Source organism: Leopardus geoffroyi, chromosome B4 (assembly GCF_018350155.1).
Source record: "Leopardus geoffroyi isolate Oge1 chromosome B4, O.geoffroyi_Oge1_pat1.0, whole genome shotgun sequence".
Lineage (NCBI taxonomy): Eukaryota > Metazoa > Chordata > Mammalia > Carnivora > Felidae > Leopardus > Leopardus geoffroyi.
The window spans coordinates 55447301-55519389 of record NC_059341.1 but is presented as its reverse complement, the minus strand read 5'-3'; the positions used below and the strand labels follow the sequence as shown (position 1 = coordinate 55519389).

The window sequence follows — 72089 nt, the reverse complement described above, 5'->3', positions numbered from 1 at the left end:
CTCCTGACAGTTTGATTTTCTTATACCATTCCTGACTGCACTGATGCCAATTCATGTTAATCGTTCCTGCAAATCCAGTCCAAATTAATCTTTTTGTAAATTTACCTTGTGAGGGGCCGTGTCATATTTTATCACACACAGATTTCAGTTTACTACCTTTTCTACGTTGAGGTTGCTTAGCAACGAGCAAGAAGTAGGATACCGTACAGACTAACGTATAATTAACACCTATATGTATCCATATGTATGCACACATCTGGATCTCTATCTGCATGTCTATATTTATGTCTAAGTCTGATTGAGATATCAAATAGGTACATAAATACAACTCTTTCCAAGGCAATGGCTTTATCCCCCCCCTCCCAAATATCATGGATCCTATTTAATAATTTAATGTAGTGAATTTCTAAGTCTGAATATATTTCTTTAGTTTCATAAAAGTTTGTATTAATCATAATTAGCTATATATGCTCAATAAGCTCAGTAACATTTACTTCCATAATGAAAAACATAATGAAGTGAATTAAGAGAAGTACATTTAGGTTACACAAATGGAAATAAGCATGATCATTCTGATGTCATTTAAAAGTTTAAAAATAATTACACTTTCACTGATTTATTAATTTAACAAATATTTACTGAGCATTTGTTATAAGCCAGACACAGTTCTTGGCACCTGGGTGATAGCTGTGAATAAAACAAACAAAAATTTCTGTCTTACCAGTGAAAGACAGATAGTAAAATAAATAAAATATACAGAGCTGTATGTTTAAAAGTGTTAAATTTATGGAAAACACCTTGAACAAGAAAAGTGGGATGAATAATACATGTAGAGGTATGCTGTTTACAATTTTAATCAAAGTGAAAAGGGAGGTCTCATTGAAAAGATGGTACTTGAGGGGCGCCTGGGTGACTCGTCGGTTAAGCGTCCGACTTCGGCTCAGGTCATGATCTCACAGTCTGTGGGTTCGAGCCCCGCGTCGGGCTCTGTGCTGACAGCTCAGAGCCTGGAGCCTGCTTCTGATTCTGTGTCTCCTTCTCTCTCTGGCCCTCCCCTGCTCATGTTCTGTCTCTCTCTGTTGCAAAAATAAATAAAAACATTAAAAAAAATTAAAAAAAAAAAAAGATGGTACTTGAGCTAAGACATGAAGGGAGTGAAAAATCTATATGAATGTCTGGGAGAAAAAGATTATAGGTGATGGGGCAAGGACAAGGTAGTGGGCAGTAAGTCAAAGCCCCCTAAATGGGAACATATCTGGCATGAACAAGGCAATGCCAGCAGGCCAATCTGGCTGGAGCAGAACCCCAAGTGGGAAATAATAAGATATGAGGTGAGGAAGGATCAGGGAAGCGATGGACAGATTAAGTAGAGCTTTGTAGGCCATGAGAGAACTTTGGAATTTATTTAATGAAATGTAGAGTCATTGCAGGGCTTTGAACATAAGAGTGACCTGCTCTGAAGGCAAGGTTAAGAGCAGAGACAAAATGTATCAGGTGAGAGGAGATGGTGCCTTGCATCAGGAAGAAGTATTTGGATTCTAGATGTATTTTGATGAAAGAATCAACAAGATTTGGGGAGGTAGACCATATACTTTTATATTATACTAAACATTTCTAAAATAGAAAAGGGATGATGCTATTAAGTATTCCACCAAGACAAGAGACATAAACCAGAACTGTCCTGGAGAAAACTGGACATAAAATCATTACAGATATTAGTGACCTTGAAAAAGCTTTTTTCCCCCTCCCAATGCAGAACAATTTCTGCTCTTCTTTTTTTTCAATCCCACCCCAGTCAGGCTTTGCCCCATAATCCACAATAAGTGATCCATTTTGCAATTGTTTGTCCTGGCTCAGAAAAATGTCCTCCGGGCAAAATCAGCATTGAATGCCGGGAGAGATGTGCTGGAAGAGAAAGAGAAGCAAGTATTGCTCCAGGAATAGTTCTTGCTTAAATAGAAGAACAAGAGATGGGGAAATCTGCATGTAGAACAAGGGTACATATGTGTGTATGTATGTATGTACATATGTAATTTGAATGAGAGAAGGGGCAAAGGGAAGATCAATTCTGTTTTGTGCATGTTAACTTTAATATGTCCACTAGAGATCCATTAGAGATGTTGAGTAGACATATATCTGAAGTTTAGTAGTTATACCCAGGCTGGATACATCTGTTTGGGAATGGGCCGCCTGTGGGGAATGTTTATAAGCCAGTGAACTAGGCAATATCCCTGAGGAAGTAAATATAGATGAAATAGAGAAGAAGACCAAGGACTGAGTCATGAGGTATTCCAGTGTTAGAAGATCATGCAGAAGAGGGGGGTCCTTCAGAGGAGACATAAATAAATCACCCATAAGATAGGAGGAAAACCAAGAAATATGGTGTCCTGGAAGTGAAGAGAGTTTCTGAAAGAAAAGAATCATAGACTTTGTCAAATGCCACTGATAAGTCAAATAAGAGAAGGCGGGAAGATGTCCGTTAGATTTAGTGATGGAAAGGTCGTTGGTAGGTTGACCATATAAGTTATCATTCAAAATTGACTTTTCTAAAACCAAAAGGGAGGGTGGATATAACTATGATGCTAAGACAATAAGAGCAAGTCAGAACTGACCTGGGTAAGACTGGACATAAGTTAATCCTAGTCATTAGTGACCCCTTTACAGAAATACTACTTCTTTTTTCCTTTTCTCTCCTTTTTTTTTTAAATTTTTTTAATGTTTATTTATTTTTGAGACAGAGAGAGACAGAGAATGAACGGGGGAGGGTCAGAGAGAGAGGAAGACACAGAATCTGAAACAGGCTCCAGGCTCTGAGCAGTCAGCACAGAGCCCGACGCGGGGCTCAAACTCACAGACGTGAGATCATGACCTGAGCCGAAGTCGGATGCTTAACCAACTGAGCCACCCAGGCGCCCCTCTTTTTCTCTCTCTCTTTTTTTTTTTAAATGTTTTTATTTATTTTTGAGACAGAGAATGAGCAGGGGAGGGGCAGAGAGAGGGAGACACAGAATATGAAGCAGTCTCCAGGCTCTGAGCTGTCAGCACAGAGCCTAACGCGGGGCTCAAACTCACAGACTGTGAGATCATGACCTGAGCTGAAGTCAGACGCTTAACTGACTGAGCCACCCAGGTGCCCCTCTCCTTTTCTCTTAAATTTGACCAAGTCAGACTTTTGCACCCACATTTTATAGAAATTGATTAGTTTTGCAATTGTTTATCTTAGGTAAAAAACAAATGTGTTCTGGACAAAAGCAGCATTGAATGATTGAATGCTAGGATTACATCATATTGTATTTTCTGCTAGATTTTGATTTTAGTAGATAAATTTACTTCAATGTGTAAGTTGATCTGATTTACCTAGGTCAAGAGTCAGCAAACTTTCCTTGTAAAGGTCAAGATAAAAAATATTTTGGCTTTGCAGGACATATGGTCTCTCTCATGACTAACTCTCTCATTAAAGCAGCAAAGCAGTTATAGAAAATATGTAAACAAATTAGCCTGACTGACTGCCCATATAACTTTATTTATGGACACTGAAAATCATATAAAATTTTCATACTTTAAAAATATTAAGCATTTTATATTGAGATAATGGAAGATCACATGAATTTGTAGGAAATACTACAGAAAAATCTATGTTCCCTTTACCCAATTTTCCCCAATGGTAACTTCTTGAGAAACTATAATACAATATTACAACCATACAGAACATTTCCATCACCACAGGACTGTTCATACTTCCTTTTTATAGCCACACCCACTTCTCTGCCACCCTCATGATGCTTTAACTCCTAATAACCACTAATTTGTTCTCTACTTCCATAATTTCATTATTTAAAGAATTTTATAAAAATGGAATAAGACAATAAGTAACCTTTTAGGATTGGCTTTTTTTTTTTCACTCAGCATAATTCTCTGGAGGTTCATCTAGCTTGTTGCATTTACCAATAGTTAAATGTTCTAAGTGGAACCCCCCTTACCTCTTTAAATCTTTATATATGACTGTTCCATATTCTGTGCCTGAAATTTCCAGTATCTGTGGCTCTCAGTAGTCTGATTCTGTTTATTTCTCTGACTCTCACTCAAAGGGATCTGTCTTTCCACTGTGTGTGGAGCTAATTATTTTATCTTAATCATGAAACTAAATTGAGGAACATTTTTCTGCAGGTAGGATTTCTTCTGCTTCTGTGGGCACCCGGGGGCACTGCTGACTTGGAACCTTCCTCTAGAGTTTTGGCTCAGTGATGGAGACTCATGTTTAGTTTCCCTCTGTTGCTTGTGGACTATGGTATAGCATCCCAATACTAGTATTGCTCTTGTCTTCGTCCTTAGAGCAACCCAGATGTAGGTTGGGAATGGACAGGGTCATAAAGTTTACCATTCTTATACACCTCCTCTACCTTTATAGACCCATGGCATGTTGAAAAAAGTATGTTTTCTTTCCAGAAGCTGGAAGTGTTCTTGAAAAGATATTGTGCAGTGATACAGTCTCTAAGTGCTCTAATCTGATATAATACTGGAAGCAAAGCTCAACATTCTATTTCTATAAGCTTATTGATTATCCTTACATTTCAATACATATGTACATCGTACTTTTCTGAAATGTATGTTTTTTCACCACCTTCCCAAACAATTCAGGAAATTTACCATGGTTTAACTTCTCTTTGATAGGCACCAATTCCTATCTTATTCATAGTTTTGGTCATTGAGCAAGTATACTAGTTCACATAGTTTTTATTTTTTATATTTTGTTTTAAAATTTTTAATAAGTTATTTTTATAAGTGTCAAAATTACACATGTATAAATGTCAAGTTTTACAAAACTTGCAACAAAAATATAGCACGTGTTAATTTTTCCCATTTCCAAATACTCCTTATTTTTATTTTTATTTTTTTTTTTAATTTTTTTTTTTTTCAACGTTTATTTATTTTTGGGACAGAGAGAGACAGAGCATGAACGGGGGAGGGGCAGAGAGAGAGGGAGACACAGAATCGGAAACAGGCTCCAGGCTCTGAGCCATCAGCCCAGAACCCGACGTGGGGCTCGAACTCACGAACCGCGAGATCGTGACCTGGCTGAAGTCGGACGCTTAACCGACTGCGCCACCCAGGCGCCCCCAAATACTCCTTATTAAAGAAAACTATTTTTAATATTTTTCACTGTTTTTTTTTTTTGTTTTTTTTTCTGGTAATTGGCTTTTTTTTTTTTTTAAACTAAGTAACTGGCTCTATGGTTGTTATCTACTTCTCCCTATGGAAGATGTAACTCTCTTAAATAACTCATTATACATATATCTATACATATAATACTACTTTTGATAGCATCCCAATACAATTATAATTTTGATTAAATATGTATTCAATGCTTATATAGTTAAAACTATATAAATATTGGTCATAGCTGCTATTACACTAAGACTACATTTCTTCTCCTGTACAAACTTTTTGTTTTCCCTGGGGTTAATAATTGCTTTGCTTTTTATTTGCTTAGTTTTCTTGGTTCCAATCACTTACTTTCTTCCCAAACTGTCCAAAAAATTAAAATATGACAGGAATATAGAAAATTAATATATTGGGTAACTGCTATGTGCTATTTACTTCTCTTTTGGAGTTAACATTCTAGATCAGTAAGTTCAAACACTTAATATTCCAACTCAATCACTTCAAACCCATTACTAATGTATTCGGTTTCGTTTTTCCTTAGAATTCTCTTTCTTTGCGTCCTTCATTCCCCTGACCCAGTTGAACTGAATTAATAACAAACTTAGTAAAAGGAAGAAAAATTGAAATAATGAATTAAGAGGGTAGAAGCAGGTCCAAATATATTAGTAATTAAAAAAAATACAATTAGACTAAACTCACCAGTTAAAAGATACAGATTGATAAATAGGGAAAATAAAGGGGTGTCTGAGTGGCTCAGTTGGTTAAACATCTGACTTTGGCTCAGGTCATGATCTCACAGTTCAGGGGATTGAGCCCTGCATCGAGCTCTGCAGTGACAGTGTGGAACCTGCTTGGGATTCTCTTTCTCTGCCCTTCCACCACTTGCATGCTCTCTCTCTCTCTCAAAATAAAAAAAAAAAATAAACTTAAAATTTTGGGGATAAATAGGACAAATAATCTAAATGTATAGTGTTTACAAAAGAAACACCAAGTATAAGGACATGCAAAGATCAAAAGTAAAAATATGGAAACAATTTATATCAGGCAAATGTTAGCCGAGATTAAGTTTTTATAGTTATTTATATCAGATAAAATAGACTTTAAGGTAAAAAATAATTATTAAAACTAAAATAAATCATCACACAATGAAAAAGATTCAATATGCCTTGAAAATGTAGAAATTTTAAAACTTAAAATACATTAATCACAATTGATAGACATTAGAGACATTAATATATCATCCACTATTGTACTGTAAAATGATAAAACTAAAATAATTTAGTGACAAGTCTGATGCCCTGTTTTCAAGGAGAAACAATTCATAGGTTATGGGATTACAGTGCCTCACAAGCAGTGGAACACTCTTCCCAAGGGATTTGAGGCAAGAGGGAGTTTTGTAGAACTTTAGAAGGGGCAACTCAGAAACAGCGTCCTGTTTTCTAGAGTAAGGGAAGCTAGCTAAAGCTAGGTTGGAGGATTGTGATTGGTGTAAGTATTCTTTGACAGGTGCCTCCTGTATGAGTAGGTGGACTTAGGTTTACATTTGTGACATGGGCTAGGTTCCTGGGGTGACCTCCATTTTGTGGGTCATGACATACAAATTAACAGTACTGAAATGTCCGTACACTCTTCTGATTATTGATATGCCAGATATATAAAAGGTTAGAAAGATTTAAAATATCTGAACAATACTATTAACAAGCCAGAACAAGTTAGAAGTGAAACAAAACATATATAAAATTCCCCACATATTTGCAAATTAAAAAAAAAAAGTGCTACCAAATAAATCATAGGTTAAAAAGTCATAACAAAAATGGCCTAGAATTGAATGGTAAGAAAAATACTATTTATCAAAACCTGTGGTACTTCAAGAGAAATTTATAACCATAAGGACTTACATTAGCAAAGAAGAAAGCAGTGTGCTTGGGTGGCTCAGTTAATTAAGCGTCCAATTTCTGCTCAGGTAATGTCTTGTGGTTCACTAGTTCAAGTCCTGCATTGGACTCTCTGCTGTCAGCATGGAGCCCGCTTGGGATCCTCTGTCCCCTTCTCTCTCTGCCCTTCCCCTGCTTGTGCACTCTCTCTCTCACAAGTAAATAAACGTTAAAAAAAGAAGAAAGAAAGAAAGAAAGAAAGAAAGAAAGAAAGAAAGAAAAGAAGAAACATCACAATCAGTGAACTAAGTATCTTAAGAAGTCATAAGACCTTTTTCCTGGCATGTTCAAGGACTGAAGTCCAAGAGTGCAAGTCACAGCACCATAACATTGTAAAATCTTGGCCTTTATTCCTATTCCTTTTTTTTTTTTTAATGTTTATTTATTTTTGAGACAGAGAGAGACAGAGCATGAACGGGGGAGGGTCAGAGAGAGAGGGAGACACAGAATTGGAAGCAGTCTCCAGGCTCTGAGCCATCAGCCCAGAGCCCGACGCGGGGCTCGAACCCACGGACCATGAGATCGTGACCTGAGCGGAAGTCGGATGCCCAACCGACCGAGCCACCCAGGCGCCCCTATTCCTATTCCTTTACTATGCCATTCATTACTGGGAAACCACCAGTTCTTCCATTGTCATGGTCAGGGAGTAAGATCCAAATCTTACAGAACTTAGGGTCTGAGCCTTCATCTTAACACTCTACCACGATGATTGCCTCAAGATCCAAACAGTAGCTTCTAGACATTTTACCACCTAGGATAGTATTTGACATAGAACAAGCACTCAGCAAATATTTGTTAAGTGAAAAAACAATAATCTCAGCAAGTATTTGAGGTAGGTCCTATAATTATCCCTTAGAATACGTTAGAAACTGAGGCAAATGAATTTGTCAAAGATCACAACTTGTCAGTGCTGGAGCTGGTTTAGCTGATACTTGTAAACATTCCATAGCATTTGTATCATTTTAATCCAAACCGTCCTTTCTACTTCATCCCAAACTTTACCTGCATCTGACTACTTCACCACATGACATAGCCTCTAATCTTTCACTCATCCAATATGGCTGGCAAGTTACCAAGGTGGATTAACTGGTAAACATTGGTTTTTTTCCCATTGGCCTACTGTTCTGAAATGTTGGTGGCCAATGGGAGAAAACCAATGTTTCATAGAAATGAATGCTCCTGTCCACAGCATTGCTCCAAGTTTATTGCTTCCAAGTTTATTCCTATTTTGGTATCATCTTTTCTTAGCTTATACAGTTATCCAGAAAATTGAACAACATATTAGCATTTTGTTTAATATGTGAGCAAATTGGTAAGTAATTCTTTGACTTACAAATGCCTTGTTAAAGTACAAAAGAAAAACACTGAAAGCTCAGCAAGTGAACTACTTATTACTTAACTTATACTTATTCACTGAGTTTTTCTTTAGTTTTTTAATATGATGTTATAGTCAGAGCCACAACCATATAAGGCTTAATTGTTAAAAACAAACAAACAAACCAACCAACAAACAAACAAACAGCAAGGGAGGAGCCTCTGGTTCCAAGTGACTAATCTTTTCTATAACCTGTTTTATGTAACCCTCAGAGCCAAGAAAACTTTATCAAAGGATTAAAATTTACAAAAACAAAGATCTCTTTATTTATAACTCTGATTCTCTGCAGAGCAAGAAGCTTCAGATTACATGTGTGCAGAGCTTTATACATATTGGTTACTCAATGAGTAATTTTTAAAAAAATTGATGATCAGACGCAAGTGTAAAAGCAGCAGTGAATGGAGATGATGGTGAATGCTAAGGTAAAGGGAGTTCTTTGATGTAGGTTGTTGTGAGTTGCAATTCAGTTATTTTTGCTTGGGAAAAATGTAAGGTCAATTTAATACTCAGAAATATAAGACTCTTTGGTTTTCTAATTATCTTGTCTATAATTTCCTGGTAGTGACAAAAATTCTGTGTAATGCAGAATCATGCAATCATAATAATATTGCTTGTTCACAAACACATGGATATATACTTTGATTTTTTTCAAATATGTAGTTACAATTGGTGTGGAGCATTTGAAGTGAGTCTCAGTGATTCAAGATAATACTGCTTTCCTCCTGTTTTGTCCATGGTCTGAAAGACTTCTTTTTGTTTATCTTATTTCTCCAAACCCATCCTTCTAGTTCTGATCAAGCCCCATGTCTCCCATATCCCTCTCTTTCTCCCCTGAAATCTTAGAGCACTAGTTGTCTATACTATACACACACACAACACACACAAAATGGTGTTTTCTTTCAAAATTCAAAAATGGGAGTTATGTTTTTAAAAAGCCAAATGACACAAAATTATAAAAAGAAAAAGTCAATTTGGTGCCTATCATTTACATTTCTTTCTATACTCACATAAAAATATGACATATATAATTATATATATGTATTATATACATACATATATATACATATGTATAATTATATATTACATATATAATTGTATATAAATATATATTACATATATACATATACATATATACATATACATATATAATATACATATGTACCCCCTACTTTTAGTCACAGGAATAGGATCATTATTATATATGTTTCTTACCTCATTGCTGTATTCATTGAACTGTGTACCATGAACATTCCTCTAGGCCAGCACATGTATCTAAATCATTCATCTCTTAGAAAGAAACATGTCCTTTTCTATAGAACAGATTTCCAAAATTGTTTCCATTTACAGAAACAATGTGTACTGCAATTCACAACTTCACCATTTTTATACTCCGTTTCACTAAATGTTATGAATTATCAAATATTTTGTTAACTTAATATATGAAAAAATGAGGGTGTTGGGTTGTGTTGAGTTGCATTTCTCAGCTGCTAGTGAGCTGTGGCACCTTTTACAAAAAACTTTTCATAAATTTTTTCATCCATTTGCATTTCCTCTTTTATATATTTCTTTACATATATAATACACATTCTTCATCTATCTATAATATATATTTATATATTTCTGCCTCATATATTTCAAGCCTTTTCTCTATCTCTTTCCCTTTTTTATTTACCTTACTTATCATATTTTTTGTCTTTGTGTAATTTGTATTATTATGAATTCAACTCTGTAAATTTTTTCCGTTATAGTTTCTTGGTTTTTTTTTTTTTAATTTTGAGGAGTTTTTTTTTCCTGACTCTAATACGTTCTTATTTTTTAAAATATTTTCATTTTTTACATTAAATCCTCAATCCATTGCTCTTTTCACTTTTGAACATGACATTAAGAAGGGCTAACACTGTTTTCTTTCCAGATGAGATCTGATTATGATATCAGTATCATTTTTAAATAAGCTGCATTTTTTCCTAATAAACTATAATTGAAGTATTTATCATATACTACATTTTCATTTTTACTGGATCTAGTAATGGACTCAGTTTTGTACCAGTGACTTGTTTGCCTGCTTTTTTGCTCATGACTTTCTTTTCGAATCACATTAGTGCTACAGAAGGTTTTAGCATCTCCTATGGCAGGTGCCTACAATCCTTTTCAGTTTCAGGGCAGAGTAAGACATTGTTTTGACCAACCTCAAGCTTAGTTAGCATGACTTTTTGAGGTTTTCTGAGAGCACTTTATGTTTGTCCTCTGCAGTTTGGAGGATGCAGGGACTGTTGCCTGATTCGTGCTAAAAGGTCTAGAAGGCAAAGAGCATGGGTGGATCCTCCTGCCAGGAGGTGGAAGGAAACAAGGGCTACATTTGAAAAGGAGCAACATCCCAGTGAAGGGTGGGTCCACTGGCACTGGTTTGGGTCTGTCTTACTTCTGACTGATTGGATTATATGGAGCAGTGATGAGACCTGAGTAGAGAGGCTAAAAGTGTGTCATGCATGTAAAAATTTGAAGGAAAACTTCAGATGAAGTGCATTTACCCCACCGAAGATACTGCACGTTAGAGATCACAAATGAAGGGTAGCATGTCCAAAGACCCACAGAAATGGCCAGGAGAGTCTGTTTTAAATTATTCTCTAGGCCAGAGAAAGAAAAAATGACATTTCCTGCCTCCTTAACTACCCCCTGCAAGTTTCAACTCTGGAGGACACAGAAGCAGCCTTCCTCAGCTGTCGGGGGAAAGCTGGAGTGGGGCTGGGGAGAGAGGCCTACTAGTCGCTCTACTGAAGTATTTTCTACACATACATAATATTTTACCATTTAGCCTAAAGACATCTTTATGAATCATGGGAATAGATTTAGCTTTGAAAGTAGGTCATCAATGTCACAGGATAGGGGATTGGTGAGGACTGTCAAAGCATGTGAATCAAATCTGGGCCACGTTAAAAAGGGAGATTTTTAAAAGTAGAATTTATCATTTATAATAATGGTAATAATTTCAGAAATTTACATAGTATTTTAATATATTTTTAATGTTTATTTTTTGGAAGAGAGAGAGAGAGAGAAAGAGAGAGAGAACGAGCGGGGGAGGGGCAGAGAGAGAGGGAGACACAGAATCCAAAGCAGGCTCCAGGCTCTAAGCTGTCAGCACAGAGCCTGACGTAGGGCTCAAACTCATAAACTGCAAGATCACGACCTGAACCGAAGTCGGACACTTAACTGACTGAGCCACCCAGGAGTTCCAAATGTATAGAGTATTTTAAATCGCCAAATAGCCATTTATTTCTTGAAAGACAGGATATAAATAGGATTCCATGTCCTATATCTGAAATGAGGACAGCAAGTAGAAAATGTCTTAAGAGTTACTACAGGGGCGCCTGGCTGGCTCAGTTGGTAAAACATGCCACTCTTGATCTCGGGGTCATGAGTTCAAGCCCCATGTTGGTGTAGACATTACTTAAAAAAAGTTACTAAATACAGCTATTCAGAGGCAGAACGGGATAAGATGAAGCTCAAGTTTGGCAGCTTTTTAGTCATTTTGTCTAGCAACAGAGGCAGCAAGAGATACCAATTATTGAAACTTATAATGTGTCAGGCTTTCTGACAGGTACTTTACACCATTCATCTCATTTTTCATTACATGCCATGTGGATGTCTGATATTTTCAGGATCCAGCAAGAAGATTTAGATATCTCCTATTTGAATCAATTCTAGAAAGCCTGAGAAGATCTGCTTAGATGGTCCCTTGGCAGTTCTGGAAAATCTGAGGTATTTAGGTTACTTGGGTTTAAAAATTAGAATTAATTCAGATATGGCAGTGGGAGCTTGGGTGTTATAAAATGTCATCTAAATATGTGATGTAAATTGCATTGTATTGCTAGTGCAGGAAAAGAACAGGAGAGGAGAATGTAGACCGGGTTCTGCATTGGTTTGGCTCACCAACATTTTTGTCTTACAAATTAGAAGTCTTTGACAGTAACAATCTTGATTTCATCAACTTTTATGAGAATATTCTATGGTGATCCAGTGAAACTGTATAATTTACTTGCATTCTCAAATGGGAAAACATCCAGTGAAATAGGAATTTGAAAAGCCCACCAGAAACACCTCATTTTGAAGAAGTCCTGATTCTTTTTTGATACATTTTCTTTCTTTTATTTCTACATGAGTGTGATGTTTCCTTCATTTGCTAGTGATACATCATTTGTAGTTTATGCATTCTTATTGTTTATGCTGTGAGTTTTGGTGTTAAAACCCATGTAAATGGGGCTAAGCGGTAGGACTACTTAATAAGCTACAATGTCAGAAATAGAGAACATATCTTTGATCTTTCTATACTGTCTTTTGCTATATTTACCTGAACAGAATAAATTGTTTACATACATAAGGAAAGGGCAGAGGATACACTGTATTCCAAGTTTCTATTTTCCAGCTGGGACATGGATCATTTGCTAGCCTCTTAAGTCAACGGTGGATCTTAATCTGTTAATAAGTCTCATTTGCATCTGGTAATTGTGGTCACATTTATGTGTATTTCTATCAGCTAAATTAAGTTTTAAATATAGATTTCTAGAAAAGGCTAGAAAAAGAGGTGTGTAGGTCATGATACCTAAGGTTTTCTGAGGCAAAGTTCCAGATAAAACTTGCAATAAAGTGTAACTGTATTGATATAACAATTTTTAGATATGTAAACATTTTATCCTGATGCTTTCCTGTATCATAGATGAAAAACAATTCAGCTCAGATTACTCGTCACAGTGACTAAGCTCATTTGGTAGAGCAGCACGTTATCCATTTTAGGTGATTCTGCTCTTAAACACAAATATACTAAAAGGGCAGCATGTACTAGAGATGTGTAGACGTAAAGGATGGTTAAGTACCTCAGCACATGATGTGTTAAAACAGCCACAGTCAAGGGCGCCTGGGTGGCGCAGTCGGTTAGGCGTCCGACTTCAGCCAGGTCACGATCTCGCGGTCTGTGAGTTCGAGCCCCGCGTCAGGCTCTGGGCTGATGGCTCAGAGCCTGGAGCCTGCTTCCGATTCTGTGTCTCCCTCTCTCTCTGCCCCTCCCCCGTTCATGCTCTGTCTCTCTCTGTCCCAAAAATGAATAAACGTTGAAAAAAAAATTAAAAACAAAACAAAACAAAAAACAGCCACAGTCAAGCGTTCGTTAGATTGTTGTATGAGGGTGTTAATGATGATGAAGAACAAACGGGTCTTCTCTATATTCGAATAGGCTCTAGAAGACCAATCCTACACTCACAGCTTTTCTCAGTTTTAGCTATTAGGATCTCCTGAGCATCCTGACTTGAATTTACTCTTTTCTTATTTTTTTACTTGGAAATCTTAGAATCAAAGTGCAGCCAAACGTGAACAGAGTGAAGCTGTAGCAGTGTTTAATACCTCATGCTCTCGTCAAGGCTGTATCCTGGAATTGAGCTAATAATAATCACAGCTCAAAGTTGCTAAAGGTAGTATATCCAGGTATAATTATTTTTAAAATTTTTTTCAATGTTTATTTTTTTTTGAGAGACAGAGCGTGAGTAGGGAAGGGGCAGAGAGAGAGGGAGACACAGAATTCAAAGCAGGCTCCAGGTTCTGAGCTGTTACCACAGAGCCTGAAGTGGGGCTCGAACCCATGAATTGTGAGATCATGACCTGGGCTAAAGTCGGACGCCCAACCAACTAAGCCACCCAGGTGCCTCTATCCAGATATAATTATATACTAAGTGCTTTCTGTGTATTATCTCTATCCTTTCATCTCTGCAGAACAGATATTATCTTTTTCATATGTAAATTAGGAAATTGAGGTTAAAGAAATTAAGAAGTGTACTCAAAATTCTGAAAAGAAAAAAAAAAAAAATTCTGAAAAGCACCAGGATCCTAACAAAGATCAGCGTGATTCCAAAACCTATCCTTCCCACCACACCAGCAGCCTCACTGTAGTAGCTTCCAGAGACCTGGTGAGTTTTTGTTTTTCAACATAATGATAGGACATCCTTTAAATGCTTGATTTTACTTTGGTATTAAGGAGGTTAAACATGTTTAGACAATATCTCCTGGGTTTAGATATCTACTAATTAAAATTCAAATTCAAAGAAAACTCCAGAAACTGACTTCAAATGTCCTGGTACTCAAAGAATTTGATTCTGTTTCAAGGTGTCTTTCCAGTTCTGTTTTTGTAGGTGGGGGACTTTGAAAAAGGGTTCCCCAGGATCCAATACTGTCTGAGGAAGCCTGAGGAAGCTTCAGAGAAACAAATGGTTTCTGTTGTCTTGCTCTTTTCCCTGTTTTATCCTGTCAGCCTTCTCTACCCCACTGACCCAGGCTAACATTTAAGGCCTTTATAACCAGAGTAGAATCTGTGCTTTCAATACTGATTGTGCCTAACTCTGTGCAAAAAAATGGTTACAAATGAATGTAGGTCCCAAAGCCTGACCAGAGAAACTGTAAGGTAACCAGGACCCTTTTATGTCTTTTCCTCTTGCTTCTTCTCTTTTCTCTTCTTTGCAGCTCAAGCCCTCCCCCTCTTCCCTCCCCTCAGCCCACCTTTTTTCTTGTCTTTAGGTGCCTACTCCATTCTCTGAGGGTTTGTTATTAGCTAGCTGGTATCATACTTCAAGTAGGGTGTTAGTTGATGGTCAGGATTTCCCTATCAAGAGGGATTTGTCTTTTGTTGAGGGACTTTTGAACTAAAAACCCTTTAAAATGCAAAATTATGGATTTCAAGTCATAGAAAGTATGGGGGTTAATTAGGGTAGGAGTTTGGCTAGTCCTGTTGCTTATTCATATCATTCATATTTCTGGAAGTGGAGGCATGTATTCAATAAAATAAAGTCCATTATCACAACTAGTTTTATCATAGTTATATGTGTGTGGGGCCACAGGCCCCCAGCCTTCGGGTAAGCTCACACTAATTATTTCAGCAATTCAGTTACATAGGTCCCATATTCACATGTTTATAGGATAATCAAAATGAAGATGGAAAAAGAATTTTACTATAATTTTTTGACCAAATTAATTTTCCTTTTAATAAAGGTAATCTTTGGTTTCAAAGTATTGAATCTATTTTTATGTAGTTTTTTTTTTTTTTTTTTTTTTTTCTAAAATACGTGGTGACATTTCTGGCTACTTAAATTCCATCCTTTAAAAGTTTGAGAATTTGCTTCTGCTCTTCTAACCTACTTCCAACCCAGGTAAACTCTACCAGATGTGCTTTTTCTATATAGTCTGTGATTTCCTTATTAGGACTTGTATGCCACTTCTTACTGATCATGACCTTTGTTCTAACTAACAAAAGGAATGTTTTTCACATCACAGAGGATGGATTTTCAGAACCTGCATCTTGTATGGTTCTGGTGGTTGTGCAGGACAAATGCCTTTGCATCATTGGTTATTGGAGCAGGAAAGGTATCTTGTGATACAAATCCTATTTAGGATTTGGGTAGATTATTGTCATTATTCTATTTCCTTTTTGTTTTTTTTTAAGTTTTCTCCACATTGTTTCCAGCTCACCTTTGTTACCTACCTTTACCTCCCCACCCGCCTCTTTTTATATCCTTTTTACTTGCTATCAATAACAAAATTAACCACTATCATACCATATCATTCCTTTGTTTGTGTACAGTTACCATAGCTATGACAGCTATCACTGACTGAACACCCAAGATGACCAATTACTTTGCATATTTTATTTCTACTCTTTGATAAATACCTACAATTATTATCCTTGTTTTACAAGGGGTATAAGCTGCCACACCCTATCAACTTTATCACACTGTATTAAATCATAGCTTTATATTAAAGTTCACTTATTCATTTTTGTTCATTATTCATAGAATACATTTATGTTTTTTTCAGAGGAATGTTTCATTTATTCAGTATAAGATATGAAAATGAAGAAAGCAGAACAGTTAGTAAGGTCTTGTAAGCACATCTCAACACCAGGGAGGCAGGTGGATGCTGGTGGAGAACGGCATCTAAATTAACTGGCTCCGTGTTGGCAATCCAGTTATCAATAGAGACGTCATCTGCATTCAGTCTTTAACTGGATGTAATCACTTATTCATTCAAATCTTTACTGAGCAAACTACAATGCTTGGCCTATGCTAATCATCTCCAGCATACTCAATCTATGAGAGTAAAGTTATAGTTTTGACCTTTGTCTATCATCAATGATAGGCTCTCACTCTTACCTCAAAGCACAAGTCAGCTTGGCTGCTCAAGTCGAAGATCAATAATTCTATAGCAAAATGTAACGATGATCTGCAGACAGAAGGAGCTGGCCCAGGGGACATACCGTAATGCACAAGTAAAAGCCTGAAGGATCCAGAAACGAGAGAGATACCAGAGGATTAAATAGAACCAACTCACATGTTAACACAAAAATCCAAGCAAACCTACACAGAATGAGTCCCATCAAACCATACTGATAAGGTTTTCCTTGTGCTATTTACAATTTTAAAGTAAACTTACTTTACAAGCAACCAGGGAATTCTTTATTTTAATACTGTCATAACATAAAAGTTCATTCAAACCATGAAACTGAGCTTTATGACAACCTAGAAATAGGAACTAAAAGAAGGCAAACATAATGCCTTAGAGATCAAGAGACATTGACATAGTTCAGCTGTTAAAAACAGTTCAACATTCATCTAGTGGCTACAGTTTGGATGTCAATATGCATGGTATACCTGTTCTTCGGGGAGGTGAGAGACCCTTTGACTCTTATTTGGATTCTTCCAAATGGTGGGCTTGTGGAACTTCTTCCAGAGGCTGTTACCACCCTCCCACCCCAATACTGTTTGAGGTTTGGCATCTGTGGGTTCAGATTCGCAGGAAACATGACTATCTTCCTTTTGAGTCCTTGCTTCTCCTACTTGTCTTAAAATGACACCTTCTGTTGATAAAACTTTCTCTGTTTCCACAAATATCTTCTCTTTATCTGTTTCTCCGAGTTTCTGTAGTTCAATGTACTTCTCTACAAACTGTTGACAGGTAGACTTGAAGTTTGGATTGAACAGATCAAAAGCTTTCTGACCAGATTAATGGCTGAATAAAATTTCACTCTAATCCAATCTTTGGGGTACAACGTGTTCTGGATTGCAGCTTTGGCTTTGTCATATTGCAAGCAGGGCCTTTGGAAGACCAACTCTCTCAGTGGGGGAAAGGCATTATATATGTCAAACCAGAGGGGCGTCTCCTCAACACCCCAGCCCCAATCAGGTCCCAAATCTGTGAGAAAACTCTCCCCATGGTCTTTAGCCAGATCCCTACCATGGCTGGCACGTCTGAATACATTTATTTAATAACATATATTGAATGTCTGTTGTGTTCGATAAATGGCTTAAATAATGTGGCAATTACAGAGATGACTCATACAGCCTTGTCAGATAGTTTATAGGCTAGACGAAAAAATAAACTGTGTGCATACGCAAACAAAATACAAGTTAGAAGCTATAAACCTCTTCCAGATGTTCTTGCAATTCTGACCACTAAAGTATCAAGAAATACCAAAGGGGGCTGAATAAACATTTGTTGAGTAATTTCACAGTTTGGCATTCATCAGAATTACCTGATTACTTTTGCTACTTTATAGGTCAACATTATACATTTGGATTTATCAAAATAATTTATATCAATAAAATATTGCTTGTATTTAATCAGTGAGTTTCCACATAAGTTTACTAGGGGGTGGGGAGGAGAGTTTCGCGGCTAAAAAGGTTTGAAAATGCACTGCTAGTTTATGCCCCCTTTTTTTTTTTTTTAAATTTTTTTTTTTCAACGTTTATTTATTTTTGGGACAGAGAGAGACAGAGGATGAATGGGGGCGGGGCAGAGAGAGAGGGAGACACAGAATCGGTAACAGGCTCCAGGGTCTGAGCCATCAGCCCAGAGCCTGACGCGGGGCTCGAACTCACGGACCGCGAGATCGTGACCTGGCTGAAGTCGGACGCTTAACCGACTGCGCCACCCAGGCGCCCCTATGCCCCTTTTTAAAGGCCCTTCCTGATGTTCCTAAGGAGATGTGCTCTCGTCCACCTCTGTGGAGAATGATAACATTTCCTTCTTCTCTAGTGATGCTTAATATATTCCACTTTGACTAATCCCTATTTAGATAAACATTTTGTGTTTCCTAGGAGAGCATACACAATGCTCTCTTTATATTTACATGCCATTTGGTGCCCAGCACGTAGAAGGGACTCAACAGACACTGGAAGAACAATTGAGAAAACAAACTGACTCTGAGCCCTTACCTTGCTTTGCTCCTTGTCTGTTTGTACGTCTTTCTATCGACAAGGAGCTTCTCCTGTTCTTGAGTCAGGGCCTTCACCGTGTCTCTCACCTGGTGTGTGGGGACATGAATGTCAGGTAACCAGTTGGTCACCACAGAAGAAATGAAGGACTCGGACTTCTGTCTTGAGCTCTTCTACTGGTGCTCCTCTGTGCCCAGACCTCCACTTGTCTCTGGGATGCGATGCTCAAATCCCCAGATGAAGGTGATCCTGTTGTAAACCCTGAGTACCCAAGATTCCTCGTTCTAGAGCACAATCTAGAAACAGTTTTTCTTTTCTCTCTAGGTATCACTTTAAGAAAGTTTCTGCTGATTGCTTCCAAGTTGTTTTCACTCAATTAAGATGGCTTCCTAGTTGTTTTCACTCAATTAAGAGATCAGAATCTAATCTTTTCTAGACAAGAGGCAGCTGTTATTGATTATAAACTTTGGATCTAGGTCAGAAGTTGGCAGACTTTTTCTGTAAAGGGGCTGACAGTCAATATTTTAGACAGGCCATGTGGATTCTGTGGCAACTCCTCAATTCTGCCACTGTAGTGTGAAAGCAGCGACAGACAACATGTACAAGGATAAGCATGGCTGTTCCAATAAAACTTTATTTATGAACCCTGGGATTTGAATTTGATATAATTTTTACATCACAAAGTATTTTTCTTCTTTTGTTGTTTAACCGTTAATAATTGTTAAAACTATTCTTACCTCACAATAGTATTTCCTTGGGGCGAAACTAGCATATCCTGCACTGAAGAAGCCTCAGAGAGCAACTCACTTTTTACTCTGGTCCTTGGGTAGAATGTCTCTTTCCTAGAATGTCCTTCCCTGACTGATTATGTTATTCAATGAAAGAAAGAACTAGTATGATTTCTCCTGGAGAAAATTTGAAGGACAGGCATGGGAAGAGGTCAATATTTGTGCTATTTGATAGAAATAATAGTTTTCCAGTAACGGAAAGAAATTAATTTGTGTGGCTCCAGAGGTCTAAACCAGGACCAATGGAAGAAAGTCATAGGATGGAGGTGTTTTGTTCAATATAAGAGATACAAAAATGATAGCTATCTGCTATTGAAAGAAGCTGCCTTCTGAGGTAGCAATCCTCTCTCACATACCCTCTTAAATATCTTACACTCTTCCTGCTGCTCAGATTCTATGATTTATACTTTTTTTCAGAGGAGAGATTCCATAACATTCCTGGATCACCAGTTCTCACATTTCCTAACGGCGAGAAAGGAGTCTGATCTTTGCTGTGGTCATATCTGAAATCCATCCTCTCTTGTGCTGTTTTATTTATTCTCTTCTTCCAAATCCTCTGCTCCTAGCTCCTGTTTAGCCTTTGCTGCACCATAAGTGGTAACAATGATTACTTCTCAAGGTGAGTACATAGAATAGGCTTAGGAAAAATGGAAGAGAGCTAGGCAAGGGAAAATATCCCCAGTAATTGGAATACCCTGAGTGAGGGTAAAAAAGGGAAAAAAACAAATAAGAATACAGAGCAGGTTCACCTGCCTGAAACAGGAGGCTGGAGTTTGGAGGTAACAGCAAATGAAGGGAAGTGATGGGGGTGGAGAAGATACCCTCACCTTTCCAGCTGTACCTTCTCTGTCAGCACTTTCTCACTGATGGCCAAGATGTCACTTTCCAGCTCCAGGATGCATGCCTTATGGCCTCCTTGTTGCCAGCTCAGGGTATCCTTCTCTTCCATGAGCTACCTATGAAACTGAGAAAGTCCCTGGAATGAAGCTTCTCTCACAAGAGAGAGTTTGAGACTATCTCTCAAAAAATGGAACACGGGCTTCAGTAGAGCATAGCAGAGTTTGACTGTTCTCACCCCCTTCTCTGTCACCTTCCTTCAAAAAGACACTGGAAGGTAACATTCCCTTACTGGTGAATACAGCCATCTCCACCCTACCTCAGCCCTTCCGTGCTCAAAGAACTGAGTCTCATTAGATTTGGGAGGTGTCTTCTGTGATATCAAGTTTAATTCTGCTTGTTGCGCTTTAAAAGCTATTTAAAATTTTTTTAATGCTTATTTATTTTTGGGGAGAGAGAGAGAGAGAGAGAGTGAGAGAGAGAGAGAGAGAGAGAGAGAGATCGAGTGCATGAGCGGGGAAGGGGCAGAGAACAAGGGAGACACAGAATCCAAAGCAGTCTCCAGGCTCCAAGCTGTCAGCACAGAGGCAAACACGGGGCTCGAACCCATGAACCATGAGATCATGACCTGAGCTGAAGTTGGCCATTTAATCAATGGGGCCACCCAGGTGCCCTTATGCCAGAACCATCTTAAACTCATGAACATCTTCCCTTTTCCCTTTTAATGGAGTTCAGATTTTGAGTCCTGGGTGAGCAGCCAGGCACCATCACCCACCTGGCCCAACTCCCCTTGCGGGGCTATTCTCAGCTCTGCGTGCTCCTGCCTGGTGGCTGCCAGAGTCTTCTGGAGCCCCTGTACTTGGCTCCTCAGCTTGGTCACTGGACACTCCAGCTGTAGCTTCACATGCAAGGGTCCTTCCTCTCATGCTAGTTCTCATCCAGCTGGTACAACAGAGGGCAGGATGAGGAGGTGTTTATGCTTGTGCTGGTGAAGCACCCATTCAGGTCCCATCCCCATCACTCTGCTGCTGCTGATGCATTCTGGGACTGGGAAGTTGCATCAGTACAGGCTATACAGAGGTGAGTAAGGGGAGGCTTGTTTGCACTACTAAATCCTGCCCACCACCAATCTCATGCACCAGCTCTGACACTCTTGGAAGAAATCTTTCTCAATCCATACAGACAAAAGGGATGGCTCCCCTAATTTTCCTCAATCTATTCTTGAGTCAGATATATGAGTTTAAATCTCCAATACAATTCTTACTAGCTATGTCACCTTGGATGCTTTACTTAACTTCTCTGAGTCTCTGTTCTCATTTGTAAAGTTATCTCTTAGCCTGAGTTGATGAGAGGTAATTGTAAAAAGAGTAACGGAAAAATGTAAAAACAGAACACAGGGTAGGAGCTCGTACATCTCAGACTTATGTAAGATGTAAAGATTTCCTTCCTATTCTTATGTTGGTTCCATGTGTTTAGAGGGTTCTAGAAGGTAAGAAATCACCTACATCACAGGCAAGTTACTCATTGTTACCTCCTGAGCCTTCCTCAAGTCTGTTCTCTTGTCTGGGGAATGGATGTTGTCCCCACCTGTCCTTGTCCCTTCTTTTCCTTCAGGAAGTCCTTGCCAACATCTGTGCCCACTCTCTAATTCTTCCCTACAGAATAAGAATACAGGCCACATATAAATTTAAATTTTTCTAGTACACACTTATAAAAAGTAATAAGAAACAGGTGAAATTCATTTTAATGATATTTTACCTAGTCATTCCAAAATGTTATGATTTCAAAATGTAATCTATGTAAAAATCATTAAAACATTTTGAATTTTTTAAAATATGAAGTTTTCAAAATCTTTTGTGTATTATATCCACACAACACATCTCAGTTTGGGCCAGTCACATTTCAAGCCCTCAAGAACCACCTGTGGGCAGCCCCTCCAGGATTGGATGGTGCAGGTCTGGGGCCTTACTATCTGCTCTCACTTCCCACCTGTCCTGGAAGCATGCCTCACCCTCCCCTTCCTCTGGAGTGGCCTCCCTCCACCCTTTGTATCTTCCTCTAGAGCTTAGGACAGGACATCACATGTGGGAGAAGGAATGTTTGAAAAGCACTTATGAAATCTTGAGTGACATTGGCCTGTGGGTGGCTTACTTTCTTGTTTCCATGTTTCTGTCTGTGTTAGATGGAGACTTTCTTCATGTGTAACTCCCAGTGAGGTCCTCAGTTGAGAACATAGCTGAGCAGAGGGTAAAGTGAGAAGGGGCCCTTGCCATGCTGCCCTCCCACTTCCTTGCCTAGGAGCAGCTCTGTAGTTCTGTTCTCACTGGCAGCACAGAGGCCTTGGGGACAACTGGCAGGATGTCAGTGTCACCTACAGTCTCCCTCAGGGTCATCAGTTCACCATGGGCTTTGGCTTTCAGAACTGGAAACGGGGGGCTCTGCCCACACAGCTGACCCTGGGGTTTCACATATCGGAACAAGTAGAGTTGGGCTGTGGGACTGGACAGGTAGCCGGATGTGGAAAGAGGAATGGACCCAGGACCCCAAAATGATCCCAGGCCCTCAAGTGCTTGTTTGGCAGTTCCCCTTTCCCCTTGATGTGTCTTATCACCCACTGTCCTTGGCTCCAGTCCCTTGTTCCCTGTTCCATATACTGTTTACTTTCCTCTCCACCTCCCACAGGCTATTTCTGTTCCCTGGGATAGTCTTCTCCATCCTTTCTGCCTAGCCCCAACCTTCCTCTCTTTCCCAAACCTATCCTCCTGTATAATAATAATAAAAATAATAGCTAGCACTTACTGAGGGCCCACCATGTAGCAGGCATATACTAACCCTTTATCTGCATCCCTTTAAACCTCATATTGTCCCTGTAAGTCAGGCATCCCCTGTTACTGTTAAGATAACAGACACAGAGAGATCAAGTAATTTGTCCAAGGTCAAACAACTTGTAAGTATTAGAACTGAGATTTGAACCCAGGTCCTTCAGAATCTAATGACCACCTTCTTCTCAATCTAGGACACCTCTTCCCTACCCGTGGTTCCCTAAAAGGACTTCCTCCTTTGTTTTGGTAGGAGGCAGGACTAGTGACCTTCCACAGTTCCTGTTATCTCTAAGCCCCTGATTCTGCTTAGCCCTGTGGATTCTATGTCTGCTGAACGCTAGAGTTCTTATTTATTTGCACTTATTTTTACTTGTCCTCTGTGCCTAACTTTTGTTTCTGATCCCATACCTTCCTCTAAGTCTCTATCCCCTTGGTTCTTCCCTCCTGGTTTTCCATCTTCCCTGTACCTTAGAACTGGACCCTGGCATGGACCAGGGAGCAATCAGTTGCACTTTCAGGCAATGAAGTCCACACAAACATGTGGTAATCTTGAACACATGCAGCCTCCACCTGTGAAAGCCCACAGTGGTAGAGGGCTATGGTGATGGAACTACCACCTGGGGATGGCAGAAAGGGCTGAGGGATTGAATGGGGAGAGAGGATGCTGTTACAGTTTCAAGAATGATAACAGACAGGGAAAGTGGAGGGACACTAATGTGGCATGAGATAGCAAGGCTAAGATCAGGAGAAGATGAGTTTTGCTTACACAGATGGCCTCTGTCATTTGTGACATTTTTCTCCCTTCTTTACCAACATGAGGTTGAGAACCCAAGAACTGAGTCATTCCCCCAATTCCAATCAACCCATGACCCATAAATCTGAGCCAAAAGTGTTCCAGACATATCTTGTAGATGCCTATCTAGTCACTGGCACTGGGCACGGTGCCTGGGGGAAGAGTATAGAGACATTTCACCTTGATGTAGAAGATGTATGTTGGGGCTACATTAAGAAAGCTGACTCCACCCCAGGATGGTGACAGGCTTAGTGATGATTCTTCCATCCTGCCCTCAGATATCTGCCCCCTGTGAAACAAAGAGTTAATACCCCAAAATCTCTCCAATCCATCTCTGCTTCTTCCCAACTCCATCTCCACCCACCCATAGTCCCTGCCACTGCACCTGGAGATGAAGTCATATCTGGTTTCCAGCCCCTAAGGATTACAGGACCCTGTAGAGGTGTGATTCTTAGTCTTTGGACATAGGCCTGACCTTCTAAGTCAGTCCCCATCCTGTCTCACACTGTACCCTCTCTGAGTCATAGGCTCTTCCTAGAGCTAAGCTCTCTCTCATTTCTGCTCCCTTTTCACAGTGTCATTGACTAAGTCTCCATATCCCAGGCTCTGTCCCCTCAGTCCCTCCTTTTCTACCTCCTAACATACTTGAGCATTCCAAATTCTTCAGCCTCCAGCTTCCCATCCCACCCCCCCACCCCCAACATCATTTGGTTCTTGAACGAAAAATCCTACTGAAGTGTGGGGCCTGCTCATTCTGAGGAACACTCCACATGTATCAAGGAGTTACTTACAACACCTGAAATCAACAACTAATCTCTGAAAGTAATGGCTGAGTCTTCAGAGCTGGAAAATGGCTGGGGGAACCAACAGCCCTATCCTCAGGCCCCTGAAGTCTCAGTTCTCTCCCCTCTATGAATTGTCTACCCCATGAATTGAAGGGAAAAAAAAGGCTTCTGCTCTTATTCAAGGCGCAAAGACAAAGGGAGATATAAGGAAAGGTTCTATCTCTCAACTTTGTTACTCCAGGATGTCGAGAATTCTGGAGGTGGCTGCTTCAAGAGTGGAGTGAAACATTCAATAGGACATGGTGGTGTGGGGAGATGGAATTTGGGAACCCGGAGCCAGGAAAGTCCCATCCCCTGGTAGGGGATAGACTGGAAAGTGGGAAGTAAGGGGTCCTGAGAAGGGGAAATGTATATATATTGTGGAGAGAAAGGAGAGATAGTTCAAAAAGAACTTAACATTCTTTTTTTCAGGTCTTGCCAAGAACAGGACTAAAAACCTGCTGGTGTGACTATATGTGAACCCAGCTCTAGTATTTCTCTCCCCATTTTCTCTCTGCCCCATTTAGCCTCAATTCTAAGTGCCTGGATAGGTAGTTGGAGGCATACTATAAGATGGGATTGAGAGAAAAAGGTGTTCCAAGTTAGGTGGGGAGAGTTAATCGAGAAATATGGGGTTGGGTGAGGAACAACAACAATCAGGAGAACTCCTCAGCCCAGAGCTGTGACATTGCCCTTCTCATCACTCCTTTCCAGTCTACTAATCTTCATCCTCTGTCAACCACAGTGGACAGTGTCCAATCAGCCATGGCCACTAGTCGTGTGCACACCCCCAAGCCAGGCTGAAGTCAGGGGGTCAGGTAGAAACTTTAAAAGACAACAGAAACTCAGCAGAGAAGGAAAGGTGGGCCACCTCCAGACTTAAAAGAAGCAACTTGTTCCTCCAAAATAAGTACTAGATTGAGAACAAGGGGTTTCTTTGGGATTTCATGTCTGAAAAACCCCTAGTTAAAATTTGTCCATGTTTTTTCCAAATACAAATCTTCTGACTTTCTAAGTGGGGATGAATTGTCCCTAAAGATCTAAGCCTGGGGAACCTCAAATACTGCCCACAAATAAAATCCATAACAGTTGGAAACATTCATCAAATATGAAACAAAAGTCTTGATCGGGGGAGGAGTTAGGGTGCTAATACCTTCTGCATAATGCCTTAAAAGGGGCAGGATGTGTTTGCAGTGCACTCTCCTGTTTGCTTTACACTACAGGCTGTGGGATAGGTAGTATTGTTGCTCACACTTTAGAGATGAAGAAACTAAAGCCTAGAATGGTTATGGAACTGGTCTAAAGTATCAAAGGTATGAGATGGTAGATCTCCACCAGGGTTGCCTGACTCCATCATGGCTACCTACTATTTAGGGGATGGGGAACTCTTAGCTGTGGTAGCAGTTTCTTCTTTGCTTCAACATCCAGGACAGTCTCTGTAAAAATCATGTATTGTGCACTGCTATTTTTTTTCCCAACTTGGTTTCTGTGTCAAGGGTCCTTGGATGGGGTTTTCCTAGAAAGGCCTCTAGGTCTAGTAAGGGAACTCATTGCCTGAGGTGGTGGTGGTGATGGGGAGGTAAACAAAAAATAAAACTGAAAAGAGAGCCTGTAATAATTCAGGACCAGTCACAACTCACAAACAAGCCACTTGGAGGAGCTTGTTTGCCCAAACCTTTGAACTGGCTTAAATGAATTAGGATAACACATGTCCTTGCTCCTGTCTTTGTTTAGGAGAGGTGAAGGATTCACACTCTACCCACAACCCAAATCAAGTTAAAGACTCGGGCATCCTTCTCCCCACTTACTCCAAACCCCCTTCCTAGACTCTCCAGATAGTCCGAGGCATTCAAAAATGATCTTTCTCCTTATCTCCATATTAAAGGATTAGAGTCAAAGGATTGATTTGCTCTTCCTGGATGCCTGCTTGTCTGCTGCACTAAGTTATGGAGCATCTGCCTTTTCCAAGTTATTTGATAGTATTTTGCTTTTATGACTAAATAGGGTGTCTGTTGCTTGCTTTTGGGTGCCTTTCATCTGAAGCCTCCAACCACTTAAAGCAGGCAGAGCCTGCTATATATTAGCAGAATCTCTTCCTTTCTTGTTCTTGAACACACAACTGGACCACACTTTTCAGTTTCCCTTTGAGTAACATGTTGCACTTCCAGGCTTGGCCCGTGAAGCCTCCCAAGGGAGATCCTTCATGTTCCTTCCTTTGTGGTTTGATTCATATGACCTTAAGCACACTGACCTTGAAGGCCAAATGTTAAAGATGGTAGGGCCACAGATCAGAAGGAACATAGTTCTCTGAATCGCTACCTGGCAGAGGACTGCTTGCTAATCAGGGTCATGTGTTTTGGACTTCACTTGACCAATAATCCATTTCTGTTTGTTACCACTCTAAAATTTTGGGCTGTATGTTTTATAGTAGTTAATGTTTTCCTAACCTATGTGTCAAGTTAGAAGGTTGGACTTGATTGCCATCAGGAATAGGAAGTTAGTCACTGACAGTTTTTTTAACAAGGGGAATAATACCATGAAGACCAGTGGAAGGACAGATACAAGGACTGAAGAATACTTACTGAGTGAGATTGTGAGATCTTGGGACAGTTGGTGTTGTCAGAATACAAGCTAACTCCTGACTATGTCAGAGAGAAGGTTGACGTGACTTTGAAAGTCTCTTGAGAGGCTTCCTTTCTAGAGGAAGGAGCTGCTGCAAAATGAATCCTATCTTCCTGAAGTTTAAAGTCTCTTTTATCTTTTGTAAAAGTCCTGACTCTGAGGGCATCTGGGTGGCTCAGTCAGTTGAGCATCCGACTCTTGATTTTGACTCAGGTCATGATCTCAGTCAGGGTCATGGGATCAGCCCCGCATCGGGCTCTGTGCGGAGTGTGGAGCCTGCTTAAGATTCACTCTCTCCTCTCTTCTCTCTATTTCTTTCCATCTCTCTCTCCCTCTGCCCCTCTCCTCTGCTTTCTTTCTCTCTACAAAAATAAAAAATAAATAAATAAATAAGAAATTTTTCAAATGTCCTGACTTCAATATTGCTTAATCTAGCCCAGTGCCTGATACCTAATAAATATTGAATGGATGCTGGTCCTGGACTCTTGGAAGGCTTTAAGGAGCTACCACTAGCTGAGTGCTTCACTCAGTGCTTCACACTGAGGCACTTTCATATACAGAGGGCACTTTCACATACAGAATCATTACAACAACCACACAAAGTGCTAGCAAATTTTACAGAAGAAGTAATGTAAATTCTAAGAGTAACTTGCTCAAGGTCTCTTGGAACAATCTTATTATGAGACCCATATCTTTTCCAATATAACAAGAAACTAACTCAGAAAATCTTAATGGCTAGTGTTTACTGAGTGTCTGCCATGTGCCAGGCACTCTGCTGGGTGCCTTACAAACATACAGAAGCAGCTGGAGTATCAGATTTTGCAGGCCATTACTAGTGTTTCCAAACTGGGGATTCTGTGGGAATCAGGTATAATAGTCTTCTCAGGCTGTGATAACAAAATATCATAGGCTGTGTGGCACAAAAAATTTATTTCTCACATTTCTAGATGTTAGGAAGGAAGTCCAAGATCAAGGTACTGGTTGATTTCGTTCCAAATAAGGACTCTCTTCCTGCCTTGTTGAAAGCTGATTTCTCAGCGTGTCCTTACATGTCCTCACATCTCTGGTCTCTACTTGCAAGGTCACCAATTCCATCATGAGGGTCCCACTCTCATGACCTCATCTCACCCTGATTGCCTCCCAAAAGACCCATCTCCAAATCCCATCATATTGTGCTTTAGGGCTTCAACATATAAATTTTTGGTGGACACAAATATCCAGTCCATAACAGTAGGGAAAACATTAACATAGTTTTAGGTCAAAGCATGATTCTTTTGGACTTTTCTTTAGGGCTCCTGACTCATTTTCTTTTGTCCTCTTAGTTCTTTGGCTCCATTTTCCTTGCACTGGGTCGAAGGGTGGTTTAGGGTTCTCACTAATACTCTGGTCCTGCAGCTCCTGCTTTGCTCCACAGACCTACAGACCCACTCTGATCTCACGGTGTTCAGATTGCTTTGGCCTTCTTTTATTAGTGGGGAGCAAGATGCTAGTCTGAGCCTTCATCCACCCATTTATTCACATTCCATCATTCATATTTATTTATTCAACAGATTTTTAATAAGCAGTAAGTGTCACCTATTAGAAAATAGCCAGTGACATTTGTAACTCTGGTTTCAAAGGACTTTTAGATTCTTGGACTCCTCTGATCCTTACAACCAATACTATGAAGTGGGTCATATTAATACTATGAATTTGTATCATTGAAGAAACCAAGTCCCAGAAATATTAAATAACTTGCCTAAAGTCACAAAGCTAAGATGAGATTCAAATAAAAATTTCTGACTTCCAATTGCTCTCCTCTGCCATCCATAGCTGTCAAAGTCCACATTCTACAGTGACTCCAGCCTCATTGCTTGCAGATGTGGCCACATTACATTTATTCGTGTATTATTATTTTTTATTTTTTATTTTTTTTCAACGTTTTTATTTATTTTTGGGACACAGAGAGACAGAGCATGAATGGGGGAGGGGCAGAGAGAGGGAGACACAGAATCGGAAACAGGCTCCAGGCTCTGAGCCATCAGCCCAGAGCCTGACGCGGGGCTCGAACTCACGGACCGTGAGATCGTGACCTGGCTGAAGTCGACGCTTAACCGACTGCGCCACCCAGGCGCCCCTTATTATTTTTTAAATGTTTATTTATTTTTTAGAGAGAGAGAGATACAGAGTGAGAGCAGGAGAGGGGCAGAGAGAGAGGGAGACACAGAACCTGAAGCAGGCTCCAGGGTGTGAGCTATTAGTGCAGAGCCTGACGTGGGACTTGAACCCATGAACCCTGAGATATGACCTGAGCCAAAGTTGAATGCCTAATCGATTTAGCCACCCAGGTGCCCCTGATTCGTGTGTTAGTTAGGGTATATATAATAGCTGCAAAGGACAAACCTCAGATCTCAGTGCTTCACATGATAAAGATTTATGTATCATATAGTCCAGTGTGGAGATCTGCGATCAGGTAACTCCAGAATCCAGACCTGCTAACGTAGTGGGTCTGCCATCTTATATATGTGGCTTCAGGTGGCCCAACAATCACCTTTCCAGCAGATGAGGAGGACATGTGGGAAAGGCACAAATGCTCTTAACTTCCTCAGCCTGGACAATTATATTCCAATGGTGATAACCAGTTATACAACTTCATCTGGCTACAGAGGGGCTAGAGGTCAAAAAATTTCGCAACTTTGTATCAACACTGAATTGAGATAACATCCTAGGGTTGAAAGAGTTGTCCTGGGAGAAAGATGCCTTTGGAGACAATGATTCTAATCTGTCTACATGTTCACACCTCTTTGTCTCTCATTCATTCCACCAGAATTCACAGAGCACCAACTTTGTGAACCAGTCATAATTAAAGATCTCCTGGCTGAAGAACAGATTAGAGCCCAGTCAACCAAAATGTTGGTGGGGCATTAGGCTACAGGCTGATTGGTGATAGAAGTGGTCTCTTCCCCTCAAGAGGGTGTTTGCTATTCCTACAATTTTATTTTTATTTTCTATCAAAAGCACTGTCACAAAATAAAAAGGACTTTGTTGTGGTCACAACTTAAGTAGTTGATTTCATGTACTTAACTGTTCTATCACCTTTTAGTAGTTTCCAAATACTTCTCTCTGGGAAACTGTAGTGGGCATATCCTATTTGCTTCCTGGGCCTCCCCAGTACAGGAGGAAAGGAGAGGGTTAACTCTGGAGCCTGGGAAAATAGGAAGGAGGCAGCTCAGTTATCTTGCTGAGAGTTACTCTCATCAGCTAGAGAATGGAGCAAAGTGGTTAGACTCAAGAGTTATTTAGGAGGTTGTCTGGGCAGCCTGTAGGGGATGTAAGGGAGAGGAAGCAGGACATTTTGATTTGTGAAGTCATTTTGATGCCTGTGTATATGTGACCCTAAAAAATTTCATCTTTTAGTGCCTTAAAAAGGCACTTTGTCATTTTAATGTGGGCAACAGAGTCCCTTGTCCCATTCTTAACTCAGGGAGAAGGAAGAGTAGCGACCAATCCCACGTCCCTGGCTAGATGCATGGTGGTCTTTCCTTGAGATAGGGACTGTGATAGGAGGAGCATGTTTGGGGTGGATCTGGGTGAGGTTGAGATGGGGGAGGTTGTTCCTCTACATCTGGACATAGAGGGTTTGAAGTACTTCTTGGTCCTCAGAAAGCCATTCCTTGTGCTGTGTAGCTCAGCCTTCTTGGCCAACTTTCTGTAACTCCAAACTTGCTCTTAAAGAAGAGGAAGGGTGGTTCAGAAATTTAGGTACTGGGAGAAGCAGAGGAGCCAAACGTATATAAACTAGGTAAAGTGTGTGTGTATAAATACCATTAGGAGTAGGTTGCAACTGTAAAGCCCATAGATGTTCATCTGCATTGTGTATAACATTTGCAAACTAATTAGCACACATAAAAATGCAAGGAGACCCTCCAACTCTCAGCCCCTCTCCTAAATGAAGAATCATCCTTCTCTTTTTTTTCTAGTTGCACCCTAAAACCCTGGTTCCTGTTATTTAAAGTTGGGCTGGTCATACTGAAAAAGAAACAAGTGGTTGGCATCTCTCCTGTCAGTATAGGGTGACTTCCCCTTTGTGCCTGGGTCAGAGTTGTGGGGGAGGGAGTGGCTGTTGAGGGGCCAGGATGGGGACAGAGATTGGCTTAGTCTGGTCTCAGGGAATGTCCTTGTTTTTATCTATCGGGGTCCCTCTTTCTGTCTCTTTTCACTCACAGATTGTGTGGCATTTTGAGGGTGGAGTGCTTGGGCACTTAGCCCACTACTTCCCACTCCAATGTGGCCCTGGTCACAAGCCCCATGGTAATGGCCATCAGCCTGGCCTCTTGGCCATCCATCATAGCCTCAGCTGCCACACTGGCACAGGTATTTTTTTTTTAATTTTTTTTTCAATGTTTATTTATTTTTGGGGGGACAGAGAGAGACAGAGCATGAACGGGGGAGGGGCAGAGAGAAAGGGAGACACAGAATCGGAAAAGGCTCCAGGCTCTGAGCCATCAGCCCAGAGCCTGACGCGGGGCTCGAACTCACGGACCGCGAGATCGTGACCTGGCTGAAGTCGGACGCCCAACCGACTGCGCCACCCAGGCGCCCCCTGGCACAGGTATTAAAAGGAACTTTTACTAGGTCCCTCCCACCCCCAGTTCTGTTCCCAAGGCTAAAGTGGTGGAGACTCATGTGTAGAGAGCCACTCTGGGTTGGAAACCAATGCCAACATAACCCTTTGATGATGGAGGGGGCTGTCTGTGCCTTGAGGAGGACGCTGGGGCATGAGGCTGTAGTCCATGGAGAAGGAGCACCTCAGTGTGCACTTGGGCCCTGCAGTGCTGGGAAGAGGCAGCAATGGTTGCTGTGGTATGAAGGAAAACTCCCTACCAGATCCCAGGGGATGTTTTTTCCTCTCCCTCCATGTATGTGCAAAGCCTGTGGACTTGTGCTTGTTTCCTACTGAGGCTGTATCCCCAGGTAAGAGTGTGAGCAGGGCTCCAATATCATAGGGAGAGGCCCTTAGCTGTGTCCAGGCAGTGCCCAGGTGAACCTGGAGAAAACATTGCAGGTCAGCACATCTGAATCTATCCTGTGTGGGAGTGACAGCTGTCAGACTCAGGGCACAGGAGGAGCACAAGCATGGCTGAGGCATGAGACCTTTCAGTCCTATAGTACAGACCCCCTGTGTCTGCTATACGGGACACATGAATACTATATACATGGACCTCAGCTATGGAAGATGTGTGCCCTCCTTCCTGAGAGCAGTGGCCTGGTCCTGGTGTAGACCGCATCTGTGCATGGGCAGTCAGGAGTGGTGAGAGATTGCTGAGAGATTGTGCCTATGGCTGATTGCACAAGCTAATTAGTTAGTGCTCCTCTGGTGTCCAAGAATGAGAAGGATCTAGGGGGAGGTGGTGGTGGGGTGTCTCAAAGCCCAAGAGTTCAGCTCTTCAGAGCCCAGAGTGTTACCAAGACTCAATTTCAGCAGCCCATTGCTTGAAAAGCCATACTCAAGAGAAGAATTTTGATTGGAAATGAATATGAGCTTTATTCAGGAGGCCTACCACCTGGGAGAGGGTAGACTCTTGTTCAAAGGCCAACTCCCAGGTTTCTACCTGTCCCAGGGATTTTTAAAGGAGCTCAGGGCAGTCCATCAGTAAAGGCAATACAGTGGTCCCTAACATTTTAAAAAATATGTCCAGACTTGATGGTGCCAGCTATCCTAGTTCCTGGGGGTGGTTCAAGGGGGTCTTGTTCCTTGGTGCGGGGCAGGGGAGGTTATGCAAGAGTCTTTGGTTTCTGTTTCATGATGTGCATAAGGGCTCTGTTCCTTTCTAGAAAAGAATGCATGAGCTATATGTACACAAGAAAGATTAATCATCATTTGGGCTTAGGGTGCTAGCTAATGCTTAAAGACTCCTAGGTTGACTAGAGGGGCCCGGGTGACTCAAAGAGGTCACCTAAGATTCTGCCAGAATGGGGGCATTCAGCCTGGTATGCAAGGTGTGGGATCAGAGATCTGGGAGCCCTGGCTGAAGAGAGGATGTGTGTGGCTCGTGGGGTTGGAGCGCAGAGGCTGGGCTCTTGAGGATGGGTGTCCTGGTGTTCTGAGCTGGGCTGGGTGGAGGTGGATGGAGGGGAGGACACCCCCTCTGCTTAGGGAGGACTCCAGGTTCAGGTCTTATCTTAGAACATGTTCTCTCCAGGTGGCCCAGAAGGGAAGGGAAGAGAATGGGGATCACACACTTCAGACCAGTCCAGCCTCATTCCTTCCCCTCTATCCTTGCTCACCTCACTAAGTTCAGCTTCACAATGGGCCATTTCACACTTATTACACACCCACTGTGTGCACTGAGCCCCAAAGTGTTCTTGTGCCATTCTCACCCCAGGAACCACTGCCTTCCCCTTGCAGCCCACACAGATCCTCAGACCCCTCAGCTCCTGGGTTGATCTCGGAGGCCAGAAGCTTCTTCTGAAGCCTGGGATCTGGAACCTAGATATTTGGGATATACCATGGGGACCCTGAAGAAGTGGGGGGAGGGAAGGCTGGGAGACATCCCCACAATTTCCTGGGGACAGGACTTACAGCAGCAAGAAAGATTCAAGTGAGAGGAGAGGAAGAACTTCCTAGGAGCAGACACTGCAGCTGGTTTTCTAGAGCAGAAATCCTGGGCCTGATACAGGGATGGAGCAAGATGAATAGGGGTGCATAGAGAGAGATCCTGTCCCCATGAGTGTTGGGGTTCAGCAAGGTATGGCGGGTGAAGGGGAGACCACATGGAGCAAACAGGCAGGAAACAAGGCGAGACTCTGGGGGAATTCCTGGCTTCCATGTGGAGGTGCAAGTCCGCTCCTGAACACACATGGCTAACTGGGAAATTATGGGCGTCTGCTGGGCTCTCAGACATCAGTAATCCTGGAGCAGAAAAGACGCAGAGAACAAGTGGTTTCCTTTCTCTCCCACAAACCTCTGCTAGGAGCTGAGTGAGTCTCCCTCCAGCATGAGTGGAGGAGCAGGTGGTGGGACCAGCAGATATAACAGTCACCATTTGCCTCTGTTGTCTCCTGAGATGGAGTGGCTTTGAGGTGACCAGGTAATCAGGCCATCCTGAGATCCCAGGGCTGCCAAAGGTCCCATCTAACCTGGGGTGGGACTGAGCTGTGGGCTACCCCTGCCCCCAGGCTACTCAGGAGGGGATGGCTCGCCACGGTAGGCAGACTTCTCCCAGGTGGGACTCAAGTACTTTGCAGGTTTCCCCTGGTCACCCTGTTATTCTGTGAACCCCTGCCCATCACTTTCCTAATGGAGAGATGGCTCTTCAGCACCTGTCTGAATCTGCCCGCAGGAAGAGAGGGGGGAGATGGCAGACAGAGGGCAGGAAGAGAAAGTAGGAGCCAATTGTCCTTTCATTGGGCTCTGAGTCCCGCTCTACTCCTTAGATTCTGGAGGGTATGAGAGGTGTGAAAACAGACGTAGAAATGACTTGAAATTGGGCAAAATGGTAGGATAGCTGGGTGGAGAGATGGAGGTAATGGGAAAGTGGAGCCCACTGGGAGGTGGAGTTGTCTGGGGAAGTGAGCCAGGAGGGGAGAGAGGCAGGCTCATGGGGTGGAAGGTGATCAAGGTGGGAGGGAACTGGTGGGAGGTGGGCAGTGCAGGGGTCAGAGGGATGGGGTTTGGCAGGCAGAAGGTGGAGGAACCAGGATAGGGCAATGCCAGATGGAAAATCAGAGAGGGTCAGGATGGTGGGTTGTCTGGAAGGAGGGCTGAAGGAGGATCCCACTGGGAGGGGGGGAAGACAGTACTTCAGAAGCAGTCAGGGCCTGGGAAGAATGTAGGGAGTACAGGCTGTGGCAGGGAAAGCAAGGGTGTTTGTGGGTCACTGGAGGGTCCCAGGAAGGTGAGGGTAAGACCTTCAGAGCCACTTCCCACTCAGGCTGAGGCTTGACTCTGAATGGGAGCTGAGGAGGCCACCTGAGCAGTAGCATAGGGGTGTCATTCCTGCTTCCCCTTAACCCAGGGCAAATGCATGGATTGCCCATCAGGGTGATGTTTCTGTTTCTGTTTCAGGAAAAGCAGGGTGGAAGGTTTTTGGGGAGATGCTCACCACAGGGACTGGGGTTTTGAATGGGACAGCTTTCCACAGTGGACATATGCCTTTCAGAAGCTTTATCTGTCTTTATCTTCACACAATTATTGGGTAAATTTTATTAATCCCATCTTATAGGTGATGAAACTGAGGCTCAGAGAGGCTATGTCAAGGGCCCAAGATAAATTAGCTTATTAATAGGCAAATCAGGATTCGAACTCAGGTCCTTGACTCCTGTGCTCTTGTTCCTTCCACCACACCACTGGGCAGAAGGTCTTACTCTGTTATGTGTCTGTGTCAGCTTCAGGCCTGGGGTTGCTGAGAGGTGGGAGACAGCGGATAGATGCTCAAAAATGCTTGTTGTATGAATGAATGAATGATCTCTGCAGGTTCCCCTTCCATGGTGTGGGACAGAGTCTTAGGACACTGGTGGCAGGAAGGGAATATAGCAAAGGAGTGCCAGTGTGGGCAGAAAACTTGAAATAGGTTTCCTGTGGGTTTCCATGCTCTCTCCTGGACATTCTAGATCTCTAGAATCTAGAAGACTGGGCTCTGGATCCTTAGAAGAAAGGAATAGAGTGGAGTGTAAATGTGCACAAGTGTGTTTGATGAGTGTATAAAAGCGTGTATATTTGTGTGTGTTAACTATAAATGTGTGAGTTAGTGAGTATGTGTCTTTGTGTTGCATATACGTGAGAGGGTGATGTGTGGGTGTGTATATGTGTGTATGTATGAGTGTGAGCATCTCTGTGTGTGTGTGCATGTATGCAGGTGTGTGTGTGCATCTGTGTATGTGTGGGTGCTGTCCCAGGGGAGCCTGAAACCTCATAGCCAAAGGTGTCTTTGATTTGATTTGTGCAAAGTTCCAGCAGGTTTCAGGCTGTAGTATGTGGTGGGGGAGGTACAGGGCAGAAGAGGAAGGCTGCCTGTGCTTGAGGTCTGGGGGATTGCATAGCCTGAGCAGTGGGTGCCTCTGTCCTGCCAGGCACAGGGGGATGGCATAAGGGTCCTGGGTCTGAGGCTGGGTGGAGACCGGGTCATGATCCCTTCACTCAGGGCTTGCATTGGAAGAGCTCACAGGCCCTGCTCTGACCAGGGAGGGCCATGAAGAGGTGGGGCCAAGGTGGGAAGGTGACCAGTCAGTGGAGGGTTCAGGCCTACTCTCTCCCCCACCCCCCACCCCCAAGATTTGGGAATGATGTAACCAGGCTGCAGTTCCTAACTCTAGGCTCCACCCATTCTATCTGAGAGCCATAGAGTCCCCAGAAGTCTTTGAGTGCCACCTTCTGAGGCTGGGATGACAAGAATCACAGTGAAAACTTCTCTCTGTCAGTATTAGCCAGACAGGTCCCAACCAAGTCCCTGTCCCTTGGAAGCCATTGATAAGGCCCTGTATGCATTCTTAGTGAATTTCACAGAAACTGAGGCTTTCTCACACCTTGTGCATAATTCAGATCCTCTTGTTGACTTTGTGCCAGATAAGATCAGGCTGAGTTTGTGAAATTGGATCCCAGCACCCCTTCCCCCAAGTATGGAAGTAGCTTCTTCTAGATAGGGAAGTGGGTCAGAGTGTAGGGACACTGAGAGGATGTGGGGCTAAAGCTGGTGGATCACAGATGGGTCAGACCTTTCCTGGGCAGGAGGATCATGATTAACAAGGCAGTTTCAGAGAAGGGAGCTCAGAGACCACCAGTTTTCCCTCTGTTTCCCCTGTTACTCCAAGCTCTGCCAGGGGAGAGAGGGGCAGGGGCCGTGGGACTCTGAGGGACAGAGGGGTGTGTGTGCTGAGGGTGAGGGTGCGCACTGCATGGTATTTTTGGGGTACATGTCTGTGCTCTGTGGTTAACAGTCCTGTGTACATCAGTCATATATGTAAACATATATCACATGGGGAAGGGTGCAGCTTTGACGGTTTTTTTAAACCATGGTTTGTAAGCAGGCTTCCCACTGGGGCCTACGAAGTATGCTTTTCTGTTAGGAGCAGCAGTCAGAACAGATGGGAAGACCCCCAGATTGGGAAGCAAGAAAATGTGGGTTCTAGTTCTGGCTCTAGTTATCAGCTGGGTCATTGTGAAGCATCACCTTTTGAGCTGGGATGTCACCTGCTATATGAAAAGCCACACAGCCCTTCTGTGCCAGCAGCCTCAGTGCTGGGACCAGACAAGGGAAGGGGTCTGGAGTAGAGGAAGGCATTTCAGGGGCCAAAGGGAATAATGGATACAGGTGGAAAGGGCTGCAGGAGGGGAACCCAGAATTCGGAAATTCATGGGTTCTTGCTGGAGCCAAAGATTTGCCCAGCCTGGGCAGCCCAGGCCTATCTCAGGACCCAGGGCCCAGGGCTGGCTCTGCAGGGAGAGACATTCTCTGCCGCCCTCTTGTGGCCACCAAGCCCTTCAGCGGTTACTGCTGAGAATGTTCCCCTCAAGTTCCCAGGGCAGCAGCATCCTTTACCCCTGGTGGAAATTGCCTACAAGTGGAAAAGAAATGTTTGGTAGTCCAACCACACTTTTCCCCCATCTCCTCTCGTTTCTGGAGGCACTCACAACCTCCTTAAGGCTGAGAGAGTCTTCCTGAGATTTATCTCTTTTTATTTTTGCCATTGTCTCAAGTTTTCTGCTTTTGGAGATGTGTAGTGGAGACAGGGGGCTAAGATCAAGATATTGAACAGAGAAAGAAATTTCTCTTCCTCCTTGGATTCCATCTACACCCCCAGTTTCCCAGGGTGTTTGGGAGTTTTCAAAGAAAGATTGCAGGTGTAGTGACATTCCTGGAGAAAATGGGCCTGGGGCTGACCAAGCATTATGTTTCTAGGTTTCCATGAATTTGTACCTCAGTTCAGTCCCTCAGCCTCAGCAGGGAGGTGGATTGGCAGGAGCCAGGAGGGATGCTGGAGGGAGATGGCATATTTGGCAGATGCTGATGGGACTCCTTATCTGCTAGCTCTGGAATCCCCTCCCACCCACCAGGCTGCCCTTGACCCTCCCCTTCTAGTGCTCAGTGCTCATTAGTGATTGCCTGTCTTTGGGGAGACACCCAGGAGGCCAAGTGCCATTTGGTGGGGAAGGGGGAGGTTAAGAGGAGGGAGTGACACCAGGTAAGTGATGGAGGAGGAGGGGTTGGAATGACTGGGATTTGAGCTGGGGTCTAATGATCACTGGGGTGCTTGGAAGGCTTTGCAGGGGAAACTGTCGTGGCTGCAGATATTGACTTGCTGGGGGTGAGCGAGTGGAGGGTGGGAATGGGAGGGAATATTGAATGAGATTGAGTTCCACTTATTTAGGTACTCATTTTGGGGGACCCAGTGAAAAATGAACCAATGACTTTATTGAGAGCTTCCTGTGTCCAAGAAGGGTTACAGGTGACACAAGGGATAAAAGAGAGACATTTGAAAACCTGCCACATCCCCTCCCTGGACTTGTTGCCCCATGTGGGCCTCTCTAAGGGGTACAAGGAGCTGCTGGGAAGTTCTGACCCAAGATGCAGAGGCAAAGCTTTCAGGCTTTTTGTTCTTCACCTCTGCAAAACACCTCCAAGTGGCCTTCTGCCTCTCCTCACTCCTCTTCTCACAGAATGCTCCAGACTCATAGATACCTGGCTGAGGGGTACATTGAGTGCCCTCCAAGAATTTCCAGTAGCCCAGTTGACAAAGTGGGCATGGGTAGGGCCAAGCCTCAATGCCTCACAAGCCAGCAAAGCAGACAGGGAGGTGACTCACATCTAGAGTCCTGGAGAATATTCAGTAAGAAACCTGTGCATTCTAATCTGCCAGCTGTCCATCTTCCACACAAAGGGCTGCCTGCCACATCCCATTGCACTCTCTATGCCAGTCGATCCCTTGAATCACACAACAGCATGGGGGAGGCAGAGAAGGTTGCAGATGGACACAGGGACATGGGCAGAAAGGCCCAGAAAATTCAAGCCAAAACCAACAGAATTGGAACAATAAGGCAGAGCGGGTAAGAGCACCATGGAGAGTCCAAGAGACAAAGATACAGAATCAAGAGAGACAGACAGAATCAAGAGAGACAGACAGGATCAATAAAGACACATAGACAGACCCAGAGACAGGAGAGAGGAAAGAAAGGAGCATCCAGAGAGCACAGCAGAAGATCCAAAACAGAAACAGAGAGATACCCAGAGGCCAGAGATAGTAGAGTCAGACATAGACTCAGGGACATGAATTGGACCCAGGCTCAGGGGTCTGAAAGCCATGGACCCAGAACCAAAGACAGATCTATGAGAAGAGACAGGTAGAACAGAAGGTTGGATGCAGACTGTGTGTGTGTGTGTGTGTGTGTGTGTGTGTGTGTGTGTATGGCAGGAACACAACTCAGAGCTCCATACAAAATGGCAGCATCCTCTGGTGCTGAAGGAGACCCCACACCCCGCATGAAGGACTGCTCTGAGCAGTGGAGGTGAAGGGGGGAGAATAGGAATAAGATGCGAGTTAGAGAAAGACTGAGATGGAGAAGAAATGGCAGAGCCCTGACTGAGATCAGAGGGAGAGAAACAGAGTGAAGCAGGGAGTAGAGACATGGACAGAAGACAGAAGGAGACAGAGCAGGAATATGATGGAGGCTGGTGTGCAGAGACACAGGGAGAGGGAGGGGACCCCTCACTACAGGAGGGAGAGAGGAGCAGGGAGAGAGACAGGCTGTTGAGAAGCAGATGAGGGTAAAGGAGGAGCAAGCAGGACACCTGTCTCCCCAGAGAGGCTGGGCTGGGATAAAACTACCCAGTGGGGGGCACTTAGTGAGTGCTTTTTTAGGGTGATCTTGTCTCTCTCTTGTTTTAAGTACAATGACCCTATTCCACACAACCATCTTCTTCACAGGAGCGCTTACAACTGCTGCTGCAGGTGCCTGGTCACCTGGCATCCTCTGTGGGGATTGGCTTCACAGCCTGCAGCACAGCTCTGAGCATCCTCACCAGAGGCACATGCTTGTCCTTGGGGTGGATCTGATTTTTGAGAATTGTCAAGGTTTTTTCTGATGCTGGAGAAGAGGGTGAGGACCCAGTTGGGAAGCAGTATTTCCAGTTAAATACAAGGTGAATGTGGGAAGACACAGTGGAGGATGTGCCCTCCTCCAAAATGGCTCTGAAAGGTCATTGTGAAGGAGATGCTTGCAGCATGTGACAGGAGACATTCCTAGTGGCTGCTGGAGCCCAAGTTTAATGTTCCTGTGTGTTTCTGAAACCAGGTAATGGTGCACCCAGGAGCATTCCCAGCCTGGTACTGGAGGGTGAGGCCTGCATTTGCCTGAAATACTTGGTCTAGTGGTCCTGCCCTTGGGGAGCTCACAGTCCTTTCCATACCAACTAATATGCAAAGTAACCTGGTGACACTGACACAACACAGACCAACAAGTGCAAAGGACAAAGGCAAATTGAGAGTCAGAGTCAGTTAGTTTATCAGGGCATGCTGCCTGGAGGAAGGGAGTTATGAGTGGGCTGTAGAAAGAGAAACCCAACAGGGCATAGGGTGGAGGAGGAAAAGAAGAAGAGAACCTGTCTCTGTGTTTCTGAAGCAGGATAAGCAAACAATAAGGCAGGCAGGAGACAGCTTTGCTAACCTGGAATAAATACTTGGACTGGGGAACCAACATGAAGGGGAGTGGGGGGGGGGGGCAGATGCTGACAGCTAGGCTGGGTGTTCTGAATTTGCTAGGAGAAGTATTGGGGCCCACTGGAGGGTGCCCTGAGTTGTGTTAGGCAGTGATGTGCGTGAGCAAAATTGTCTGGAGAAGTGCGTACCCAGGTTTGCATGTCTCCTGTGTGTGTGTGTGTGTGTGTGTGTGTGTGTGTTGGGGGGTTGGGATGTACATCCAGGTGAGTTTGTGCCAAGTTGCTTTGTGCCCCAAGCTTGTCTATTACATCTGTGTGGGTGATTGGCATTCTGGTATGTCTGAGTGCCTTTGTTCCTTTGTGTGTCTCCGTGTGGTCACGTGTGATTGGTATCTCTGTTGCATATTGTGTATTTTATTTGGCTGCAGGCAGTGGGAGGGCAGCGTGTGTGCATAGGAGTGTGTTGTGCATGTGTGTGTGTGCATGAGCATGTCTGCAGGAGGAGTGGGACCAGTAGGGAGCCCTGGCTGCCCAAACATCACTGTCTGTCTCTCTCCCTCCATTGGCTCCATCTGCCCTTGCTAAGGAGGTAAACAGCAAAATGGCAAAGTGCTTTGCCCAAGGAGACCTAAACATTGTAAACTGGGAGAGGACTCCCCCTGCAGGAGAGAAATGGCAGGAAGAGCCAGAGGACCAACACACAGAGTCCTGCAGGCCCAGGCTTCTTCTTGGAGCAGGTGACTCACATGCACACACAACACTCAGGCACCCACAGGCATGCCAGGCATAGAAGGACACACACACACACACACACACACACACACACACACAGTGGTTCATGACCTCCCATTTCCCTCCCTTCCTCAAAGTCCTGTGACCTACTTTCCATCACTTCTAAAAGCCTCCGGGGTTTGGGGAGATGGGGCTGGGGGCACTTTCTTGGACTTAGGAGCCAATAACCAGACAGTTACTTAGCCTTGTAAGGCTGTGCATGTGTGTGTGTGTGTGTGTGTGTGCACCCACGCCCCTCCCTCCTCCTTCACTCCTCCCACATTCCACCACCATCTACCCTGCACTCTTTGAGGCTGACTCCTGCTCCCCCTTTCTGAGCACTGCCTCTAACCCTGGGTTCCTCTATCTGCCTCAGTCCCACACGTCTTCCACAGGGTCCCTCCCTCGGTCAGGCTTTTTGTAGTTTGGCCTGGACTTTATCTTTCTGCCCCAGGCCATCATTATCTCTCCCTCCCTGGTTCCATGGACTCTGTAGCCTGGTTCCTCCACCCTTTTCCTCCTTCTACACCCTCCTTGGCCTCCCCCTGGGGTTCTTCTTCCCTCCTCCCGTGCTCTACCTGAAGCTGCTGCCTCCTCCCAGTGTCAGTCCTGTCCCTCAGTGTATCTCTCTGCCTGGGTTCTTCTCCCATTCGCCATTCTCCTGCTGGGTTTCAGATGTGGTCGCTGTGTTTTACTCCCCTTCCATGGGAGCTCTTCTGGCCCCTCCAGAGTTCCGGTTTCCTGTTTCCTCCTCCCCCTTCCTGTTGTGAAACTGCTGACATTGCCTTCTGGCTCCCAGTCTCTGCCAGGACTCCCCTGGTTGTGGGGGCCAGTGGTGAAGCAGGAGGTCCCGGGCTGAGCTGAAATCCCAGCCCTGTTCCTCCCCATGTAGCCTCTTCACCTGGACTCACTCACCTGTAAAAGGTGGGAAATAATGGCAGGGGCAACAGGAAATAACTCATGGGACTATAGTGAGAATTAGCACTGAGGAGAGGATGCAACATACTCGGCACATAGTATGTGCTTAATAAATATTAGCTCTTGTTATTTGTCCTTCCTCAGTCTGCTCCCCTGTCTCTTCAGCCTGGAGTCAAAAAAATATTAAGAAGAGAGAAAAGAAAAAGTAATAGACAATATAAGCCAAATCCAACTAAATATCAGGAATTTCTTATGGTTCAGCCTAACAAGTGCTCTAAGTTCTGAACACAGGAAATGCCCGTGAGTGTGGACAAGAGGGAGGGTGGGTACTGGACTGAACACAGAACACAGGAAGCCATGTGAATTGTGCACTGGAAGGACCAAATTCAACCCCAGGGAGGATGGAGGCTGCCCAAAGTCCAGCCTGTGTTCATCCTGAGGTGGCCATGCTGGCCGCACTCTGTCTCTGGACTCATGGGCCTGTGTCTGCTAGGGCTGCAGAGTGTGGGAGTCCAGCTCCGAAAATACTCTCACTTCCACACAGGACTTGGATTCCTGGAGACTTAGACCCACCTCTTCTTGTCCTCTCTTTGCATGTCAGGGACACACACACACACACACACACACCCTGGGATTTCTAAAGGAAAGCAGGGTCCCACTAGAGATGGATTCTCTCTAGCTGCTTGCTTTCCTGACACTAAACATCACAGGGCAGTGTAGGCCCAAATGATGTTCCTGCTTGGGTTTCTTTCTCAGTTCCCCCCTTTCTCCAAGGGAGCAGAATCAGTAAGTCACACACTCCACCCTCTATATGTGTGTTGGGCACTGAAGGGAGACCCAGAGGGAGGAGCAGGGGCCCTGTCCTGCAAGAGCTCCTTGCAGTTGGTGAGATGAGTCTGAGAGCCAAGACAGAGAGGCATAGCACTCTGGCTGGTCTCTCAGCAAATGTTTGTGAGCTGAGTTGGTCAAGGGCAAGTGGAGCAGGCCCCCTGAGTCAGATGATGGGAAATAGGCAATGACCAAAAGAGGGAAGATGGAGGAAGTCACAGAACTCCAGAAGGTTCCCTAGGAGACAAAGAGAATGATACTCAGTTATTTAGCAAGGAGCAGGAAAATGGAGAGGAGAGGATCAGATAAGTCAGAGCTCTCAGTAAGTACACGATCTTGGGGTAGGGAGTGTGAACCTTAGAGACAGATGAGGAGGGAATGTGTAGGTGTGAATGAGTGTGCATGTGTGCTAGGAAGCTAGGCTGACGTCCTTGGCCTTGATGTGTCCTCATAGGCTGTGAGGATGACTGAGCCTGGACTAGATAGACTAGTGAGCCATGGCTGGGGGGAGACAGCTGCCAGGCCCATGCGAGGGGAAGAGGTCCCTGGGGACCAGGAGACAGAAAGAGGGAGAGGGAGACAGGGATACAGGTGAAGAGGGGTAATGGGAAGACTGAGGTTTTAAGCCCTTTATCCTGACTATCCCCTCACCCACCCCTTCCATGCACTGAATTCTGTGTTTTAAAGCTCAAGTCTTCAATAAATTATCTGGTTTAGCCTTTCATCTTCAGAGGGTAAGGTATGACTTCCCCATTTCTCAGATGAGGCCTCAACTTTGCCAAGCTCTCCTGGGCAGAACATGCTGAGAAGGGCTTCAGGAGGAAGGGCCTCTTTTGCCCTCTGGGGGGTCACTTCTCCCTCACACAACAGGCCCCAAGCCTGGGTGCTTCCCCCCCCTTCCCCTGCAGGAGGGGACACCACAGTGCAGTCATTTGATTCTTTGCTCCTCCCCTTACCAGCTCTGTGACTTGAGGTAAGTTACTTAACCTCTCTGTGCCTTAGTTTCATTATCTATAAAATAGCAGCACTAATACCTGCCTCTGTAGCTTGTTATTGAACATAAAATGAGATTTAGGCAAAAGAACTGTGTGCAGTTGTAAAGACTCATAAATCTAAAATCATTAGGCATTTTAGGGGCACCTGTGTGGCTCAGCCGGTTGAGCATCTGACTTTGGCTCACTTCATGATCTCACAATTCGCGGGCTCAAGCGCGATGTCAGGCTCTGTGCTGACAGCTCATAGCCTGGAGCCTGCTTCGGATTCTGTGTTTTCTGTCTCTGTCCCTCCCCCGTTCACACTCTGTGTCTCTCTCTCACAATAAATAAATAAAACATTAAAATATACATATTAGTAAAAACATTAGGCATTTTAAACCATCCTCATCCTCATCTTTGATATCTTCTCAGTTTATACTCTCTGTACCTACTGTGCACATCATCTCTGTTTCCGACCTCTTTTTCATAGGTCCCTCAGCCCTTGAATATTCTGGATACACTCTTTTAACTTATACGCTTTTTCCTTTTTTTTCCTTTCCTCCCTCCAACCCTCCCTCTCTTTCTCCTTCCTTCTCTTCTTTCCTTCCTTCCTTCCTTCCTTCCTTCCTTCCTTCCTTCCTTCCTTCTTCCTTTCCTTCCTCCTTTCCTTCCTTCCAGTCGGTCTCTAGCACTTTCTCCAGAGTTTGTCAACCTGGCTTCCTGCCTGGCTCTGCTTCTCTTTCTCCTTGACCCCGACTCCCCCTTGCACTGGTTCTGCCAGGATGCATTAACTCTGTGAAATTTGGGACTGAGATTCAGGGATCTTTTGATTGCAGCATTTTAGGGGAGATGGAAGGGGAGGCATATACATGTCAGAGTCTCTGGGATCCCCAGGTTGGCACTGGGAGGGGGCCTGGGGCAGTGATGGCAGCAGCTTCACCCTGTCAGCTTTCTGGGCACATCCACCACCCAGCAGCACCTGAGAGGGGACTGGGCTCAGCAGGGATCAGGTACAATGGAAGAGGATCATAAAGCAAATATATGTCCCTTCCCTGGCCTGGCTGCCTCCTCCTGCTCCACACTTGCCTCCTTCTCTCTCTTTGTCATTTTCCCTCCCACGTCCTCCCTGCAGCCCTGTCTTCTTCCTCCCTACTTTGCCTCCTTCACCTTCATCTCTGTTAGGCAGATATGTCTGTCTGTCTAACTGTCTCTCTGACTCTAAATATTTTGCGGTCTGAGATTCTCCAGGACTGAGGCTGCCCTTAGCTCTTCCTTCTGGCTGTCTCCCTCCCTTCCCTCCCTCAGTCTCTGAGGATTTCTACTCCCATCACATCTTTGTGAGTTTCACCCTGTTTGCCTTTTAGTTTCTCCTCACACATCTCCTCCCATCTGTCTCCATTTGCTGCCTCACCTTCCCTGTTCCCTCTCCTGCCCTCCTTTCAATCTCATTCTTTGCTCCTCTTATCTCTGTGTCTTTTAGTCCCTTCCCCTGTCTCTGGCTCACACGCCCCCTCCTCTCCTCTTCCTCCTTCTCATCCCTCAGGGTTCAGATACTTCATGTGAAATCACCTGGATGGGCTCCCCCTTCTTATGGCCCCAATTCTGCATCCTCTGCATTCCCCACCTCCCAGGTCTGGGCCAGTTCTTTTCCTTACCTGGTGATTGTCTGGGGTCCCTGGTATTTCACCCAGCCTCCCATCCATTACCTAGTAGGCAGTGTGTAGCACAGGGGGAAAGGGGAAGGATTGCTCTTGGGACCGGATACAAAGATAGACAGACTCCCTGCACTTGCCCTTCTTTCCCTCAAGCAGATGTACATCTGGGAAAATCCCCACTTGCCACAGGAGAAGACAGCCTAGCACTGTTGGAACAGTGGCTTCATAGAATGAGTTTGGAAGCTTTCCTTCCATTTCTATTTTTTTTGGAACAGTTTGAGAAGAATAGTTATTAACTCTGCTCTGGTAGAGAATTCTGGTAGAATTCCCCTGGGAAGCCATCTGGCCCAGGACTCTTATTTGTTGGGAGATTTTTTGATAACCGATTCAATTCCTTTGCTGGTGATGGGTCTGTTCAAATTTCTATTTCTTCCCATTTTAATTTTGGTAGTGTGTGAGTGCCTAGGAATTTGTCCATTTCTTCCAGATTATCTAGTTTGCTGGCGTATTATTTTTCATAGTATTCTCTTAAGATTGTTTGTACTTCTGTGGTGTTGGTTGTGATCTCTCTTCTTTCATTTGTGACTTTATCTACTTGGATCCTCTCTCTTTTCTTTTTGAGAAGTCAGGCTAGGGGTTTATCAATTTTGTTTATTCTTTCAAAGAACTAGCTTTTAGTTTCATTGATCTGTTCTACTGTTTTGTTTGCTTGTTTGTTTTTTGTTTTGGATTCTATATCATTTATTTATTCTCTAATCTTCATTATTTCCCTTCTTCTGATAGATTTGGGCTTTAATTGTTGCTCCTTTTCTACCTCCTTTAGATGTAAGGTTTTATTGTGCATTTGGGACCTTTCTTGATTCTTGAGATAGGCCTGAATTGCAATGTATTTACTTCTTAGGACTGCCTTTGCTGCATCATAAAAGGGATAACGTGTATTCATTTTTATTTGCTTCCATGTATTTTTTAATTCCATCTTTCATTTCCTGGTTAACTCATTCATTCTTTAATAGGATGTTCTTTACCCTTCATGTATTTGGGGGCTTCCCAAGTTTTTTCTTGTGGTTGATTTCAAGTTTTTAGCATTGTGATATGAAAATATTCATGGTATGATCTCAATATTTTTGTACGTATGAGGGTTGTGTGGCCTATTTTGGAGAATGTTCCATGTGCACTCAAGAATGGATTCTGCTGCTTTAGGATAGAAAATTCTGAATATATCTGTTAAATCCATCTAGTCCAATATGTCTTCCAGAGCCATTGTTTTCTTGTTGATTTTCTGCATAGATGATCTGTCCATTGTTGTAAGTGAAGTATTAAAGTCTCCTACAATTACGGTATTATTAACAGTAAGTTTGCATATGTTTGTGATTAATTGATTTATATATTTGGGTGTTTCCACGTTGGGGAATAAATATTTACAATTGTTAGCTCTTCTTGGTAGATAGACCCCTTAATTATGATATAATGCCCTTCTTCATCTTTTGTTACAGTCTTTGTTTTAAAATCTAGTTTGTCTGATATAAGTATGGTTACTCTGGCTTTCTTTTGATGTCCATTAGCATGATAGATGGTTCTCCTTCTCCTCACTTTCAACCTGCAGGTCTCCTCAGGTCTAAAATGAGTTTCTTGTAGGCAATATTAGATGGATCTTTTTTTTTTCTTTTTATCTATTCTGATACCCTATGTCTTTTGATTGGGGCATTTAGTCCATTTACATTCAGAATGATTACTGAAAAAACTGAATTTAGTCCCATTGTGTTATCTGTATATTTCATATACCAGATGTTTTCTGGTCCTTTGTAGTCTTTGCTGCTTTCCACAGAGCCCCCCTTAGGATCACTTGCAGGAGCTCGTTTAGTAGTCACAGACTCCTTTAGTTTTTGTTTGTCTGGGGAAGTCTTTATCTCTCTTTCTATTCTGAATGACAGCCTTGCTGTGTAAAGGATTCTTGGCTGCATATTTTTCCTATTCAGCACATTGAATATTTCCTGCCATTCTCTTCTGGCCTGACAAATTTCAGTGGACAGGTATGCTACTACCATTATGTGTTTACCCTTGTAGGTTAAGGGCCTTTTGTCCCTAGCTGCCTTCAGAATTCTCTCTTTATCCTTGTATTTTGCCAATCACTGTGATATGTCATGGTGTTGATCATTTTTATTGATTTTGAAGGGAGTTCTCTGTGCTTCTTGGACTTGGATGCCTGTTTCCTTCCCCAGATTAGGGAAGTTCTCAGCTATAATTTGTTCCAATAAACCTTCCGACCCTTTTCCTTGCTCTTCTTTTGGGACTCCTATAATATGAATATTGTTTCATTTCATGGAATCACTTAGTTCTCTAATTCTCCCCTGGTGATATAATAATTTCCTTTCCCTCTTTTTTTCCAACTTCATTATTTTCCATAGTTTTTTCTTCTTTATCACCTATTCTCTCCTCTGCTTCTTCTATCCTCTCTGTCCCTGTATCTAGTTTATTTTGCATCTCAGTTGTAGCATTTTTTTCATTCATCCTGAGTTGTTCTTAGGTCTTTGATCTCTGCAGCCAAAGTTTCTCTGGTGTCTTCTATGCTTTTTTCAAGCCCAGCTATTAGTCTTATAACTGTTATTCTAAATTATTGTTCAGATATATTGTTTATATCTGTTTCAAGCAATTATTTGGCTGTGATTTCTTCTTGACCTTTCTTTTGGGGGGAATTATTCCATTTTATAATTTTGGGTAAGTTTCTATCTTTTGCATGTTTTAAAATCTTGTTATTTGTTCTGCACCTGAGAATACTACTATATTAAAAAGGGATTATACATTGTTCAGGGCCTGTCACTCCAGGAAGTGTTTTTGGTGTATGTTCATGCACTCTGTTGTTGTGTTTTGGCTGGTCTATCCCACTGATGTCCTCTGAAGAGCTCCTACTTGCTTGTAGTGGTGGAGTTTTTGGACCTTTAACTAGGTGTGCCTTGCTTTATTTGTTGAAGTAACCCTGGAAAAGAACAAAAAAACAGGGTGGGAGAGTCTGATCCCACAAATGGAAAAAAATGAAAGGGGAGAAAATAAAACCAACAGAGAATCAAAAACCTATAAGGCTAATTCCAGAAAAAGAGAAAGGAAAATAAAGAAGAAGAGAGAGAAAATATGTAAAAAGAATAGAATAAAAATGCCTGATATATCCATATCCATATCATCTATATCTATATCATCTATCTCTATCTCTATCTTTAGATATATATAAACAAAACAAATCAGAAACTATGAATCTGATTCCAAAAAGAAAATAAAAAAGAGGAAAGAAAAATAAAATAAAATAAAATAAAATAAAATAAAATAAAATAAAATATAAAAGGAGAAGGAGGAGGAGGAAGAGGAGGAGAAAAAAACAGTTTTCTGTGCCTAGGATCAGTGGCAGTATTCGTCGGGAGGAGAGGCCAGCTGCATTGGGTCAGACAGTCTTGCTCCAGTAGGTAAGCAGTTGCCAAGCACAGAGGGCTGGGTTTGGCATAAGTGTATCTCACCACCCCTGAGGGCTGCTGTGCTGTTCTCTCAAGTCCACCATATGGGTGTTTGGGATAAAAATGACGATGGCCCAATCTCTTCTCCCCTCAACGGGTATCTCAACCCACGCTGTTCAAGCAGCCCTCCCAGAATAGTGAGGGCAGTCAACTTGCTCTGCTCCATAGTTCTCCTGAAACTTCTAGGCACTCAGCTGGGATTCAAAACCTGAGGTCATAAAGAACCCAGTTCTGTGTGGCTCCTCTTCTGTTCCAGAATAGAGTCTCTCTACCCTGGTGATAAAAAGACTTTGGCTGGCACCCGCATGGTCTTTTGTCCTTGGGGAGGCAATAAACCCTCCTCCGAAAGTACTCCAGGAAGGGACTGTCGTCTCCCAGTGTGCCCCTGATATAGCTACATGACATTATTCACTCCGGGGCTGGCTACCTCCTCCCCAGGAGTGTGTGCCACAGCTCCCAGCTCCCTTCTGTAGAAAGTTGTGCACTTTTGAAACCTCTGAGTTTCAGTTCCAAAGGTTGTTTGCAAAAAAGAAACTGGCACTCTTCATATTTCTCATTCCCTAGTCTGTGGTCCAGAGAGGTTTTCCTGTTGTGCTAACTCGATGCTGCACTTTCACAACCCCTCTCTCTTTCTCTCCCTTTTGTCCCTCCACAGAAAGGGTTCTCTCCCTTCCCTGCCTATGCTTTTTTTATCACCTTCAATTCACATACTCCCACTTTGATCCTGCCAAGCTGTGTCCCTCCCAATGTGGAGATCTGTGTGTCAGTCTGCAGGTCAATTTCCTGGGTGTCCCAAGTGGTCTGACCTCAATACAACTGTGTTTGAGGGATGAGGAAATCCCAGTCCCCCTACTTCTCCACCATCTTAACTCCTTCCCCCTATGCTTTCGTTTCATTCCTGGAGTGATGGGAAAGTTGGATGATGGGTTGAGGCTGGATGGTGCTGGTAGAGGAGCCTAGTAGGAGATTCTGAGAGAGGTGGTTGGATGTGCTTCTATTCTAGTTTAAATACTTCTTAATGGGCTTTTTAGATGGTCCTAGGACTGGCTTCCAAATCACAGGCTGGGCTTTACCTGGCTCCCCACACTCTCTTGCCAACCAGGACTTTCTCCATACCCAGGACCTTAGGAAGCTTGTTTACTTCTAAATTCACATCTTGCTGCCAGCAGAGTCTCCAACAAAGTCCCATTTAAGTCCTCAGACACCTCCTCACCAATGCAGAACCCCACTAGTCTTCCATTGCCCACCTCCAGCTTTCTTCCAGGATTCCAGCTAATCTACCTCCTTCATCCTTTTCCACCCTTTGGATGTCCCTGCCTCCCTATGGCCCCAACTCCCTGAGGGCCAGCCTTGCTAGTGCTCTGCCTCCAAAGAGCCCCTCCTCCCAAGGGCCCCACCTCTTTGAGGGCCTCAACTCCCTGAGGGCCTCACTAAGCTCCATTCCAAGTCCTGACACTGCTTGGCCAACCTCCCTACTTGTCTCTGGGTTTGGCTTGCACTTTCTTCTCAGGTCTCTCTCCTCCAAGGAAGAAAAAGCCTATAGGTAAGTGATTTCTCCTGTTTATAGGATTGTCAAGGAAACCGAGGCAGAGCCAGAGAGGAGGAAGGCTGGCCTTGGATAATAGCTGGTTGTCCAAACCCTATGGGTTTGAACAGAGGGTATTTCACGGCACCAGAGCTAGACTTTGCTCTGGCAAGTGCAGATCAGAGGCCTTAGGAATTTGGGAAGGGCAGGTAGGTTTTCTGGGGCTAGAGTGATTTGGAGACCTACACTCTGTTGTCTTCCAGATCAGAAACATTCTCAGTTCTACTGAGGAAAATGAGTTAGGGGAGGTTATTCCTTGGTGCTTCTCCCCCAGTGTCCTTTCCCCCTCTTGGCCCTGCCTTCCTTCCTGGCCTTTCCTTTCTGACCTGGTGCAGAGCTTGCTTTCTTCATCTTTGTCTTTTCCACAGGGTCCAGCACATAGTATGCTTAGGCATGTTCTTTGAATGAAGATTCTTCCACCTGGCTCTGCTGTCTTCTTGCAGTTTTGCCACACTTTTCTCACTGAAGGTTCTGAAATTGTATTATATCTTCTTAGGGAAGGCATTGGTGTGGATTTTGCAGAATAGCATGTCAGGTTAATAAGGTGGTCCACCATCACAATGGAGGATTTGAGGGTCTTCTTCCTTCTTGCTTAAGGAGTTAGATATCTATTTTTACAGGTGCTTGAAAGTATCTATCAGCCTTTTTTAATGTAATTTGAAAAGTTGTTGTGCAGATTGATTACAGACCAGGTCAGGTTGTTGGAGGAAAGATTACCTAGTTCCCCTGGGGTGTAGTTGCCTAGTGGTATTAAAACACTTGGTCTCAAAGAGGCAGTTTGCTGTTATTGCACAACATATTTGCAACTCTTTAATTTTAAACACGCTTTGAAGTCTTAAACTGTTCTCCACCCTCCCCCTCCTCCCCACTGCCATGTACACTGTGAGCAATACCCCAACACCAGAAGCCCAGACAACACTTATCCATGCATGACACTTGTTTTATGATTACATGTGGCAAATGTTTATTTCTAGATTGTCCCTCTTTTGCTCTTTAGCAGTCTTGTGCAAATTCACTCCATTATCATTGATATGCATTATTGCCTCCCAAAGGCAGATTCTTTTTAACCTCAGTTTAAACAAAATCACGTGGAAAGGGCTGGTTCTTTCACAAAGTATATTCTTAATTGATAAATATACTTTTTGGACTGTATTCTCTTGGTTTATCCTCATCCCTTTTTCTTTTATTATTGCCTAAATCTCAAAACAGAGTGGGGATTAAAAAGAATTAGGAACGAGGGATGAAGAGTGTCCCCTACAAGTTGGTGGCAGTGGATCTTTGTTATAGATTATGTTGGCTGAATACAGAGAAAGACAGATACCATATGGTTTCACTCTTATGTGGATCCTGAGAAACTTAACAGGAACCCATGGGGGAGGGGGAGGAAAAAAGAAAAAAAGAGGTTAGAGTGGGAGAGAGCCAAAGCATAAGAGACTGTTAAAAACTGAGAACAAACTGAGGGTTGATGGGGGGTGGGAGGGAGGAGAGGGTGGGTGAGGAGGGCACCTTTTGGGATGAGCACTGGGTGTTGTATGGAAACCAATTTGACAATAAATTTCATATAATAAAAAAAAAAAGAAAAAAAAAGAAAAAAAAAAGAAAAAAAAAAGATTATGTTGGCTGATCTGGGATGAGGCAAGTGGGTCTTGGTGGAGAAGTCATGTTGATCTATATTTGGAATAGAACTCAGGACTCTGACTCAGATGATCTGGTGTATTTCCTACAACAAACCAAAACAAAACAAAACAAATCAAAACAAAACAAAACAAAAGTTAACTTTCCAAGGGAGATGGTGGCAGTGTGAAGCAGCTACCTAGGGCTGTGAGAGGAGCCGAGCAAGTCTGGTGAGAGATGACAGAGATAAAGAGACAGGTAAGTACTTACATGGGAGGACAGAAAGACACATTTAAAGATATGAATGAAGATAACCAGAGAGATAGTCAGTCTTTCTATGCCACTTTGTGTGCAGTGTATTACTGAGGGTGTATACTGGGAGGAGGTAAATGGAAGTAGTAGCCATGGGCTCTGACAACTCACAACTGCTAGTCTGAAGGTGGAGACAGAACTTAGGGATAGATGGGACCACTGGATGGATCTAGAGTGTGCTTACAAGAAAAGGAAGGATTTGTGAGAAGAAACAAAGCTATTTAGCAAGTGTTCTTGGAAAACATGCGTTTGGATCAGTGCTCATTGTAGACAAGGTCCATCCTCCATCATAGTTATATTTTGGAAAATAAGTTGGGCAGACAGATGGATTTCCTTCTACTGCTTTCTCCTGAGGACTTTTATTAGGTGTTCTATGTTGACAGGATCTGGGGCTGAGAAAAGGGAGTAGAGAATCATAGGGGGAAGTGGAGAAGAAATTGATTTTCACTGTTGACATCAATGCACCACATCACTTTATTTTTAAATTTTTTTAATGTTTATTTATTTTTGAGAGAGACAGAGTGCAAGCAGGGGAGGGACAGAGAGAGGGAGACACTGAATCTGAAGCAGGCTCCAGGCTCTGAGCTGTCAGCACAGAGCCCGATGCAGGGTCCAAATTCATGACTTGTGAGATCATGATCTGAGCCATATTTGGATGCTTAATCGATTGAGCCATGCAGGCACCCCAATCACATCACTTTCTAATCCATTAATTGCACACACTCCTTGGCTTTTCCCAGCTCTCTTTCTGATTTCTGTTTGGAAAATCTAATTCTGATTCTTCCTGGTAGCCCATCTAGTTTCTGAAGACCTCTAGAAGCAGAAACTCAAGCTTTTCTCATTTCTTAAGCTGATCATCTTGTTTTGGCGTGATAGAAATGTTAAGAATTTACATACTGGATTCTGACTGAAATTAAACTTGTAAATGTGTCAAATCATGAATGAGGAACATTGCATTTAACTCTGTCTTCTCTGAACTTATCCCAGAGAAACTAAGAAAAGTCTCTTTGTTCACAGCCACCCCAGAAAGATACTAGATAAGTATTTATAAGAGTCTATACAGTTTTTTTCTTTTTTTTTTTTTTAAATTTTTAATGTTTATTTATTTTTGAGACAAAGAGAGACAGAGTATGAGCGGGGGAGGGTCAGAGAGAGGGAGACACAGAATCCGAAACAGGCTCCAGGCTCTGAGCTGTTAGCACAGAGCCCGACGAGGGGCTCAAACTCACAGACCGTGAGATCATGACCTGAGCCGAAATCAGCTGCTTAACCGACTGAGCCACCCAGGCGCCCCGAGTCTCAACAGTTTCTAGAGAAGCTCTGGCTAATTGTTTACCCACAGTGGTACTAGTGTGATGTTTGCATGTAGCAAGGACTCCATAGGTATTGTGGGAAGGAAGCAAAAATGTTCTGGTCTACATCTACATAGATTTTGGTCTACATTTGTGTGGATGGATTTGGTCTACATACAGTTGGTCTGGTGTGTGTTAGTCTGCATCAGGATGAGTTTTAACTGACTTGGAATTCAGCCTCTGCCAAGGTGGGATCTCATTTGAGAGATGTATGACGGGGGTGGTAGGGTAGGTAGGTGAGTTGGAGGAGGTGGCTGTGTTTCCTCTTGGTCTAATGAGCAGACAGTTTGGGGACTGTCATGCCTTCAAGTTCAAGTCATGGTTTCACCTAGTAATGTTTACTTGCATGCAGAATTAGGGTTTCTAGCCTCATTCAGAAAACTTAAGTAGGTTCTACCCTAAGGAGTTTCTATTTTAGAAAGGGGAGACAAAGTCTTCTTCCAAATAACATGCAAACAGAATACAGTACAAAGTAAGATCATAGATGGGAGGATGCTTGTTAAGGAATCAGTTGGTGAGGTTGTTCTCAGGAGATGCCTGGGAGAGAATTTTGGATATTTATTTTCTTTAGTTTGAGGCGAATTTGGTTACTTCAGCTTTCTTTCCATCCTTTCAGGGAAGCTATCTGAGCTTTACTTCTCTTTCCCCAGGGGACAAGTTACACATTTCTTACCATTGCAGTGGTTTGTCTCTTTTTTTATTTTTCTGCACAGACCAAGATGGAGAATTATTGTTTTTAATTATTATTAATATTATATCATAGTATATAGATCTGTATCAATATCTCTAGCAAATATTTACCTGGATCTGTCTATTTGGGCAAGCTGGATTTACTGGTTCAAGGTGTTATGGAGTTTGTTTCATGTTTTTGGTGGGGGGCATGGAAGGAAGCCCTAAATGAGGCTCTGTTTTTTGGATCATGGCCCACGCTGAAGATATAACTTGAATTGATGTTTTCCTGGGAAACAGTTATACACAATGCCAAGATAGCATAATTCCCCACTCTTCTATGTGGTCTTCAGGCTGACTAATGGTACACAGAAGGTATTCACAATTCTTGCCAACAATGGAAAATGAGGTCCTTACTACTCTTGTCTTCCATCTAGGAAGGCATCTGGGATCTTGACATGCCCTTGCCTTTGTTCATTTCTGATTGAGGAATATCTTCCTGGTTCATAGTGTATGTATCTCTTACTTTTTTTGGTAGGTGGGAAGGCATTCATGAAGTGCCATTAATTGTAAATTCCCAGAGTGGGGAATTCTGTATTTGCCCCCATTGTCTTATGCTGTGTGAAACTGAGTGTGTGATGATTTGGGGGGTAATAGTGGTGGTGTTGGTAATTTAGGGGGAAGAAAATATTGCTTTTGCTTGAGTTCTTTTGTACAAAGAATCGCTGTGGTGCCTGAACTTTCTAATTTGGATTTTTTCTTTGTATTCACTTACAGTAGTTGAAACCTCATCTGTAATAGATTGAATCCAGTGTATCTCACATAGAAACTTCCTGTGGGACCATCCAATTTTTCACTTTAGATCCAACTCAAAATACACTGAACCCACCTGTATATTTATTCACAGATAGTACAGGAAAAATGGCAGCCAATCCAGAAAATTCTTTTCTCTAGGAGCTATGATTTAAGGGCATTTCATGGATACTTCCCTATCCTCCTTAAATAAGTTTAATCATATTCTACACAGCATTTAGTCAATTGACTATTGTCCCACTCCTCCCTTTTGCAGACAAGACTTAACTATAGTTATTGTAGTTTGAGTCCTGTGTCATGTTGTCTAATTGCAAAGCATTAGGTGAGTTATTTTCCAAATGAAGTAAATCAGTGAAAGTAATAAAACTTGGTGTTGATGTCAGTTGTCACACATCAAGGGTATGACACTGGAGCAAACCATAAATGTGATAGATAATGCACTTTGTCTGAGCTCACTTAAATTGCTTCCTTTGTACTTTCACTTTGTGGTGAAAGAGACTTGGACTTCAGTTCTTGTGTGAGACCCCTGATATCACCAAAAGGGCTCTAAATCCTGGGATACTTCCTTAGCTGTGACCAGTTAATTCTTTCTACCTCAGGCTTCAGCTGGAGAAGGAAAAGCAAGATGGAAGTGTCTTCAAGCAGAAGATCTGCTCCTCAGCTCCACCTCACCACCTTTGACTCCTACCCTCTCTTAACTGAGTGTCCTCTGAGTACAAAATTCTAGTTCAGTGAGTTATGCCACTGGACATTAATGAGGAGAGAGCAGGGGGCAAAGAGAGCACACTGGAAAGATCAGATATCTATTTGTAGGTGTGCCCAGAGAAGCTTCCAGAAGGAGGGTCATGTTAAACAGGGTTTGGTGTATTCTAGGCAGAGAAGGACAGTCTGTGTGAAGGCTGATATTAATGCTATCAAGATGTACATGTGTGGGGAAATTAATGCTATCAAGATGTACATGTGTATCCTGTTCAAGCAGGAGCCACAGAAAAGGTTAGTAGGATGAGTAAGTGGTAGAAGAACTTTAAAAGAAAGCTTTAGAAATACAATCATAGAAGTTTGGATGTAATAGCATGAAACTGCAGGTCTGGTTGGGACTGTGTGTGTGTGTGTGTGTGGGTGTGTGTGTGTGTTTAAGACTTGAAGAAGGGGCTTCTGGGTGGCTCAGTCAGTTACGTGTCTGACTCTCTCTCTCTCAAAATAAATAAACTTAAAAAATAAAAGGCAGCTCAAGTTAAAAAAAGACTTGAGGTAAGTGTCATTTTCCAGAAGGATGGTAATGAGCACTTACATGTCACTTATCTGGTACAATGTAGTGATCAGAAAGAATGTGATTTAGGGCTTCATCTTACTTCAAGGGCAGTACTCTCTGATGGCTGCTGGTTGTTCAGAGTTACCAATTTTATGGACCAGGAGGGTGGACCAGGGAGAATGGCAGGAGGCTGGCCCTGGGTATATATAGTTTTCCTTCTATTTTGTTAACTATTTGCAAACCATGGGATCCTTCTAGACGAAGGGGTAGTGTGGACAAGGTGATAAGTGTCTAAGTGGCAACATGTAAAACTATCAGTTTTTCTAAGGTTTCCATCACACCCATAGGAATAGCCAAAGTCCTCACTGTGACTCTCAGATCCTACATGAAGGATCTGGCTTCCTGCTTTCTCTCTGATTTCATCCCCTACTGCTTCCCTCTCACTCACTCTGTCTCGGCTCTACAGGCTTCCTTGATATTTCTCAAAAGTAGCCACTTACCACCACACACCCATTAGGATAGCTGCTATTAAATAAAAACAGAGGATAATGAGTGTTAACTAGGATGTGGAGAAATTGGGAGGCTTGTGCATTGCTTGTAGGAATGTAAAATGGTGCAGATGCTGTGGAAAACAGTATGACAATCTCTCTCTCTCTCTCTCTCTCTCTCTCTCTCTCTCTCTCTCCATATATGTGTGTGTGTGTGTATACATACACACACAATTACCATAGGATCCAGCAATCCCACTTCCAGGTGTATATACTATTGAATTGTATGCAAGAACTCAAAAAGATATTTCTGTACCTGTATTCATAAGAGCATTACTCACAAAAGCCAAAAGGTGAAACAACGCACATGCCCATCAGTGCATGGATGCATAAGCAAGATGTGGGATATACATAATGGAATATTACTGAGCCTTGAGGAGGAAGGACATTCTGACATATGCTCCAACATGGGTGAACCTTGAAGACATTACGTAAGTGAAATAAGCTGGTAACAAAAGGACAATATTGTTTGATTCCACTTACATAAAGTACCCAGAGTGGTCAAATTTATAGAGACAGAAAGTAGGTGGTGGTTGGTTGTCAGGGGCTGCAGGGAGGGAAGAATGGGGAGTTGCTGTTGAGTGGGTACAGAGTTTCAGCTGAGGAAGATGAACAAGTTCTGGAGATGATGGTAGTGATGGTTGCACAAGAGTGTGCAGGTAAGGCTGTCTCAGATCATCCTTTTTTATAATCACAACACCCACTCTGAACACATCCTAACCTTTCCTTGTTTCCCTTTTCTTTGCAGCATTGATTGCAAATCCAACACAGTATATCTTCATAGTACTTATTTGTTTATTGTTTGCTTTCCACTGCAGGAATGTAAGCACGTTGAGTGGAGGGATTTTTGTGTTTTATTTGTTTTATGTGCACTGCTGAATAAATGGGGAGCAGCATATTTGTTGAATGAATATATGAAGGACTATGATTGGACATAGACTTCTATTTTTTTTAGTTAAAAATTTTAATGTTCATTTATTTTTGAGAGAGAGAGAGAAAGACAGAACACAAGTGGGGGTGGGGCAGCAGAGAGAGGGAGACACAGACTCTAAAGCAGGCTCCAGGCTCTAAGCTGTCAGCACAGAGCCTGATGCAGGGCTCACACCCACGAGACATGATCTTGCAAGATCATGACCTGAGCTGAAGTCAGATGCTTAACCAATTCTGCTACCCAGGTGCCCCTGGACACAGACTTCTAGAGAAGACAGAAACAGGGAAAATGGGAAGATTTCATTTTTCATTTGATTTTGTTAACTAATTTTTGGTACCCTTGGATATAAGACTTGGCCCCAGTGTTCATGGCAGCTTTTGTTCTGTTTAGCTTTTCATATGTATTCTGAACTGTTTCTACTTTGGAATGTTGGTGTACACATGTACCACACTTAGTATTATTTCAAGCTCTGGCCCTGAACTCAAACCTCTACTCCTGTATTCCTGACTTCCCCCTTCCAGAGTTGCAGGGCTGCTTGAGTTAGAAGTTCAGAAACTCCAGGGAAGCTCAGCTATCCAAAGAGCTTTATACTTGTTTGTTTGGGAGCCACTGGTTAGATTGGCTCCAGAGTTTTCCTTGTCTGGAAAATTTTAAGAAGGATGAGATAATTTATACACTCAGGAAGGAGCTGTCCTTGGATACAAAGAATTGTTATAATATTTGGAGGTGTTTCATTTAAGTCCACTTATCTGAATCATTGAGAACTGGAAAATAATTATTTAACATCCTCATTAACCTTCCTCTCAAGAGTGTCTCAAACTTCTAGCAAAGTGGTATCCAAACTCTCTTTGAGGCTATTCAAGAGGAGCCACTAGGCCAACTTCCTGATTGCAGGGGTGTTAACATCCAACCAAGAGAGCCAGTAGAACTTACTGCCTTGGAAAAATGTTTTGAAAAGGAAATGTCCAGAGTGAGGGCAGTACTCTTTTTAGAGACAGAGGAGTCTCTAGGACCTCCAGGACAAAGGAGAGCAGGTGGGGCTGGTTGAGAAAGCAAGACAGCTTGCAATTTAGTGAGTGAAATTTTGGACTTGACAGGAGTTCTTTTGTTGACTTGGGATGGAACTTTTGTATTGGAGTTTGGAAGGAGCTCAGAGACTGAGAGAAACCCAGGGAGGAGAGGGAAGGAAGTGGGGAGAACAGGGCATTATGGAATTTATACAAGCTGTCTTCATATTCCCTGGCCTCTCTCTGCATTTCTTTCAGCACTTCCTCTGAACAAGCACCTCCTTTGGGAGAGACAGTTTCCTAATTAAACTGATATTCATATACTGTGGGACCTCATTAGGAAATGCCCTTAGGAAATGCACTTGAAATAGATGATGATGCATGTTCTAGTTTCCTGTTTCCAACTAGGTTTGGCCCTTTCTCTCTCTCTCTTTCTCTCTCTCTCTCTGTCTCTCTTAAATCCAACTTACAGGAATGTCAAGATGTAGTAGTGAATCAATACATCTACATATTCATTTTCTCTGTCCTAAATGCCTTTTGGTTTCCTGGTACAATTATGAGCAGATCCTTATCCTGGTTACTGTAGGTTGGGGGTGGGAGTGTGAAATTCAGAAAGAGGAAGGTATATGAAACCTGGCCCTGCCCTCTGGCAGCTTTTAGACCTTAAAGGAATTTAAGTGACCTACCCAGGACACCAGCTGACAGAAAGGGAAAACTAGTTTCAGCTAAGCATCAGGACAGGCTCTAAGTGCTGGCAGGAAGGAGAGGAGGTGGGCGATGGGGATCAGTCAGGAAGTCTTAGGAAAGGCTTCTTTGATGTGTGTAGCGGGAAGGTTGTAGAATAGGGTTGAGAAGAGGTAGAGCATAAAGACTGGGCAGAAAGGAGTGAGGAGGGCATCCCTTGCAGGACAGGCACTTACTTAGGCCAAAGGCTCATCCCAGGAAGGGTAAGTCAGGATCTGAGCAGCTGAGTCAGGAAGGAGGTGATGGGCCTGAGGGTGGGGACAGAATTAGGGTGGGACTTTGACAGCTGGGTCAGAGTCTGGACTGAATATAAACTACTGGATATAAACTATTGAAATAATCATAGATTATTTCAAAGAGAGAGGGCATTTCTGAACATGGTGCTTGAGGACAATGTTTCTCTCTGCTGTTATTATAAGCTGGATTTGTGGTACTTTCTCAGGATTCCCAATCACTGGTGTGCTTTCTCTTCTGTGAGTTTGCTTGTTCATTTGTTTGTTCGGCCTGCTTCTGTTGGAGTCATGAAATGTGATTGTTTCATTCCCAGATGTTTTGTTCTCTGGGTTGCGTCTCTGGTATCTTCATACTTTGCAGCCCACTGTCTGTCATCTTCAGTAAAAGTGGAAAGAGCACAAAGACCACCCTGCACAACACAGTTGAGGGAAACAGAAATTATCAAAAGCATTACCCATCTCCCACCCTGCCATTCAGATGGTCCTCCTCTGGGATTCCTCCTCAGGATCCATGGATGGACTTCAGAAGAGTGTAGGACATTTTTTTGAGGTGATCAACCTCAGAGGGGCGTGTGACTCAACAAATGTTAGGACCCATTTTTGTGTCTTTGTTGTGAGGTAGGTGACTAGGGACAGTTCCCCAGAGAGAGATGTGGTACAAGCATCCTTAGTGTCCAGAAAGGAGCCTCCAGAGACAGTTGAAGGATCTGAAGGAGAAAGAGGAATTGGGAAAAGGGAGATGGGTTCAGAGGGAACTGGTAGGGAACTCCACCCTCTTTCTAGCAGGTATTCCTTCTCTGTATTCTCTATATGCTGACATTATAGGATTCCAGTTCCCTTCAATTTAAATCTGTTGAGTTTCTGTCCTTTATTAGATTAACCAGCTGTTCTCACATTGTCTCATGCAATTCCTTTGTTGAACCTGAAGTGCGCCGAGTGGAGTCAACCCCTCCCTCAGTTATGGACTGTTAGCACCATTGCTTCCTGTCAGGCCCCTTTTCAGTGCATTTTTTTTCACCTTTCATCCTCATCTTTATTCTCATTTTCCATCCTCACTGGAGGTACTTGCTTTATTATATTAACAAATGCTCTTCCAATCCATGCTCTATATGTGTATTTAGATACATTCAACCATTTAACAAATTCAAAGTGTCAACTGTGTAAGTCACAGTTATAGGTGTGGGGAATATAGCCAGGAGCAAAACACTAAAAAAGAAGTCCTGCTTTCATGGAGCTTACATTATTTTGGAGTGAGATAAATCATGAACAAATAAATAAATAAAACATATAGTACCTTCAATAGTGATAAGTCCCACATCGGGCTTTGCAATGACAGTGGGGAGTTGCTTCGGATTCTCTGACTCCCTCTCTGTCTGCCCCTCTCTTACTTCCTCTGTCTCTCTCAAAAATAAATAAAAATTAAAAAAAAAATTAAGAAGGGAAACCAGTGGAAGACTTTGAGCAGAGGAATTTCATCTCATTTTTATCAAACGCACGTTTATCCTTGACAAACAGACGGCATTTTTTGGATGTTTTATAAATGTCCATAAATGGTATTGCGCTATACACCTCGTCCTGCTTTTTACTTTTCCTACTAAACATCATCCTATCCAATTGCTATTGAATTTACTTTATTATATCTGAGTGCTGTGTAATGTTTCATTGTGCACGTAGGGCACTTTTTACTTATATATTTCTGTAGTAATCGACTCTGGCATATCTTCCAACTTCCTGCTATCATAAACTTCCTTTGTTGAACGTGCTCATATGAGTCTCCTTGTGGACTCAGGAGGGAGTTTCCTTAGGGTGTTGACCTCAGAGAGAGATTGTGGGGTGGGAGGGTGTGCATTCTTAATGGCGCTAAAATTGTGCTTCAGGATTGTGGCCCCAGTTACACTCCCACCAGATAGTTTGTATCTTCTCATCCAATTCTCATGTTGATCCAGTAAGGAAAATCCAGTAAGCTTCTAGGTGGATGAGGAAACTGAGGCTTAGAGAGATTAAGCAAATTACTCTAGTTTATATAGTCAAGCAGAGGGGCTAGGTCTCAAATCCAAAATTTCTGATATAATATTCATTGCTCTTACCTCTATAGTACCCAGTACTGCCTCTCCCAGGAATAAGATGAGGCATCCATGGGGAAAGATATTATTATTGTATTTGAGCCTTGCATTTTTTGATGCCTGGTTGAACTCAGTCTTCCTGGGACCCGCATGTGTTTAGCACCAGCTTGTATGAGGGTGTTTAATTAGAGTCCTTAGAGTTTCAAGGTGAATTATATGGAATAAAACAGTTTTCATTTTCTCATTAGGGTTAGCTAACAGGCTCGAGGTTTAATGAGTCATTTTGAGGTTAGAAATTTATAAATACTAAATGATTTTCAAGGTTTGTGGACTTTGAATCAGATTTCAATATTAAACATTTAGGTAGATTATATTAAGTACATATTGTTTGCTAGGTACTGAGCTAAGTACTCCTTGCTACAACCTTGTGAGGTATTTACTTTTACTCCCATTTAACTGTCATGGAAACTAAAGCCCTGAGAGGTAAAATAATTTGTTCAGAGTCACCAGGTATGAGGTTGAGTTGTGATTTGATCCTGAACAGTTTACCTGCAGAGCTTTACTACTAACTACTAAACTGTGCTGCCTTCCTGTGAAGGAAACTTTTAGAATATTTTTCCTTTGAGATTGACAGCAATTCCTGTCAATTGGGTGGCTTAGAGCAGTCATGGGAAGTATGGGGCTAGTGGAAAAGAATCTCCAGAGGGAGAGGATATGACATTTGAAAATGTTCCAAGATGTCTTCATTATGCCTCCCTTTGTCCCCTGAAGTGAGAACCTCTACATTAGGACACCTCACCTAGATTATAGGGCTTGAACATGATGCCTTCAAAAAAAATAGGGATTCCCTAACTGGGCTTGGGTGGTTGGTTGCCTATAACCCAAGGGTGCCTGATAGTTTTAAAACAGCTGTCCTCAAAGGCAAACAATTTTTTTTTATCACTCTTTGTGGTTTATACCTGCCATGAATGATGTGCAGTCTAGGCGTTATCACAGTTGGTTTTCTCTCCACACTTTTGATTTTGATTGCCTTTTATAAGAAGGGTAATGTCATTTATATCTTTACCTGGGCCAGATTTATAAAAGTTACTTGGCTACAAAGTATGTATCTCAAAGTAAAGTAGATAGGAATTCTGGATTATGTGTTCTTTCAGGATTCTCTTCTCAGTTTGTGTATTTGTTCAACAAGTATTTATTGAGCACTTAATTCACACTCTGATGGAGGAGACAGGCAGCTGACCTGGAATTTTTGCTACATTATGATAAATGGCACATGAGGGAAGTCTGGGTGCTATGAGAACACATAAGAAAGGCAGCATAAGGGTCAGGGGAGGCTTCCTGGGGCAGCAACATCTGAGCTGGGAACCGAAAGAGAAGTGGGGTTAGCTAAGTGAAGGGGACAAGAAGGCATTAGAAGCAGGGGAACAGGATGGGTGTAGGATTTTGCAGTTGCATTACGAACTGGGCAGGGGATGATGCTAGAGGAATAAGCACAGGTCAGATGATGAAGGAAGACAGGATTAAGAATGAAGGGCAATGGGAACCACTGAAGAGTTGAAGCCTGGGGGTGGGTGGGGGACACATCAATCACATTTATAGTGTAGAAAATTTCCCTGAGTTAAGTATTGACTCTCTTTGTCTATGTTGTGTGCTTGTTAGTAAATCATAACATTGGAACTGGTGGGTGGCAAATAAGGAGTCTAGATGGATTTGTAGACAGAAGGTCTGACCCATAATCCAAGGGTTCCTTTTGATAATCTGTAGAGAAGACTTTTCAATTTTGATTTGTCTTTCCGTCTTTAGAAACCTCTATTAACATTTCTTAAAATTCTCTCAAAATCCAATCCTGAATAGAGAGGAGAGTGGGGGCTGCATGACTTTGTTTTCTCTGTTCTCCACTACTCCTTTCTGGGGCATTGCTGTGAATTGTTCACCTAAAGTCTTGCTCCCCTTGAGGAGGGGCCCATTTGAATAGCAGCCAGGGAGGAGGGGAAGGAGGAACCACACGCAGGATTCCTTCACTAAGAACACATTCAGACTATGGTTTAAGTGAGTTAAATATAACTCCTTGTGAAAAATTAAAAGGGAGTTACAGGTGAGTGTTTTAATACAAGTCCACAGATCAATGCAGGGTCTCCAGGCAGTTGGCTACTGACACCACAGATGGTGCAGGGTGTTTATAAAGCACAATGTGGCCAGTGAGGAGACTTTCTGCAGAAGTGAATTCACCTTCTTTCTTGGAATCCAGAGAGGAAGAAGACAGAAGGAATTGTTTTGGTTGTGAGATACTGAGCTAAATGACTTATTTCTTTTCTTTCTATCCATCACAGTCTCAAAACTGTGGACATAAAAACTGTGGTGAATATTTATCTGGTTACTTTATGTGGTTTATTGCATATCAGATATCATAAAATGACTTTTCTGGCTCTTCTCCCCTCTTAGTAATGGACTCTTTGTTGCCTGCTGCACCCATTTCTCCATTGTTTTCTTTCCAGAAATCCTGTTTCTTACCTTGCAGGTAGTTATCCCCCTTTCTCCCTTTTCGTCTCTTTTCACAGCATCCATGTGGGCCTAGGAGGGTAAAGTGAAGAGTTGGACTGTACATTCTGTGACATCAGTACAGCTAAATGGATGATGCAGAATGGGGATAAAGGGGGCAAAAATGATATCAGACCTTGGCTAGCTGATTTGGGGGTAAGGGTCTTAAAACTAGGAGCAAATATTTGTATTTTAAACTCAGATGATATTCTCAATATGGCTCTATAATTGCAACAAGGACCTCTAGTCTGTGAACTGTGTCATAACTCAAGCTCAAGCACCATGCAAATATCCCATGTGTAAATTATTGCACAATACATTCACCCTGTTATGTCTTAAAGCTTAATTAGTACATAAAGCTACATGAGTTAGATGAATCCAAATGGGATTATGTCATGTGGTGTGCAAAAAAAGGAGAATGTTGGAAGGTATTTGGCACTTTTTTAGGGGGGAAAGCAGAGTTGATTTCTCTATAATTTCTTTTGGTGTCGGTTTCTGTGATATTTGGGCTGCAACAAGTTATATGCGGCTTCTGAGTTTTTTTGTTTGGTTGAACAACATTATTCAATAAATATTTATTGTTTACCTAGGAATTATGGAAGGATACCACATACTAGAAGAAATATGAAGCAGCAGCTTTGAATCTTGAACAAGGGAAATTGGCTACCCCAACGCAACTCAGCTTAACTCAGCCTCACTGAACTGATCCAACACTCCCCAGGCTTGCTATAGCTCTCTAATCCTTAGAATCTTCTTCAATTCCAGCTAGAATGCTGTGTCAGGCATTTCACAGATTTGGCCAAAAGCTGGTATGCAGACGTCCACTGGAGGAAGAAGTATTTGAGATTTCCTTTGAAAGAAGCCTGAGCACTCTGGATTTAGTGGCCCTGGGTGTGGGCCGCACAATAGGTGCAGGTGTGTACATCCTGGCTTGTGAGATGATCAGCAATCAAGCAGGACCAACCATCGTGATCTGCTTTTTGGTGGCTGGCTTATCTTTTGTGTTGACTGGGCTGTGCTATGCTGAGATTAGTGCCTGGGTTCCCCATTCTAGCTCCTCATATCTCTACACCTATGTCATTATTGGTGACTCTGGGCTTTCATCACTGGCTGGAACCTCATCCTGTCCTTTATTGCTGATACAGTCATTTATACCATGACCTGGGTCTTAACCTTTGAAAACCTGCTTGGGAACCAGATGTCTCAGACCCTGCGTGAAAGCATCTCTCAGCATGTTCCTCAAGTCCTTGCAGACAATCTAGGCTACTTTGCTGTGGTCCTTCTGTTGTTACTTAGAGAAATTGAATATATGAATTTTTATGAGTTATTTGCCCTTTCCAAAGTGTTCACATTGGTGAAAATTTTGGTTCTCAGTTTTGTCATCATCTCTGGCTTCATTAAGGGGGACCTGCACAACTGGCAGCTCACAGAAGAGGACTACATAAAGGCTGGACTCAATGACACTTCTAAGTTGGGCCCTCTGGGCTCTGGAGGATTTGTGCCTTTTGGCTTCCAGGGGATTCTCCGTGGAGCAGCTACTTGTTTCTATACATTTATAGGTTTCAGTATTATTGTTACCAGAGTGAAAGACGTCCAGAATCCCCAGCGTTCTATCCCCATGGGCATTGTGATTTCACTGTTCATCTGCTTTGTGGTATATTTTGGTGTCTTTTCTGTACTTACACTTACGGTGCCTTACTACAAGCTTCAACCTGGGACCACCTTGCCTGAGGCATTTCTCCATATTGGCTGGGCCCCTGCCTACTATGTTGTAGGTTTTGGATTTTTCTGTAGTGTTTGTGGCATTTTCATGGGCTTTATGACCCCCATACAGTGGGTGATATGCATGATGGCAGAAGATGGCCTCCTGTTTCCTGTCTTGACCAGGATCTATACCAGTGTATACCCCCGATTCATGGCCACTGTGGTATTTACGATTATTGCAGCAATCACGATATTCTTCTTTGGAATCACTGATCTTGTGGACCTCAGGTCAATTAGGACACTGGTATCTTATTCTCTGGTTGCTTTTTGTGTTCTCATCATCAGGTATCAACCTGATAGGAGGAATGGGGGACATGAAGCAGAGGTGCAGCAACAGAATATATCTGCAGCAGAGAGGCTGACTCTACAGGGACTACTTTTTCCAGGCAGCTTTTCCCACCCCCACTCCACTCTCTGGCCGGGTTGTCTATGTTTGCTCCTCACTGCTTGCTCTGCTGCTCACTCTTCTTTGCCTGGTGCTGGCCCACTGGCCAGTTCTGCTTTCTGGAAACCTAGCGTGGATTTCAGTGGTTGTGCTCCTCCTGGTGCTCATCACTGGGATCACTGGGGTAATCTGGAGACAGCCGCAGAGCTCCAGTCCCCTTCATTTTAAGGTCCCTGCTGTGCCTCTCTTCCCACTACTGAGCATCTTCATGAATGTTTACCTTATGATGCAGATGACAGCTGGCACCTGGGCCCGATTTGGTGTCTGGACTCTGATTGGGTTTGCTATCTACTTTGCCTATGGAGTTCAGCACAACCTGGTCACTAACCCCACTTAAGTTAGGGCCCAAACTGTAGAACTTGAACTCAGCAGTGCCAGTACATATTTGTTTGAAATCATCACACCTGAATGCAGTAAGTTTTCCCTGCACAGTAATGGAATTTACTCCTGAGTTCATGGAAAGCTAGGCCTCCCATGGGATGTTGGTGGGGAAACACTAAAAGAGCTGTGTATTTATGGTGAAGTGAAGGATATGTGTTTGCTCCCCCCCCCTTTTGTTACTTGTCTCCTTTTCAGTTGTGTCATTAGCTGCTTTCTGACTTTAAAAAATTATTTTTTAAAAGAAAGTTGTAAAATGTTTTCCTTTTCTTCATTAAATATCTACTAGTAGCTAGGAGGTAGGGAATGCCCGGCTGGTTCAGTCAGTATAGCTGACTCTTGATCTCAGTGTGGTGAGTGTGAGCCCATTTTGCATGTAGAGATCATTTAAGAAAATATCCAGTAACAGAATTACTGGATCATGTGGTAATTCCTTTTTTAAACTTTTTGAGGAACCTCCATACTGTTTTCCTTAGTGGCTGCACCAGTTGACATTCCCACCAAAAGTGCATGAAGGTTCCTTTTTCTCCACATCCTTGCCAACACATTTTCTTGTTTTTGTTTTTGTTTTTGTTTTTTTTTTTTTTTTTTTTTTATTTTAGCCATCCTGACTGGTATAAAATGATATTTGATGATGTGATTGCAGTTTTAATTTATATTTTCCTGATGGTTAGTGATGCTAAGCATCTTTTCATGAGTCTGTTGGCAATCTATATGTCTTCTTTGGAAAAATATCTATTCAGGATCTCTGCCCACTTTTTAATTGGATTATTTGTTTCATTGGTGTTGAGTTGTATAAATTCTTTATGTATTTTGAGTATTAATCCCTTATTGAATATATCATTTGGAAATATCTTCTCCCATTCAGTAGGTTGCCTTTTTGTTTTGTTGATGGTTTCCTTTTCTGGAAACCAAAAGCAAAAGCTTTTTGGTTACATTAATTTGTAAAGGTGTGGGGTGCCTGGGTGGCTCAGTCGGTTGGGTGACCAACTTCACTCAGGTCATGATCTCACAGATTGTGAGTTTGAGCCCCATGTCAGGCTCTGTGCTGATAGCTCAGAGCCTGGAGCATGCTTTGGATTCTGTGTCTCCCTCTCTCTCTGCCCCTCCCCTGCTCTCATTCTGTCTCTCTCCTTCAAAAATAAACATTAAAAAAATTTGAAAAGATATATGCACCCCTATGTTTATTGTAGCATTATTTACAATAGCCAGGACATGGAAGCAAACCCAAATGTCCATCAGTAGATGAATGGATAAAGAAAATGTGGCACATATGTATATATAATGGACTATTACTCAGCCATAGAGAAGAATGGAATCTTGGCATTTGTAACAACATGGATGAACTGGGTGAGTATAATGATAATTGAAATATGTCGGTCTGAGAAAGACAAATGCCATATGTTTTTGCTCTTATGAGGAATTTAAGAAATAAAACAAATTAAAAAGAAAGAAAGAAAGAAAGAAAGAAGAAAAGGCAGACAAGCAAAAACAAAACACACACACACACACACACACACACACACACTCACAAAACAGCAACAACAAAAACTGTCCCAGATTCCTAAATCAGGGAACAAACAGGTAGTTGCCAAAGGGGAGATGGGTAGAGAGATGGGTGATTTAAAATTTTTTTTTAACATTTATTAATTTTTCAGAGATAGAGAGAGACAGAGTGTGAGTGGGGGAGGAGCAGAGAGAGACACAGAATATGAAGCAGGCTCCAGGCTCTGAGCTGTCAGCACAGAGCTTCCTATGTGGGACTTGAACTCACTGATTTCGAGATCATGACCTGAGCTGAAGTGGGATGCTTAACTGACTGAGCCACCCAGGTGCCCCAGAGGGATGTGTGATTTAGATAAAGGGAATTAAGAGTATACTTAATATCTTAATGAGCATGGAGAAATGTGTGAAAATTTTAAATTATTATATTGTATATATGAGTAATATAACAACACTGTGTATTAATTATACTTCAATAAATAAAAGAAACTAGAAAAAAAAACAAAAAAAGATAAAATATAGCCCCTGCTTTTAAGGAGCTTATATTGTAATATAAGAGGTAAAGCATAGCTGTAACACAAAGTGGAAAGTGTTGTCATAAGGAATACGCAAATAAAGTGTCCTAGGAATTCAGAGTGGAGGAAGATCATCTGTGGCTGACACAGTGGTGAGGGTTGATCTGTGAAATCAGAGAAGACTTTGTAGAGGAATGCCATTTGAGTTCTCTCTCTCCAGGGACAGATAGGATTTTGCCACACATGGACAGCAGGGAGAGATTGTATGCAGAGTGAACACCACAAAGAAAAGCAAAGGAAAACGAAGCAGTGTTTAGACCATACTGAACATGGCGTGTCGCTTGAGCCTTGGCTGTGAGAGGGGCCAACAGAACGTGCACAGGTGGATTGGAGCCAGAGCTTTCCTCTGAGCACAAAGCACTTTGGCTTTGAACCCACTACCCATACTGAAAATCCCTGGGGTTAATTCTTCTACTTGGCAATATCTGCATTTTTGGACTTCAAAATTTCTCTATGGTTGTCTGTTTTGGTCCAGTGCTCAGAAAGTGAACAGCTGAGAGCCAGGTGTCCTATGTTCTGGTCTTGTTTCTACCACTAATTGGCAATGTGACCTTGAGCAAGCCAGTCAGTGCCTTAAATGCTATGCTTATTTATCTGTAACATGAGAGGTCACAACCAATACTTTCTAACATTCTTTTTACTTAAAAGATTCTAGGATTTCCTCTGGTTCTTATGCCCTGTTATTATCTTAAATATGTCTCTCTACTGCATGTGATCTGAACCCACATTTTACTACAACCCATTGTTGGAGCTGTAGAGGTACAATAAGTAACACCCCAATTTCCCCTACCTATGTTTGGAACCAATTAATAATCAAGACATAGAGATGATTAAACCATCAGCTGTAGATCTGCAGCCTAATTGGGTTGCCAATCCTGCATCATTAAATTCGATTTAATCCTCATTGCAAGTAGTGCTGAACATCCCCCACCCTCCACCACTAGAGAGAGTCTGATTTTATTAGATTTTCTCCTGTATGAGCAGGTTGGAATGCATGTGTTCTGGGCAGGTTGGTTCTGGATACAGAAAGAAAACCAACAAAAACTGGGGCTGAGCTGGGCATACTCAGTGCTGTCTCTTCAACTCACTAATCAAGTCACAGTGAGAAGGGTGGGTGGATAGAGGCCAGGAATAGTACTCTGCTCAGCGGTGCTCAAATTTTAGTGTATGTCACCTCACCTGGAGGGCCCATGAAAGCACTGCTGGGTCCCACCCCAGATTTTGGAATTCAGTAGGCTTGGGTGGGACCCAGAACTTGTACTTCTAACAAGCTCCTAAATGCTGCTGCTGCTGCTCCAGGGACCTCACATAGAAAACCAAAGCACCAACTGTTGCCCTTTGGTATGTAAAGATGAAGTGAGGGAAGCAAAAGGTGCCCTTTGAACACTTATCTTCATTTAATGAAACACTTAGATTAAAGTACCACGTTAATCCTTTCACAGTGGGGAAATCATAGTGAATCATTTCACAATGAATATGTCCATAAAAATACCACAGTGTACACTTTAAATATCTTACAACTTTATATATCAGTTATACCTGAATAAAGCTGAAATTAAAAAAAAATTAAGATACCAAAGTTATCTGAGTGTCTTTATTTTCTTCATTTTGTTCTTGATTGTAGATCATAGGTAAGGAGTGTATCTTGTTCACTGCCCCAGAACATCCAGCTGGGACCAGGCACATTATGAGCATTTAACAAATTTATGTTAAATTGAATTGAACCTTCCACATTTCTTTGGTACAGAAATGCTTCTACCTTTCAGGCTAGCACTGTGTTATTCCTTTAACTATCTTCTGTGAGAATTCTTCTGCAAGAATTGACAAACAGCATTTCTCTCCATTCAAACTATATCTAGAACTGTATCTGGATCTGTACCCAGCAACTAGAACTGTACCCAGGCACTTCTACTTTTGCCTTAGTGTGGTTATGCCTGAGTTCTGGTGACTGTCCTGTTCCATCAGAGTGGAGTCTTGTTCAGGGCAAGGAGTAGGTTCTCTCCTTCCTCTAGACCCAACAGTAAGAACAGTGTTCATTCAAAGAGCAACAGGGAAAATACAGCCCTGGGCAGGAAAATGCCTGA

General features: G+C 42.6%; 1 protein-coding gene across 1 annotated transcript; it reads left to right on the top strand.

Moving 5' to 3' along the window:
- Nucleotides 1-51128: 51128 nt before the first annotated feature.
- Nucleotides 51129-68409, top strand: LOC123590495 (cationic amino acid transporter 3-like). Its single transcript, XM_045463728.1, is given in 4 exon segments — nt 51129-51222; nt 65931-66426; nt 66429-67498; nt 67500-68409. Coding segments are annotated over 3 exon segments (1773 nt in total). The 5' UTR covers nt 51129-51222; nt 65931-66110; the 3' UTR covers nt 67887-68409.
- The last annotated feature ends 3680 nt before the right edge of the window (nt 68410-72089 follow it).